At 30.0% G+C, this 72,089-nt stretch overlaps 5 protein-coding genes across 7 annotated transcripts in view; 1 reads left to right on the forward strand and 4 right to left on the reverse strand.

Moving 5' to 3' along the window:
• Positions 1-6,383: 6,383 nt before the first annotated feature.
• LOC108568369 (dual oxidase) lies at positions 6,384-39,596 on the reverse strand. 3 transcript variants are annotated; one of them, XM_017929417.1, is made up of 19 exons: positions 39,530-39,596; positions 37,343-37,435; positions 27,774-27,854; positions 15,248-15,597; positions 13,994-14,198; positions 10,956-11,122; positions 10,649-10,885; positions 10,143-10,588; positions 9,875-10,076; positions 9,336-9,818; positions 8,989-9,273; positions 8,729-8,932; positions 8,520-8,665; positions 8,300-8,463; positions 7,864-8,238; positions 7,578-7,795; positions 6,900-7,514; positions 6,699-6,827; positions 6,384-6,636 (listed from the first exon to the last, which is right to left on the reverse strand). In XM_017929417.1, the coding sequence occupies exons 4-19, from the start codon at positions 15,545-15,547 to the stop codon at positions 6,508-6,510; spliced, it is 4,305 nt and encodes a 1,434-aa protein (XP_017784906.1). In that variant the 5' UTR covers positions 15,548-15,597; positions 27,774-27,854; positions 37,343-37,435; positions 39,530-39,596; the 3' UTR covers positions 6,384-6,507. The 3 variants fall into 3 exon arrangements, with proteins under 3 accessions (XP_017784906.1, XP_017784907.1, XP_017784905.1); XM_017929418.1 differs by lacking the exon at positions 39,530-39,596 and adding an exon at positions 38,572-38,607; XM_017929416.1 differs by lacking the exons at positions 37,343-37,435; positions 39,530-39,596 and adding an exon at positions 33,404-33,796.
• Positions 39,597-50,945: 11,349 nt separating this feature from the next.
• Positions 50,946-54,628, reverse strand: LOC108568326 (lipase 3-like). Its single transcript, XM_017929332.1, has 8 exons — positions 54,625-54,628; positions 53,514-53,593; positions 51,995-52,314; positions 51,708-51,942; positions 51,499-51,657; positions 51,361-51,445; positions 51,163-51,308; positions 50,946-51,107 (listed from the first exon to the last, which is right to left on the reverse strand). Exons 1-8 carry the CDS (start codon positions 54,626-54,628, stop codon positions 50,946-50,948), a joined length of 1,191 nt encoding a protein of 396 aa, XP_017784821.1.
• Positions 54,629-56,667: 2,039 nt separating this feature from the next.
• On the reverse strand, positions 56,668-63,820 carry LOC108568327 (lipase 3-like; the record flags this gene model as incomplete). The annotated part of the gene is given in 10 exon segments (XM_017929333.1): positions 56,668-56,847; positions 56,903-57,048; positions 57,108-57,192; positions 57,243-57,401; positions 57,450-57,684; positions 57,743-57,833; positions 57,838-57,932; positions 59,406-59,508; positions 63,381-63,700; positions 63,758-63,820. Coding segments are annotated over 10 exon segments (1,453 nt in total), but the record flags the coding sequence as incomplete, so codon positions are not given.
• A 1,102-nt stretch (positions 63,821-64,922) lies between these two features.
• Positions 64,923-70,849, reverse strand: LOC108568328 (lysosomal acid lipase/cholesteryl ester hydrolase-like; the record flags this gene model as incomplete). The annotated part of the gene is made up of 7 exons (XM_017929334.1): positions 70,755-70,849; positions 65,948-66,267; positions 65,658-65,892; positions 65,453-65,605; positions 65,318-65,402; positions 65,122-65,267; positions 64,923-65,066 (listed from the first exon to the last, which is right to left on the reverse strand). Coding segments are annotated over exons 1-7 (1,161 nt in total), but the record flags the coding sequence as incomplete, so codon positions are not given.
• A 197-nt stretch (positions 70,850-71,046) lies between these two features.
• LOC108568329 (odorant receptor 22c-like) overlaps positions 71,047-72,089 on the forward strand; it is a 1,476-nt gene continuing 433 nt past the window's right edge. The window contains exons 1-4 of the mRNA XM_017929336.1: positions 71,047-71,253; positions 71,600-71,805; positions 71,912-72,016; positions 72,076-72,089. The exon at positions 72,076-72,089 is cut by the window's right edge and continues 92 nt beyond it. Of these exons, the coding sequence (XP_017784825.1) occupies positions 71,047-71,253; positions 71,600-71,805; positions 71,912-72,016; positions 72,076-72,089 (532 nt within the window). The remainder of the gene's footprint in view (positions 71,254-71,599; positions 71,806-71,911; positions 72,017-72,075) is intronic.

The following is a 72,089-nucleotide window of genomic DNA, read 5'->3' on the forward strand; positions in this document are numbered from 1 at the left end:
TCTTTCGTATCCGCGATTAATCAGAGAACTGTATCCTGAATGTCCGCGAGCTGCTATACAAAAAAAATCTCCACGTTTCAAAGGCATTAATTTATAACCTGCAGGTGGAAGGAAACAGACGGTGGACAAAGGTGGTTTGATTCGTGTGCACACGCTTGTCTGTTTCGTTTATTTATTCGCAGTTGATAAATTGCATAAATCCTGAAGGGAATGAATAGATTGCCTAGTAGTTTGCTGCACGTTTCACAAGATATTGGGGATAAATTAGCCGATCGAGTAAAGAGAAAGAGAGAGCTCGACGCAAAACGCACACTTATTCTAATTAAGCAACTTATTTATTGCTCTTTGGTAATTTCGTGCAACGTCAAATTAAATGAATCTTTTTTTAAACAATTAGCCTACAAATATCGCATCGAACAGTCGCTATTGAAATGCATAATCGATCCGTAACTTTACGGATGATTCATTTTATCTTTTGAGTTAATTCCGAAACGGGTTTTCGCGTTTCGACGCTCCGCAATTAATTCATTCATCATTTATCCCAGTCACCTAAGCTATTTGTAATTTAAATTATACCTGTTAAGGTTATTAATATATTTACTAATTTCTTTACGTAATTATACGGCGCAGAGCACAATTAATCAATTATCTGTGCATGCGAATCGAATGAGAAACTATCGATTAAAAACCCTCTCTAAGCATAAATTACCTTACATTGTGAGTTTCGATTGGAGCAGATCTGTCCCGATCGGCTATAAATCATAGTTTTCTAATTTCGGATTTTAAATCTGCAAGATCACTTTTTGGAAAGTAATTACCGATTTGGGCGTGGAGAAATCTGCGAATCGGTTTTGTTTTCTTTTCGTGGTCACGAGAAAAATAATATAAAATAGTGTGTATTTCTTTTTTGTTTTAAGTTGAAGAGAAAACAATTGTTTTTGGAAACGTTTGATGACAGAAGCAGTGACATCCCAGCTATCGCGAAGGCACTTTCACGATATTAGTAATTTTCTCCGGCACTATGTAAAGCGCGGCAATTGCGTAACACCAGAATGCGGAAAAATGTAAGTACGCGCATATCCAAAGAGAGCGATATTATTCTAGTGGCGGAGACAATGGAAAATTGGTTTGCGTAACTCTGTTTTGGTAGGATTATTGTAACCTACTTGTGTCTCGGACCGGAGTGGGTCAGAATGTTAGAAAACGCTTTACAAATTTGATTATTATTTTATTTTGCTCTGAGAGACTAATGTGATGATATAAGTTGCGTGATAGTAGAAGTGATAATATGTAATGCGAAACGACGACAGCACAGACATTGCAATTGATGTCCAAACTTGTCTATTACTATTGTTGTTGTTTTGTACTATGTAAATCTCGAGGCTGCCTTGATGATTTGAGGCTACAAAAGGAATAAACACGAACATTGCCGATGCGCCAACAAAGATAGATAGAAGATGTTTAAAGTTAAATGGATTGGAGATTCGAAAGTTTACCTGGATGTATGATAAATGTGTTATAATATGTATATATTCGAGTGTGTTTCTAGAACATATATATCATCATATCATTGGCGTGTTGGATGGTCTCTGCATGACGTCAGGCATCATAAATATATCTCGCCAATCGCATCCGATTTTCCCGGAAGGCGGAAGCTAATCGCGCTTCTTTTCACTTCCACTGCTCACTCTTCTCAACGGGTGAAAGTTTGTGTAAGGTACGAGAGATAAATGAAAAGCAAAATAAAAATAAACAGGAAAAGAAAATCCCAATAACAACGGAAGCTTATTGATTGATAGCCTCGGCCACGAAGAGTTTCGCACACGCGGAAGGAAGTGAACCCGGCGAGCGCAGGTGTTCTCTTGGTGACCTTTTCCAAGTTCGCGTCCACGTCTTTTATTTTCTACTTCTTCTTCTCCTCTCTTCCACCACTCTTAGTTTTCGCACGTCGGACACTTTCGGAGGAATATGGATCAAGTACAAGACCTTGATGAACTACGCCGAGACCACCGACGCCCGCCAAAGGTAAAAACACTTTAAATATATACAGGTGAAACCTTCTCGGAGAGCGATTCTGTTGCCTCCTCTGAACGAGGCAGAACTTCGGGGAAAGTCGGCGAATTCCATAGAATAAACTACGCTGGTAATTTCTGTTCCTCGTTCCTCTGTTCCTGCGCTTGTTGTTATTGCATTTACTCAACTTCTGCAAATAGGAAATTGTCAATTAAATATCTGTCATTTGCTATATTGAAAAAGCGGTTACTACTATCCGACTTAAAGAGAAGCCGCATTACGCGTTGATTATACAATTAAATCGTGCTGAAATTATGATTACAATAATAAAAAAACATTAACAAATTAGATATTAAATTATATTAAGTAATAAATAAGTGTTTATTAATTCACTCACATGATTAAATATTGACTATACTATAATTTTGTAATCAATCGAAGCCCACTTAGAAACAACTTCATGAATAAAAAATATATAAATATTAAAATAATCTATTTTTAATATCTATAAATAAATTAAATTTATTTTCTACAGTTTATTGTATGATATAATGAAAACTTTGATATTTATGCCTTACATAAATTATTAAAATCATAATAACTATAATAATAACATTTTATCAAGTAATAAACTCATCGAATTTAAATATACAGGCATCAGTTTAATAATATAGTAATTTATACATAATTGACTTTTCGTCTTCTTATAAATAATACTGAACATTTTAAAGATTCTTACATAACCATTAATTGTTTAAATAAATAAATTTTTATAAACTCAAATGAGATCTTGTAATTTCTACATGTACTCCATTAACAAATAGGAAATTACTTCGTTAAGCAAAACACAATTCCTTCGTAAAAAAATGAAAAGCTTCTGTTCGAACAAAGAAAAGTTTTGTTAACTAAATATTCAACTTATATATAAAGTCTTTTTTCTCTTTCATTTAATAATGATTTATACGGAGTTATTGTATTTAATACTGATCGTTTAACTTCTTACTAAATCTCACATAAAATAAGTTGTTAATGTAATTTAAACATATGTTTTAAGTCTTTAATTGTTAACATTTTTCGGCAGGAAATTCCTATTGTCTACATTTTATTTGCCGTCTTTAACAAGTTGTTTTCTAATATTGAATTGATACATACAACATACAAATCTTATACATTTAATACATATTTAATCTCTTGATTTGTAACATCTTCAATTTTTAAATGTTCTCATTTATGTTTTATAAATTACGAAATAAAAAAACTGAATACAAAAAACAAATGTTGCAAAGGGCTATTGGCCATACGTCTTTCTGCCGGTTTAATTAATAATATAGTATATTTCAAGATATTTTCATGTGTACTCAAGTAATATTTCTTCTCTTTTCTACCACAATTAAATCAAATATCATTTTATATTTAGACAAAATGAAGAGTCTATCCTTTTGAATCTTTCTGATGTGTCCACAATTATATAAATACAATGAAAGAATCTACTGGATCGCCCGCATACGATGTTTTTGAGCAACATAATTTTGCAACCTTGAAAACACTGTCAACACAGAAAGATATTAAAACATTGAGTTACATAGGCTAACAAATATTCAATTTTTATGGTTGTTTTTTACTTCGAGGCGGTAGAGATCAAAGAAAATCAAAAAATATATAAAGATTTCCATTTTATTTTTGGTATTCTTACTATTTCATATCGTTAACTATTGAGGCTATGTTATTTTTTTTATATATTTTAGAGCAGTGTCTCTCAACCTATGTGCTGCGACCCATAATTGGGTCGCGTTAAATTATGATTGGATCGCAAATGACAGCTGTCAAAGTGAGGATTTGGTGAAAACGGATCAAATGACAAGGAAAAACGAGATTAATAGAGATATCCAATTAGTGTTCTATTGGGTAATAGAAGTATATTTAGAACTATCATTGTATAACAATCCACTTATTTACATATTTACACAACCATTAACGCACAATGGAATGTACCCATCATAGCAAACGAAATACAAATGAAAATAGTTTCCGAGCGAAATTTTGAACTTTAGTGAAAAATATCACAGATCTACAAAAATATATCTCTATCCGATAAATCTAACTCAGTTTAGTTTAAATTTTAATTAATACTTAGAATTTTATGACTTAGATTAAGTTGATTAATTTTATAATCGCAATTTATGGAATTCTTAGAATTAGATAAGTAGTAATTAAAAATGTATCTTCCGTTGATAATTTAAGATCGCGTCACATGCAGGATTCTATTGGTTTTGGTGAAAGTCAGAATCAATTAATATAAAGAAGACCGCGAGAAATGAAGAACGAGATTATAATTAAACAAGCATATCCGGTCAATTCGTATGCAAATACAAACACACGCCGTGATAATGATTTGTTTGCCTATTTTTTTTTCTGTAGCCTCAATGATTTACGATTTCTGTAGGTGCACTAAATAAGGCGGATAGAATAAATTTAGTTATTAATTAATTAATTGAAACGGTATTGCGTAATTCGGTAGGAGCAAGCGGGGATGTGCGATAAATCAGCGCGCCGAGGTGCTTCCACTAATTACAGTATTTTGTTTAGAGTTCGGGGAAACATTAATTAAAGTTGGCATTAGTTATTTGACTTACCTGCTAATTGCAACTAACTGAAATGGAAACGAAGATGTGCACGTACCAGGAACTTTCACAATTCACGGATTTTAAATAATGTTTAACAAATTTCACTACTTGCACGATAATTAGACTCAGAACAGAAGAAACTCTAACACTTCTAAGCTCTTCTATCATCCGAAAGGTAATGGTACATAAAGGAAAGTGTTTTATTATCGTACATTTTACTATGTTCATACAAATTGAGTTAATATTGAACTCAATTTGTATGAATTTTAAACAAGTCGTGTTAACCGTATATACATTATTAACAGTAAATATTTTCACCATTTATATTTAAGTTTTATTTATTAAATAGTTGACATTTGTCACCTGTCATCAGAAAATTTGACAGAAATGTCTCTAACATGTGGACTGTGTTATTTACGATAATGATAATATTAAATACAATATAAAACTATATAGCAAGTAATTATAGGATTTTCAAATATAAATTTTGGATTTTTCTTAGCATAAATATTAATATAAAGATATAATAGAAGATATTTTTATTATTAATAATATAAAAGTATAATATTTCTGAAGGATTTTGCTGAGTTACTGTGCCGGATGTGGATTTCGGAGAAGTTGCATTTCGGCATTGAGAAACTATGAGGAAGTCCAATTCAAGGATTTTGTAATTTGGGAACTTATATGACTGAAATTTAAATAAAATTTAAGTAAATTTAGTATACAATAAAAATTTCAAGGTGCTCTACTAATTGGTAAGGATTTATTGTTATATTTTTAAAATAAACTGAAGTAAATTTTTTTTCGTATGGGATTTGGAGTTTGCAACCTTAGATATTGTATTATATTCACTTTGGAAATTTTAACTAATTTGAAACATTTGAAATCGAATTATATGAAGATATTACTTTGGTTGCTACTCTAATAAAATGCAATGGTGGTTCGCAAGATGTTCCAAAATATACTTTTGTATCTAAATTTAACACCAGATTTATAAATAATATTTTTTTAATTATAATTGTCTTATATTTTTCTATTATTAGTTAACAAATTTAAAAATATATAAAAATAAATATATAACCAATATTTGTATTTAAATCTAATATGTTTAATGTTAAGAGTGTCAAATCAAGTAAACTATAATCTTATTATAATGATTAAAAGATGGCGCCAAGTAAGGATTTTTTTTAAATTATCATCTTTGCAAAATTCATAGTGAAAAGATAGAATAAAATAGTAGAACTGGTGAAATTGTACGCGTACAGGCTAAGTCAGAACAGTGGTGGTGGAAAACAAGAAGAATGGTAGAAAATGGTTGTAAATATATGTATATTTTAAATTAAAAAAATATATAATCGTATTGACAATGACAACAGATATTCTTTTGAAGTAATTGAAAACATTTTTACAATATATTATACATACAAATATTTGAAATAATGGAGATAATCAAGAATTGTGTCAATCGGTATTCCGTCTTATTGTACGGGAAGTGTATCTATTAAATGCAATAAAAAGTACATTAGTAAGTGTACACTTGTAATTAGTTACCTGTCTGCATACCCGCCTTGACCTTAATTACATATGGAATTCTAGTGTCGCATTAACGAAGCAAAAAATAATACAAATATGATTCACTCGCTTTATTCAAGTACAATCAACACAGAATAATAATAATTGTATAGCATAAATATATTAATTGAGCTAATTATTATACATATATACAAAATGTTTTTTTTTGTTTGCAAATAATTTGAGAAAAGATAGTAAAAAAATACAGATTCTACATATATCTTAAATAGAGAACATGACGGATGGTAATAAATACATATATTAAAATGTAATATATTTTTACTAGGATTAAAAATGTTTAACCGAAGTTCTCGAAGTGGTGAATAAAGTAAGGCAGCTTCCGGCCTTTGTTCACCTCGTCGCACGCTGACATAACACTCTTAGTCAACGGACGTGGACCGCAGCTAAAGACACCGATTTTGCTCACCTGTGAAATATGAATATGGAATAATTATACGAGTTTCCAACTTTGTAAAGATTATAACTTACATAACTGTGTTTTTTTTGGACAAATTTCAAGAAGGAAGACATGTCTGGTCTTCCAAAATGATTGACTGCTTTGAGTCCTGTGAACATTGAAGTCTTGGCTAGACGTTGGAAGTGATTTTCGCAAATATACTAAAAGCAAATAAGAAATTGAATAATTACATAGTATGTGTTCTGAGTACGAATACTGAGTACTAAACTTACAAGCATTGTTGTACGCAGATCGAATTTATGGAAGAACTGCGTAATGAATATGTGTATTTCCAGCACGTTGGTGACATCTTTCTTCTCTACGTCTCTTAGTACATCTATGAACCATTCAAAGTGTTTATGCGAGGGACAAATCCACAAGAAGTAGACCTTTTTGCAGGAAACACCCGAGTATCGATTGGTGGACGTGCCGAAAACAAGATCGTTCAAGATGGAAGCGTACGGTGTAACACCTATTCCGCCACCAACCATTACTGCCACCTCGAACTTGTACCAATCTTGATTGCCGCCGCCGAAAGGCCCCTCCAACAGGATTTTGGGCTGATCTTCGGGGTTAAAGTTGCAAGGGTCAAAGTAGTTTCGCAAGTTCCAGGTCCATGGACCTTGGGCCTTGATGTGACACGACAGGAAATTTTCGTGCGGCGCCGATGTTAATGTGAAAGAATGGAATTCGCTGGTTTTGAAGGTGTTACACGCGAGTCTGACCCACTGGCCGGAAAGATATTTCAGATTGGGCGGACGGTAAAACTTGATTTTGATCACGTCCGATGGCAAGAGTTCCGTTTCGATTACATCCAGTGGAATGTATTTAGTCCTCAAACTAACAATCTGTAACAGTAACGAGATTTCTATGTAAGAATAATTGATGCATATAAATTATAACGTTCTTACCTTGTCTAAAGCGAAGACAATTCCTGGACCGACGAAGAACATCCAAAACCTTGGAGCGCCGGTAAGCCTAGCCAACCCGTGAATTAAGCAAAGCGCGTACAGGAGGATGTAAAGACTGTGTGTCGACCAAAAAAATTTATACGCCTTTTTCCTGATTAATGGATGGGCGAAGACAAAAATTATACTCATTATTATGAAGAGCAGAACGCCGGTCGCACCTAAAAAGTCGAAATCGAAATTATACTCCACATCGCGCAACATAGAATTATAGTCTTTAATGCATTACCTGTAATCGTCTGGAAAAGCCAAAATGCTATGCCTGGTTTATAGTCTGATGGAAACCGGACTTCGCTGGTCAAGCATTTCAGATTTTCCACCGGTTGGGTTGAGACATGATAAAAGTTCACAATATGCCCAACCGTGTGAAGCAGTGAGAAAAATAGAGCAGTGCATGCGGCTATCTTGTGGAACTGAATGTGCGCATCCAAAGGTATGTACTGTTGTATCGAAAATTCCTTCAACTTGGTTAAGAGATTTCTGGACATAGTCAGTAATAGAATACTGTAACAGAAAGATAAAGAGGCGGCTGAACCACGGGTTATTGCAATACCAACGCCCATAATATGTCTCAGATCTGTATGTTCAGCCATAAAAGAATAATCTAAAAAGCAATAATATATGTGAAATATTAATGTACAAATAATACTATTTAGTAAACTTACGTATGAATCGTTCTACAAAGAGCGCAATTGTAATCACGTAAAACACGAAGAGATAGAATATATTCTGCCTGTTTTCTTCCAAAAATGTAGTTAGGTGATTCCATTTTAACTTTATGTAGTTTTTCTCAGTGTCTGTTGGTGGATCTATATGGAAGCTAGTCATTCTAAAAGTAAACAAAATGAAATACGTGAATATCAATTAATATTAATCATAAATTACCTAGCAACATTGGTGGAAGTATCCAAGAAGTTTTGCTTAGCTCCCTTACAATCTAAACCAATAGCAACAAAGTCTCCCTTGTATTCCTTCATCATTTCTTTGAAGTCGTTGTAGGTGAGGAAGTCTTTGTGTTGCAGTCCGGCATCCTGAAAATATGTAAATGAATATTTGCATTCTTTCCTTGACGAGGATTATTTATTCATTATTACTTGAAACATTCCATCGATTAATTCGGTGACATGATCATCGGACAGACTAGTAGTTCTAGCAATTTCTACGAGAGATCGCAGCATTTCGAAGAGTTCGCCCTTGTCGATAACCCCGTTCCGGTCGTTGTCGCACATGTCGAAGATAATCCTCAATTTATCCTCAGTCTTACCACGCGAAAACAACACTACAGTGTCCAAGAATTCCTAAACAAAAGAAGGTGTTTAATGAAGTAACTCAATGAGTGAGTAATTAGACTCACTTGAAATGAGATGCGACCGTCCCCATCCTTATCGACAATGTTAAACATTTTCTTCACAAAGACAGCATCCGCTTTCATTCCTAAAGCACTTGCAAATTCGCTCGTGGAAAGCGAGGTGCGCATCACGGTCACGACTTCTCCATCGATGCTAGCGTCGGATCGTCGGCGCCGTTCGCCCGGTCTCAAACCGAAGGTCAGGGCGTAGGCCTCCCTGAAGAAATGCTCCAATTTCTTTTGTCTTCGCTCTCGCGTCTCTGCTTTAGCCAACATTATCTCCCGGACAACCTGTACAAAAAATCATTTAAAAATGTAGATATTGAAATGGATCGCATGTTTTGGATTCATACTTGTATGCAATTAAGGTTCTTCTTGTTTGAATTTAGGAACACTTCTAGCTTCATAATAAACTTTTTCCTTGAACCGATGGATTCGAACTCTAAGACCAGGTCGTGATCCCTGGGCACCCTGACTAAGATCAACGGTTTCTTTTTAGTCGTGATTTCCAGGGATTCTTCGATCGTGACCATGTCGACTGTCTTGAAGTTAACGGTTCGTAACTTTTCGCCTTTGCGGCCGACAATGTGAATCGCAACTTCCGGTCCGAACTTAACTTTCACCAGACGCTTATGGTTTGCGTGCAGCCATTCCTGGACGACCATCGTGTCCACCGGTAGTTTTCCATCGGCCGTATGTCTTAATTCCTCTTGGCGTATTTTTAGGCGCCTTCTACGGCGATTTTGTAGCTTCACTACTCCGTAACCGGCGCCGGCACAGAGGATCGGAACGAATCCCAGAAATACGCAAGCATAAATGTATACTAATTCGTTACCCTATAAAATAATTATACATTAGCAATCAAAAATCGTTTATAATGATTTGTATATACTTCGAAATAATCGTAACCGCTTAGCACTTTACAGGGCTCCAATTGGGAGGCGTTTAATTGCATCGGCTGAGGGCACGGATCTCCTTCTTTCCAAAAGAACACGTTGTTCTGGATTTCATTTGGTTTAATGTCCGTACTATTTACGATTACATCCCACAGCGTAATCTTTTTTAACTCGGTAATTTCTTGGTCAGTGAACATACTAAACATGTAAAGACAAAAATGTAAAAATAAAAGTAGTTTGAATTAAATTCAATTTCTAAATTACCCATTGTCTTTATTTTCAAACCAAAACCGATCGGATTCGCGAATTCTATTGAATTGCTCGATGATGACGGTCGTAAACAATTCACCTGGTTTGCCGTAGCTCTCCAACATACCACCAATGTAAACGTCTACATTATTGATATCGTTATTGTAAGCTGCTACAAGCACCCTCAATATTTCTGGTCTGGCCTCGAATAACTTCGGATTGATGTCGTTCCATTCCGTTTTCTTGGGCAACTTGTATTGCGCCCTAATTGTATTGTAATCGGGTAATCCATTGTCCCTACCCCTCATTATGTTCAGGGCACCCAAATCTCTTCGTGAAAACTCCATAGGCCCGAATAGTTTATCTCTGACGTCAGAGCAAAGTACACTATCTTCCCGTTCTGCTAGCTGAGAGGTCATACCCATCAGCAATTCCTCAAGCGAATTATTGCTAAGGACATCCTAAATATACCAATGATATGACTTTAAAATGTACATAGAAATTAATTAAGTCAGACGTACATTTGAATCCCACCAAGTCGAACAAAGACGAATTGCAAGGTGACCCATGGATGTTTTCTTAAACTTGCACTTTCCATCTCTGCGATAGAGACCTGGAGGAATGAGGGAATGTCCGAAACGGAACGCCGAAGTTTGGAAGACGTGTGTGACACCTGGATGGACCTCTTGCTTGTAACCTTCGTATTCGGGCATTTCTTGTCCCAAGAAAGCAGGAAGGTATTCGTAAAATATAATATTCTACAAAAAAGAAAATAAAAAATATAATCCGCTAATTACTAAAGACTGATTTATTTCAAGTTCGCCTTACTTGAATTGATGCAATAACAATTCTTCTGGCCCTTTGGAAGACATCTTCATCGGACCAATCTGGATGTTGATTTTGTACTCTACTTGCCACCACATTATGCCAGCGGAAGAACAGAATACTTAGTGTGAGAATAGCGGGATTTTGATTCGTTCTTGGATCACCCAGTACTACAATCATAACCATATACATTGATTTTCGTTCATGACAGAGACAAATAGGATATTAAAAACTATTCATAATTATACTGATGTCATAGGCTAATTGTTATTTCTAATTAAAAATAACTTTTTATTTAAAAAGTTCATTATGCAAAATTGTAATATAATGTAATGAATTACTTATAGTATTGTAGCAGATCAATTTGTTATTTTTATTTTATAAATAAATTACAATAAATATTATTATTATTTATAATAATATTTAATCGTAACATAATGTATTTTTTTTTATTGAAAGAAATATAGTTTTTATTGATTGAAAAATATTGTTCATATATTATTTTATTTGTCTAAGTTTCTCAAATAAACAATTGTTAGTAAATTAATTATACAACAATAATAAATGAGTAATAATATTATGTCATTATGATAAATGTATTAGCAAATTGAATTGTATAATCAATAGAAATATTTAAAAATACCAATTATTAATTCTATCGAAAAATAAATGAGAATCGATTGAAAATACAACAATAAATATTTTTTTCTAAACCGGTAATTAATCAGTAATAATATATTCAAATAAAACCAATTTTTCAACTGGAGAAAATAATATTAAAAATTCGATAGATAATAAATTTGAGAAAATATTATTGAATGTTTTTCAATTATGTGTCGATTGCCGAATAAAATATTGCTAAGCTAAAAGGTGTCAAATAAAAGACTAAAACAAATTGCAACAAGTTTTTGATGAGAGAATTTAGAATGTAAAATATAATTTACACAGGTTTAAACCAGAACATTTTATTGACGAGAAAATGAATAAAAAAGAACATAATTATATTTGTAATGTGAATATTTATATAAGTTAGTAATAATTAAACAAGTAAAAACAAAGACGGCACATAAATTAGGCAGGAACATCATTAAGAAATTCACTCATTTTAGATCTTACATACAATTGAATATATTTTCCCACAGTTTTATAAATTCCCTCATAGCACATCCGTAGTTATAAAATGTGAAGAGTATTTAGTATACACATTTTTTTTAACATTTATGAAATGCAATTTAAATGAGCCAAACTATCAATAGAAGACTAGACTTTTTTGTATATTCAAATATGAGATTAAAATGTAAATCCTAGACAAATTCCTTTTGTGTGTATTGAAATGTTTCAAAATAGTTTAACAGACATTAAAAATATATATACTAATTTATTTAAATTCTAAATACTTATTCCTAATATTACGGCTTAACATTCTTCGGTCATTTGTATTATGTGTTAGTTGTTACTTTAGTAAATCTCCTCCGTTTTCCACTACTATCCATACTATCTAATATAAATGTTTAAATGCTACATAAAAATAAATCTATTTTTTGTAGTGTATAACTCTTTGATAAAAAAATGTTTGTTATTATGTATACAGATTGTTGTTATTTGATTCAGAGGAGAGAGTAACAATGATGGGTATTTGTGCTCAATTGTAAAGGAAATTTCTAAATTGTTTCAGTGTATGTATGTGCATTGTTTCGCGCGTAGTTTTACACAATTCAGAAAAGGAAAATCTGATTATGACAGTAATAATTGTACGCACAGTGAACATATAAACCGGTGTTTATTATTTACAAAATAATCTGACAGAAGAATCGCTAGTTGAAGCAGAGATGCGTCCGTAGTTAGATTTTACCAGGACATTGAGCAACAGACATCTCTCACGTGTTATTATGAGCAACATCGAAGACCAAATCGCGGATGTAAACTGAATTGGGTCATTTGAGCGGCACATTTGAATAACACGGCATGTTGCATAATTGCTGTCGTTGCGAGTGACTTGGAATCTTTTAATTAGCGAAACGTTTTATCGGCACTGAAATCCCGCTGGGTTTCAAAATCCTGCGCGCGCTTTTTAATTAATTAAAACGAGTCGTGAAATACCCGTCGCAATTTCATCCTGGATCTGACTGGGGTCACGCAATCGTGAGTCGCAGGAGTCTCTGACCAACAGTCGTGCACAAAGGTGGCAAAGCCACTTGATCGAACTTCTCGATTTCGATCGAAAGCATTACTCGACGTATTCCTAGGTAGCTGTTGCGAGATCGGCCGAAGAACCACCCATAGAAAGTAATGGACGTGCATTTTTCTTTTGCGAATTTTTGCTTTTTGAAAGTTCGAGAAAATCGATTATATCCTTGCAGTCCCATGTACGGACGAATTGTAAACATTTAATGGCTACACTTAAATTACGACATTGCAAATTATTATGATTCTATTTATTCATCACATTCTGAACTACTATATAATTAAATCTATAAATCAAGGCTTCTTAAAGTTAATATGACCGAGCATACTAGTGCAATAATTCCGTAGATATTTAAGTAAGTTTTGTCCTATTGCCAGTGCAAAGGGATACAATAATGTTCATATAGTTAATTCAACCTGAAATGAATCAAACGGAAAACAATAATGGCGCAATATATTTTTTCAGACCAGATTGGAAAAGAAAATATATACCATTTTCATGTTTGAAATATGTATAGCTATTGAAAACACAAATAAATTATGTTTTGTTCTAATCCAATCTTACTTTATAAAACATATCTATTTATTTAAAATTGTTTAATTTCCAGATGAAGAACAAACAAATAAGGGAACTAAAGACATTTTGAACGTAATCTTACTATTTTCGCAAAATTTCATCAATAATATACATACACATATTAATTTTAAACTGAAAAGACTGTTTTATATTAATTTTACAGTTGTGGTCTTAATTTTAAAACAAAAAACTCATATGCGTTCCATAATCCGGAATATGTTATCGACCCGTACTAAGATTATATAATTGTTTTTTTTTTTAAATAAAGTTAAGTACTTACGAAATAGTCGTTCGGAGCTAAGCATTCTCATGACCTGCGGAACAGGATTATTGAAGAGCGGCACACGCATGGAATTCCTGATGGGCATGGATCCCGAGGAATCGGTCAGTAGGGTTCCGTTTTGAAAGGACCGCATCGTGTTGATCCAGGGCTCGCTTGTGCTGTAGATGAAACTGCCGTCTATCCAACTCGTGACTTGATTCAACTAAGACATTACACATAAAGAACAACCCTGATCGAATTAAATGCAAATGGAATTTTAATCTTAATTGGAACAAATTGCAATCTCTTGCATTATTCATGTATCATTCTCTTTTTTATAATTGGCAAATAAACCGATGGTAAAAAAGGAGCAGATATTGCTACCATTGTTAGAAAACCTGGATGACGGTTTAAGGATATAGAAAATAATTAATTAATAATCGGAAATGATGTTTCGCAACGCAGCGGCGCTGATGTATCCAATGTATTTCAATTAAATCCACGTCGAAGTAATGCTACCTCGAGCATAGTTAATAACAGTAATTCGATCGCGGCAGAATTTAAATGGCCAGCAACGAGTGCTACAGAGATTCTTACTTGGCTTATTTATAGATTGACTTTTAGCTAAAGAAAATATTAATTGATTGAGAGAATGCAATGAAGATGTGCGGTTTAAACTTTATAAAATTAATAATTGCTAATTAGATGATACTGTATATGCAGCGAACCGAGTGAGTTTTAAAGGAAATATGCAAAATACAAGAATATCAAGGAAACATGACTGAATCTTTTTTCGGGTACATAGATAAACTGCTCTGTTTTTAGCGCAACAAGGAATTTACTAGTTTTCGGACTTCGTCAACAATTCGTACAGGTCTTGTTCCTGTTTTCGGATTCATTAGAATTTTGCAACGGCTGTTTCCTTTGATATCTCAATCTCGCGCGTGCAGGATAGAAAGCTGTAGCCATAATAATAAACCTTGTCGGCATCCTGCCCCATTTCCAAGGAGAGATTCGACCGTTGCGAATTAGCCTTGCGACAAATCCTATGTATCCGATATTTTGCGGCGAAAATAAAATACCAGGATTTGTAAATATTGAACAGCTTGTGCGGATTTAGTGCATGCATTTTTTTCTTAACGCACACGCACACATGTACTCATTGATCGACCTTCCAATTAATTAAAACCCCTTTGCATTTCAATTAGTAAGCGGACCACTGATTGATCACCGTTACAGTTAATCCGGATTGAGCGGGGATTTTCTCATTACCTGCTCTCTGGGACTGTTGGGACTCTGTCCAGTGTTCCTATCGTAGCTGGCACGATGGAACGGAATGTACTTGTCACCCCTGCACTCCTTGTCGTAGATCTCGTCGCATTTTTCAATTTCGATGTGATGCATCTCGATGGGACACCCACTCTCGCTGGCCATCACAATCTCCGAGGTGACCAATTGGCCGAAGAAGGCCAACAGAGCGGTCCTGTTGTGCATGGAGCTGAGACCATCGATGCCCTTCATGAACAACCTACTTAACTTCCTGGGACTGGGCCGGTTCTGGCCTGCAAGCATGTAAACTCCATCTGCGTACGCCGGCGGAGCCCTCCTGATTAGATGACTATCTGAAAAATCAAACCCACACTTAAATATTTTTTATTCGGAAGAAGAAGAATAATAAAAATAGCATGCATTGTTGCTTAGCTAGAATTAATGGTCCCACTCACTAATTACAAGTTCTTGCTTGGAAGCAAGTAAGCCATTGTTTGTGTCTGAAGCAGAAAGTGTCGAAATTTCGCTTTAATAATAAGGAGCAGTACAATACTCCAGACAAAGAAAGCAAATTTAAACTAACACTTTCATTTAATTTCTTTTTATTGTTATGAATATATTTTTTTTTATAATAAACAAGTTTCGCATTTCTATATTCAAAACAAGAGAACGACAAGAAACATCACATGTCCTACAGCAGGGGTCTCCAACCCTATGCCCGCGGGTACTATGGCGCACGCCGACCTTTTACGTGTGCCCGCTGCTGTGTGCCCGACCGGCATTCTAGAATGTGCACTTGGATGCAAAAAGGTTGGGGACCCCTGTCTTATAGTATTCCAACATAAATACAACAAATGGCAAAGACAATAATAAATAAGAAGTTGGACCTTTGGAAAATATGTATATGCAAATATGAAAATGCCACAAACGACGTTTTTTTTAAATTTTCGTAGTCTTGTGGAAGCAACCGTTTGAAATATCGAAGAGACTTTCGAATTATAAATCTTCATTTTTCAAGTAAACATTATCATTATATCATTATTAAGATATAAGAAACTTGTAAGAGTTTCGAAATTCAATAAGAAATAACGTCGGCCCCTTCATTCCCATTCTATTAAAAAATATAATCTCGTTCATATTGTAGAAAAAAATAATAAAAGTCGATAGTGATCTATAGATATTGAGGTGCTGATTAGGTTTAAATATTTGAAGAAAAAATATGTATATGTAAATTTAGGAATGTTTTGCAATCCATCTGTTACAAATACATACGGTGAGTGAGAAAAAAAATTACAACGAATATAGGTTTGGCCAATTAAATTGAATGTTACCATTCCAAAATTTCTCTTCATTTACATTATACAACATAATAGAAAAATCCAATTATACATACCATTAGAAATTTACTGCCATTAGTACCAATTAATATTTAATCACTTAAATGTTATAAGAAGGCATATGGAATAAATAGATTCAATTAAAAAAAATGCAAATGATATATGAGGAATTTAAAGAAAACAAATGTCAGTGTTACTGAACTATATGGTATTTAATAAAAAAATACAAGACATACCTGCATGTAGTTTTTTTTATTATTAACAACTTATCTATTGTATTATTACTAAGTAATCAAAGTAAAAACTTGACCGCAAAAACTACTCGCATGGATGATTACCACGGTTTTTCAACTTTATGTTTATGATTAAATATGATTCTAATTATACTCTATCTTTCTATACACACTTTACCAGCTTATAATAAATACAATAGAATTCTTATATTTAATTCCCTACATCAACAAATTTCAATAGTGTACATTACTATATAATTAGTAGTATTATGCGAATAATTTCTGATAAATTATTTATTACCATTTCGAAGATAAAATGCTTAAAAAAATTGTTGAAATTTTCATTATTGTATTGGTTTATTCATCATAATTTCAAAACAAATTATTGAATACAATTATTATAAAGTGTTCATTTATTGAAGCACATTTTTTTATATTAAACATATAATAATTGAAAGATTGCATTAGCGCATATCCTTATTCATTGCAATAAAATAGATAATTATTAATGAAATAAAAATATTCTTACTTTGTCGTGCGACTATAACGATTTAATAATAATAGTAATTTTTGTGCGCTTGAGATTCAATACTTACAGATTGGAAGGGGAATAATTATATATTTGTTTTTACAAATCGTAACAAATTACAGCAGCTATTACGGAATATAAATGATTGCATCTCTCGATATATTCTATTGATAGGCATGATTTAAAAACTTTTCATTTCAAAATTGTTACCGAGAAATTTAATAATTCTAATTAAAAGCATTATATAAACTTACAATTTCATTTTTTTTTTTTGATAAAAATGATGTTTTCTTTGGTTATTATTGTAATAAATAAGTTTAATTTGGTCTCTTTAAAACGTCTTTATAACTACAGTCCAATAACACATTTACCAATGATGTCACTTGAAAGATAATCGTAGTAAACTAAATCGATGTCATGTTTTGGAATGAGCAAGGAAAAGACAATAGGTCAAACAGAATTAAAATAAGTTTAAGGAAACTGTATTGGTGGAAAATAATGAAGTTCAACTAAATTGTGAAAAAAAATACGTTGTTTGATTTTCTTCAGTCGTTTAAAATCGTGATGTACGCAAATGTGTTAAACGGCATAAATTGTAGATGGCAGAGAACGAGGATGTGTAATTTTAATATATTATAAAAAGCCAAGGTGCGGGGTTCAATGGCCCTCATCACGTCTTAGTAATTGCCGAGGGGAAAACGAGAAATAAATAAATATATAAAGAGGAATCATTATGGATGGTGTTCTACGACTTCAACGTAATTGAAGTTTAATGCTTCAGACCTTGAAGGAAGAATCATGTTTATCATTTATTTCTGCTTTTACATTTCAAAATTGTATTTAAAAAAAATATATTTTAATATATATATAAATAAAAAAAACATATTATTTGTATTTAATTTTTTAAATAATCTAAGGTAGTCAATTTTCAGTAACTCTAAATAGAAATGATTGAAATTGTTTTATGAAAAGCAATATTATTATATTACTATAAAGATAATAAACAATCACCTTAAGAAAAAATAGATACTAACTTTCCATACACCATCACTTCTTGTTCAATCATAAATCGATTTCTTCTAGAAACGTCAAACCGGCCACAATTGGTTCAAGGACTCTTTCCGACAGTCATGAAAATTATTCGTCCCGCTTCCCACTTTTCCGAATTATCGAAATCAATTTAAGGATTATATTCCTTCAGAAAAGCATTTAACTACTGCATAATAAAACTTAAAAAATAAATACATTTTTTAAAGATTAATTTATGTGTAAAATTATCCATTACCAAAATACGGCTTTCACCCTTTGCTGTCTACTCAGCTGGTGACCAATTTGACGCTTGAATGTAGTGGTGGAATTAGGTTTCATCCATTATTACAAATCGCATGAAAAATCCTTTTTATTTCGCTTGAACAGCTCCTAACATCGATTAGGGTGTCAACTATCTCACGCAACATCAATTTACGATCGGCCAAAACCATTTTGTGGTCTTTTTTATGTTTTCTGCAACAATTGCCGAATTTGGACGAACGAGCGTTCAATATCATTTGTGTCGTTTAAAATCAGCAAACCATTCGCTACCATTTGTCTCGACGGAGAAGAGTCCACATAACATTTATCAAGTCATTGCTTTGCTTGAACGGTATTTTTTCCATCAAAAATCATTATTTCATCAATACACGAAATTCAATTTTTTCAATTGTTTTCGATAGAGGCTTCATGTATATGACATCCTACGTACTTATTGAGTGAATTGTTAAATCAAAATATAAATTAATTCAAAGATGTTTTATGGATTTGAATTAATATGGAAAAAAAATTTATTATTTTTTTACTTACTTAACATATAAATATGTTTGCTATAACTAATTTGAAATAATTAATTGTCTTTCCTAAATTTTTAATATGTATATTAAATATTGCGTCAAATGTTAATTTTTTAATTTATTTTAAAACATTCTCTGAATGAAATTTAAATATTCAATTTAAAAAACAAACTACACTTCTATTTTGTATTAGAAACATGTATTAAAATTCTTTTTTTTAAGGAAATGATTCATCTCACGAAAACGATTTATTATTTCCCCGTCTGCGAATTTGCTTCTTATATAAAAATGTATTATGCATATTTTGTGAACTGGTTTGTTTATTATTTCCTTTAGAAATGAAAAGAAAAATACATTTATTTCATATTTTTTTTTATTACATACATTTTTATGTTTTTATACTTCTGAAATCGATTAGATATTCTTCTAAGTATTTGGTCTAAATGAATTATGTAAAAATTGAAATCAATAAGTGAAGATAAAAGTGCAATTATTCAATATATACAGCTGCATTTAGACAATTATAATTTCATTAATCAAAAACTTGTTGACTTCTAAAATTGCAATCAATTACGTTGGTTTCTCCATCAATTTTATGTCACATTTGACGGAATATTCATTTACCATCAAGCACCGCAGTTCTTTGTATATTTGTTATTTTTTGCATAATTATTTGGCAGTGATTTACTGTCAAATGTACTTAGGATTAAGTTATACATGCGTGTCCATAAATCAACGACGGATTTGGTTGGATTTGCTCGACATAGCCAACAACGAGCTACCACAGATACATAAAATTATATGTATATGCACGCTATTTAATAAACGAGCAGGAAAATGGGATTATGTAATTGAGCGTAGTTATCAAGTCACGTACAGAGAAATATGTAAATTCGCACTCTCTCTGTCTATGTGCATGTAAATTCGCAAGACAGTAATTGAATTGTTTTTCTTACAACAATTCTCAATTTCTCAATTACTCATTCTAATTCAATTCTATTATATCCCATATAGAATAAAATCCGAAGCAATTAAAAAAAGAGAGTGAATTACACAGCACAGAATGAAACCTATATAGCAGGGTATTCTCTGTTAACCAACCGATTGCAACATAAATAATGGCAAGCCATTGCTCTTTTCAATTTATCCATATAAAAAAGTATGTTATTAAGTGGATATACAGTTTTAATTAGCATTTTTAAATACCACTTACGACTTTTCATCCTTAAACACCATCATTTTACATTCACTGTATATGCTACAGTTTTATTATACGTTTGTGATGAAGATGCAGACTATATTAAATTTACTAAATAGAAAAGACAATTATTTCGTAAATTTTAACTAAAAATATCTATAATATGTACTATAAACACATATTTTTATAAATGAATGAAATTATTCTACGAAACTATTAGCATACTTTTCTTCTAAACAATTATTAATTTACTATAGTATGAAGAAATAATTCAATTAATATATAAGGCAATTGGCAATTAACGTTTAATATATCTTTAGCAAATTTGCATAACATATAAAGTACTCAAGTTGTTGACCAGAAATCTCGTACGTAGCGGGAATTTATGGACACATCGTCGTCTGAATGGAAAGCAATTCTCGCGTTTTTCGCAATTAATGAACCGATATTTGTTTATATATTATACATACCAGGAGCGAAAAAAGCAAAAGCTAAAAAGGATCGTTCGCATTATATCATTCAAATGGAAATGTGTTTGTTGCATATTTAGATTGTATCAACTTCTGTTACAAAACAACAACGATATATCAATTCTTACAATGTCATTGGCAAGTAACAACAACAATAATAATAGTAAACAGATCCTGGAAACTACAAGAGGTTTTATTTATTTATTAGATAAACTAAGCGACCTGGAGGACACGTTTTTATCTTTCTCTTTTATTAATGATAACATGTTTGCCGACGCGGAATTTACTTAGTTTCCCGAGATTCTTGCGTCATACCCAATTGATCTTAACATAGATCAAAGAAACTTTAAATGGCGAATTGAGAAATTTCCACCCACACTGCTTGTCCATCAAAACATTGTTGATTGAGAAACGAGAGCTATTCGCGTTTTTGTTACATTTTTGTTTTTGCAACTTTCAATGTAAAATATATATGAAATTGGTAACATCATAAATAATACTTGTATCGAAGTGAAAGGGGAAACTGTTTTGGCGATCGCACGATTTTTGATGAAAAATTACATCACATAATTATTTCACTTGATCCTCTCTATATGGACAAAGCAATCCGTAACACATTTTATATATTTTTTTGTATTAGCCTGTCTTGGCATTGAATGAGCCGTTCTTTTTTTCGCCTCGCTTTCTATGCATAAATAAAAGAGAGAAAAAATATGGATCAATGCAAAAAAAATAGTCGAGTCTCCTCAGAGACCTACTAATCATTGAGCAACGTGTTGTTTCTACTGATTTATTTAGTGCACTTTGCGCTATCGACGGATTTGAAAGTGCACTAGCTAATCTGTCTAAATTTCGAACTTGATCCACTTTGCCTAAAGTTCATCCTATACATACGCGAAATTGCCGCTAAGCTAGGAATAAAAATGAACGATTATCGAAAGTCCAAAAGAACGACCTCAATTATAGTAATTTATTTGATTTGTTATGGACGGAGAACACAGTGAATACCAAGCTAAAGTATGTATGTGCGAGTATACATCCTGGTTCTATTAAATTAGAACCTTCAACTTAAAGATTGTTTGCGGAAATTCGACTATCGCGATTAATTGGATGAATTCAAATTAGCTTAACTTGTCCCGTGTCCGGTTCAGGTCGCATAAAAATAATTCAACACCAACAATTGCAGTCCGTCATTTGCATTTAATGGAACGATGTATTTTTTTTAGAAACGAAAATACAGATTGGGAAAGTTGATAAGTCTATAATTAATGTAGGATCTACTATGGAAATGTTACAGTTAATATTTTGATTCCTACAATTAATTACGAATACAAAATTGTGTTCGCGTCTTCGCTATGGGAAAATCTGCATAATACTCGTGTAATTAGGTGCTGAATAAATTTCTAAAATTATATGTGATTATGTAAAATCCGTGAAATACATTTATGCATTCTGGTGACACATTCATGAATAAAATCTATGTCGCTCAAATCGACGTTCGATTCTTAGTTGTAATTAATCCAAAATAGTAGATAATGTTTGCTTTTTAAGGTAGAAAGGTTTCAGGAAAATGAATGCATTCAAACTTTCTTATTTATTGTTACTTTCCTATTCGCATTTCTCATTTGCAATAGGACACTAGATAAGATGAACAAAATGAAGGGACTGTAAAACCCTGATAATCTAAAAACACGGTAACTACAAAAATCGCTATTATTTGCTTTAAAAATTTAATATCTGTATTGACATACAAAAACACATTTTTAAATTTTTCTAATTTTTTCCTTGTTAAATTAGATAGATTGCAGACACACATTTATTGTTTAGCTTATAAAATAAGTAAACACTATTCAATGTATTATGAATTTACATGGAAAATCTCCTAACAATATTTAGTTCAACATTATACAATACAATTTAATTAAATGTGATTTACAAATGTAAGACAATAAGTGTAACACGTTTATTGAATAACTTGTAAAGACAAATGATTCTCTATCCTTATATAAAATATATTGATTATTATCAATATTATATGAACAACAAAATAACTAATTAATTCATTAACACTTACTATACTTTTTAAACTAATCTTTTATTTATGAATATCACTTGTAGGCTAACGATTGTACAACCTTAGTAATGAGTTGCTTTGCAATTTTAATTCCTATATTTACTGAATGTAATGTTAATACCAGCAACACCTTGATAATGCAATTGTTAAAATTCAAAGGAGCAAGTTTCCTTATACTTCTTTATTGTAAATTCAAGGTACTGAAAAAAAAAATTAAAAAAATCAGAACAATAATATGTATTACAACAAATATAGTAAATTAATTCAACTATTTTATTGAATTAATTTACTATATTTGAAATATTGTCATTTTATCATATTTTTATTCCGGATAATATTTTGGAATAATAAGAATTTCTTAATATATTAATTTGGGCGTAAATATAAAAAAATAATTTTAATGTTTGGAAAATAAATACTTTAAATATTTTTATTTAACAATATATATTGGCCTCATCGTCCTGCTACTTGACCTGGCTGAAAAAGTCGTTGTCCCTAAAGGGTTAATAATTTATATACTAATATCAAATTAATAAGACTAAACTTTAATTTTTACAATGTACAATTTAATACAATATAACATAATACAGACTTTGACAATAGGTCTATAAAAAAGTTATCGTTTGCAAATAGCTACAGAAAAAAACTTAAAATACCAATAAATTAAAGTTAAAAATACATAAATATCACAAAAAAAGAGATATAAATTGAATCCAAATTCGTAATAGATAATTTGTGAAGCCATCATTGTTGTTTTCTTAATAATAATTAATCAGCAACTAAAAATATCTATGATTGCTGTACGTGCAACTATTACTATGAGATATGGAGTTTTAAAAAGCTTTTATAATGTACATAGCACGAGTAGTATGATGATATATGTCTGCAACTAAATAATTTAGTACCACCGTGTACCACCGCGCCTCAAAGATTTAATATTATTTAACTACTGAATCTATGCAGATTTAATTGTTTGCAGTATTCAGATTTATGTAATTTAAAACCTGTCCTTCATAAATAAGCCATATATGAAGATGCCCTATTTACAAAAATTGAACCTATCAATCTAGAAACAATTCAATTTTGAAAGTAAGAATAAATGTGTATCAAAGAACGAAGCCGACTCGATTTATGTCCATATAAATCTCAGGTAAGAGGGAGCCGTTAATTTATGTTTCAATGATTAATTTATATATTTTTTCGCGCACACAACACATCGGGTTAAACGGAAAACATGCGATCGATTCGATCCGTGCGAATAATATAATGTTTCAATTTCAAAGTGAAAGTACATGTGATGCGGTTAGTCCGCAGTCGCTACCCATATTATTTATGGCTCCTTTTTTTCTGCCGAGCATTTGCACATAAAACAGCAATAACGCCAAGATCCGCGGTGCATTATTACCAAAGAATTTAGGTCGTTATTCATGTTATTCTTTATTGCACCCACGACCCACGGATCAACAATAAATACCTACTATCTAAGTAACAGCATTGACTTTGTTTATAATCCCTCCTTCTGGGATATATGATCCTTGCAATATCGCATTACCTAAGCTTTTAATTTATGCGTCAGATTTGAATCAGATGATCGATAGGAATATATTGCTTTCATAATAATCCTGCATAAGTTAATAGTATATAATTTGTATCAAAAAATAGGTTTGATCAAATTAACAAAGCTTTTAGTTACTAACTATATATTTTTCATGTACAATGTCGTCCCATTTAAATACAAACCACTTGTTTCTGAACCCAAAACCTACAGCGGATCGGAAAATATCTAACTTTTTTTACACGAATCACAAAATTATCGAAAAATTACTTAACGGTTCAAAAATCCTGTTATAGATAAATGAAACTCTTTAAATATTCATTAAGTCAATCTTATCGACAATAGCAGCGACTGAAGCGACACAAACCACTGGATCTACCCTTTGGATTCAACAAATATACAATAAGCAAAGGATAATCGCCAATGGGCGATGTTCAATTAATATCTTGTCAACCGCCAAATCATTTACTGAATGCTTTTATTATAGAATAGTAGTGAATAAAAACGACGATAAAAAAATTAATTGAAAAATATTTCCTAGTTATTCTTAAATAAATTTCTAATATTTTGACGAATTCATATGGATACGCGATTTATTATGAGAATTATCTCTTATATTAACAATAATGATGAAATCAATACGTACTATGACAATATGTAAAAGTTGTCAGTAATATAATTATTTATCTATTTTGTTCTATTATTAGATTTTATATAATGTATTAAAAAATATTAAGAAATTCCAGCGCTTTCCTACTTTACATTTAATTCTCACCGATAAACGATAAATTGTTTTTTTTCCAACGTAATTGCGAAAACGTACCTAAGTGATCACTAGAGCTTTAACATGTACTGTTTCAGCTGAAAATGAACTGCATTCATGCAATTTAAGTGTGATTTAAATCAGCGTCGAAAGGAAACCTATAAATTAACAAAGTCCACGACTAATTGTTGCGTTAATGTATTTATGGGTGAACATAATCCGATCTGAAACCACATTAAAAAGTAATAGTGATCAATAATAAATCGCAGCGACCGAGTTAAATACCATCAACACTATAAATCGGATTGGGTCAATAAATACAGAATCAACTAAAAAAAGCAGTAAAAAAAGTCACACACACGTCACACGATGTGGTTATATAGAGAATGTTATATTTATAAGATAAAATGTCTTGCGTGTGAGATAAGGAATTACATATTAAATAAAAAAAATGTATCCAATTTAATTTGAATATTGAGGAGAATTGCGAAACGCTTGATGTTGCAGATACTTGGGGAATGTTTCGGAGTCACAAACAGCTTGGATCGTTTCGGTAGCTTTCAATCACTAATCGCCCATACATTTTAAATTATCCGAACGCAATTTGTTGCGTGTCAAAGAATACGTTAGTGTGTTGGTCAGGATTACATAAAAAAAAGTAATGATATAAGAAAAAATACATTGGAACTAATAAATTAGTCGTTTGACCAATTTGTTGGTACAAATTGCTTTTATAGCTGCATTCCTTTCAAAAAGGTATCCCCACCAGCAAATTTAAATTAATTAAGATCAATTTCGTAGATACGGCAGGTGCACTCAGGTAGGTGTTTTATATAACACATTCTTGTGAAATATTTGTAGACGTTTAACCCCATTAATGCGAATCATTTCTTGGGAATTATTTAATGGCTAGATCTATGCGGACGAAGCGGAGATGAAAAACGCCGCGATATGTAGCAAATATGATAGACATATTATGATTTGACCTAAAATGGCACTACATCAATCACTCGATATTACGTCATTTTTTTGATCCCAATGGTTCGTGAACTATTAAAACACGTTTTTAATTAAAAAATATTATTGGTAAGGAATAGATCGATAATTAATCACAAATTTTCTTTTTAACGTGCTCATCTGATTTGTTGTACAGCATTAAAAAAACACAATTATTATATTAGTGATGCTTTACCATGAAGAATGACGGAAAGGTCAATTTAATTGACTTGTTATTTCCTGAGACTAATTTTAAATTAAGTTGCATTGTATTTTTAAATTAATACTTATTATATTCATTAGTATTGCATTGAGCATAAAATATGCTGCGTGTTTAAAATTGATTAACTGAATTTAATTTTGAAGTTATTAAACTATTTATTTTATGTACATAACATTTTTGTAGGTTAAAGAAATAAAATTCTTAATTTTTATTAAGCTACAGATAAACCAATACGAGTTATTATAATAATGATAGTGAACTTTGCTGTACAGAAGCAACAAATTTCAGATTTTTACGAAATATTTGTATCAACCAATAACATTAAAATTGAATTAAATTTCATATTAATTAATGGTTGAAAGATAAGAAGCAGTAAGTAATCAACGTTGAGCAGATGATGAAAAAAGAAATCGAAATATTTAGAACTTGATCGTGCAACCTTAGGATGGAATTTAACAGCCCAGGGATGTGGATTGTTGCACAAAACATTATTAAATATAACCGGTTCATAACCTAGGTTTATGAGATTAATATTAAGTTGCTTTTTTAATGAAAATTTAACTTCAATATTAAAAAAATTGCGGTAGAAGATGAATACCATCGATAATAAATATTTGTTCTTAATATATATTATATAATTTACAGTAAAAATAACTGTTATCTCATTAAATTTTGCAAAATGTACATATTGTAATTAAACTTTCGAAATGTATTTCATGAGTGTGTATAATTAAAAAGGAATGTATTATAATACTGGTACTCGGTTTACTCATTCCATAACTAGTTCTGGGCATTCATTTTTCCTATTGTAATTCTATAATTTGCAATTGATAAAACTTCAGAAAATAATAAATTTTTATATACAATTTCTATTAGCCACAGTCTTTCAGTCAAATAATCGCATACAAGGTTAATATGTTAGTAGTTAGACGTGTTTAGGTAAGGTTATTTTAATTGTTTATTATTAGGTGGTGTTAAAGTAATTTTTATTGTATATATCTTAATAATTGTAAATAATCGAAAAATGTCAATACCGAACTTAACGTTAATAAGAAATTATAGCTCTCAGAATACCTCCTGGTCTATAAATGGTACTTATGTATTGTAATAATCAGAGAACAGTTTTGCCAATAAGTTTATTAATCTTATTATCTAGTTTGGTGAAAATATTGTTTTATATCAAATTTAATAAGATTTTGGCTAGTTTATATATACTAAGTAATACATAAATAGCTAAATCTACAACATATAAATAGAATTAAACTATAAAATAAACCGATATATAAATATAACTTAGAAAAAATAATATGAAAATGTATACTTACTTATGGATCCCCAATTTGGATGTGCCAAATTATTGAACCAACCATCGTATCGTTGCTTCTCTGTTTGGCTGAAGTGTTTTTCTGGAAACAAATAAAATTATTCAAGTACAATAATTACCATCTATAAATTGAAATTGTATTATTTCGGTAAGATAACTTTTCAATAATTTCTAAATATTATTTTACTAGTAAGTATATTTTATATTTAATACTATTATATAATAATATGAGTATCCGACCTAACAAATAAAATACAAAAAAATGGAAAAAAAATATCTTTATATCTCAACATAGTCTTCTTTTAGCTCAATACACTTTTCCCACCGATGTTCAATAGCTTCGATACCCTGTTTATAGTGACAACCATGGAGCTCTACAAAATAATCAGTAATCCTAGATTCTACATCTTCATTGTTGGCAAATCTTTTCTAAGTTTAGAAAGAGAAAATAATTCGAGGGGGCTACATTTGCCGGATAGGGTGTGTGAGGAAGCAATTAGAACTTTAACTCATTATTTTTGGTAATCGCGATAACGGATGCATTATCTTGATTGTGATCAAACGCGGCACCCTTCTTGCACAGCTTCCTTATCACCAAATTTTCAGTAAATATGCATAGCACTTTTTGAAATGCCTAGCATGTCTGCTAGTTCGCGTATTTTCAATCGACGGTCATCGAATACTATTTTGTGGATTTTCTTCACCATTTGTAGCGCCTAGGCAGCTCGTACGACCTCGTTTAAACTCTGCCACCCAATATTTTTTGTTGTAAATGAACCACTACCCCGAGAGTAGAATCTAGCTCGGCTTTGATATTCGTTGGACTGTTACCTTTTAAATGAAAGTATTGTATTTGTATTGTACAAATTCACTGACAAATACTAAACAACGTATTGTCTTCAAACTTAAGCTTATTAAGAATGATACTTTTGATCATAGTCGGTTTTTTCAAACAAAAACCGTCATTTATACGTGAGGTCGGGTACTTCTGGGACTGTCCTTGTACGAAAATTTCGTGACGATTCTCAAATACTCGCGTTTAATTGTTTAAATGCAGCAGAGTAATCAATTTAACGAATCAATATCAACAAAATATGAAATTATCCGATAAAAAACTTTTCTAAGAAATACTAATGAAGGTTCGTTATCTAACTTTTTTAATGAGTCAACTCAAGATTAATATATGTTAATATAATTGTAGTATTTAAGCTCAGAACTTTAAAAAAAGCTTATGATTAAATATTTTAAGGTAAATCAAAAATTCTGATCGAACAAAATTAAGGTAATTAATATAATAATTAACCTATTAATGTTTACAGTCAATTAATTGGATTCCCTCCATGTGAGTCTCTAATAAACCTGTTAAAACCAGTAGCCTCAGTTATAAAGAGCAGGAAGTGAAGGATGACTAAACAAAACCGGATTAGTATTTATTTCTTATTTCCTATGGATTAATTCGTTCGTGGTAAATCATTAAGATTTAATGTGTTCCCTGGTGTGAAATTGAAGAAAATCGATATGACATTGATTTCTCACTCCTCCGTACATGCATTGTGCGAGACCAACGCAGCTTATGGGTAAATAAAGAAGTTCGATACAAAAAAAATCAACAACAAAGTGTTTCCTCTTCTCTCTGTTGCACACACACGCTCGTTCGCTCGTCGTGTATTACTTTTGCGAGCTATTGTTAAGTCGGTGAAAGTAGGAGCCTTAGAATATCTCGTAATATTGAAAGTAGCACTTGGATTAAAATATCATCTACGGAATAATTATTTGACTGAAACTGCATCAAGATTGCAAACTTTGATGTAATTTAAATCGAAAGGTTTCGATTGCAGGAAATCAGTGCACATTATTAAGTATTTTGAAGCGAATTGTGCACATATATACAATTTTATCTTTTGAGATTTGCCAAAGACCTTGTAATAATTATTTCTAGGTACATAAATTAAGTTAAAGTAGAGAAAGTGAGTAATCCAACGTCTGATAAAGTCGCCGTTGAGTCAAAAGTAGGTTAGTATTACTGAGATGCAATAGAAGAACCGTGTCAGAATCCTGGATCTTCGGCTGTGGTTCAATTGCATAACATCTAGTGTTGAATCCCCAAGACTGCGACTTCTTGTATGGATCAAGTGCACTATTTTTAGTCGCTGACTCAAATAATTAATATTTCATTCATGGTCCGAACTCGTATTTAAAATATGCTGTGTGCTGCGAGTAGACGATCCGGGAGCGCGACTTTGGTATCCTTGATATAAATAAAGACAATTCCGGTTAAATAATTACGTAGCGTTACGCAAATCGATTGACCGTACGTTCTTGGAATTTTTCACCTACCGTTCCAGTTTCCCAGTAAAAACCATCTTCAACGTAAGGTACATGAGTCTTGCCAGATGCCAGTCGAATATTGGCACTTGATATTCCCATATTTGCAATAATTATGCTGTACGTTGAAGATTCCGTTTTAACCCTGGAATATTTGAGCGTGGTCTGCAAATGTAATTACAATTACCTTTTGTATTAAAAGGCATGCTATGTCCGACCACAGAACATTGCAATAACTTGACATTTATTTGTAAGTACATTTCGTACGTACTTAAAAAGCACACACTTTCATTTACGTGTATTTTGGCACTTTACGACTTGATCCTTCTTTTTGGTAGATTTTATTGCAAGCAACGGCTTTGCCGCGAGACTTTCTCAATTAGTCATGATCCAATTTTCAAATTACAATGGTGCCTACGTACTTAAACCCACCGTACAAAACTGTAAATATTTGATACATTGCACTCACAACAAATATCTGACTGTCTTTAAATAACTTCTTCTCACCTAAGCAAACAGACGATTGCTCTTGGGTTATTTGGTTAGTAATAACTTTTAATTTTTTTTCTTGCAAAACCAACAGACCTTGACTTTTAAAAGCGAAATTTGCACTGAATTGACTAATAAAAAATCACCTGAGTCTTAAATGATCCGAATATGCGGATCCTATAGATCAAAATATTATAAAAATATTTGTTTATATAACAAAATTCATTCATTTGCATTTCGAGCCGTGAATCGTTTAATATAATTCCGTAATTTGTTTTTTGAAATTAATTATTTGTTCTCGTCAAATTATTGTATTAATAGCAAGCATATTAGCTATGTAATGTTAAATTAATTAATTAATTACCTTAATGTTCAAGTGGAAAGATAAAAATACGAAAAGAAAATATCGTCAATACCATACAAGAAAGTAAAAGTTGTTTAAATCTATAAGGATTAATATAAATCATTTTTTCGTTGTGGTGTAGCGACTCGAGCAAGATTCATGTTGCACCAACTTATACTTATCATCTCAGCTCTTGTTGCCTGCATACATTAATATCTTTCCGAAATACAATTATTTCATTTCCTTTAATAATTTTGTTTCTAGTTGTTTTTAGTATGCGTGACATTTTTGTTATTGTTATTAACCTTATTAAGATATTTTTAACATTGTTGTTATTATAATTAATTCAATTATTTCTATTCATTTTTATATTGCACATTGAAACAAACCACAAAAACACAATAAACTAGAATCACTAGCATATAAAAGCTTTTTTATATACTTTCAATGGTAGTATCATTATTTATCGAACTTAAATTATTAGGTAATTGTATCTAAATTACTTATGGTTTTTAGTAATTTTCCTATGTGACACGGCATAATCTAGCGGACGAATAGTAATTAAATTACTTTATTACTAGTGTGTACATACATAAAAAATAATTAAACGGTCTTAATTATTTGTCATTGACTAAGAATAGTCGGGCAATAAAAACGAAGCAACAATAAAATGCACATTTTTCCCGGGAAACTTTTCTCAGTATTCTTCTTCCGTTTCACAAGCGTACGTCATTATAATGCAAGTAATAGGTATTACCGATTAGTAACGATTCTCTATAGTAAAGTCGTTGTTACTTAGAATAAACACACTTTGGGCATAAAGTTGTAATTCGTCTATCGAATTTAACACATTTGACATCTTGCTGGTTATTTTTGCTATCTCCAAGCAATTTGTGTTTTGGAATAGAAATATTTCTAAAGTATTAAGTACGTTTTTCTCTTCACAGTTACCTAAAACTGAGCATTTGTAACAATTCCATGTAGAAACCATCTCTAAATAAATACAGTTATTGAAGTACATGTTAACCGAAACATCTAGTGCATATTTACAAAGTTAAATCTATTCAATATTTTTTGTATCACATATACAAATATATTGTTTTAAATGATCAAATAACTAGAATATTACAATCAAAATATATGAATTAATTTTTGGTGGTATGTATTGCTCTTATTGCTTTAAATTCTGAATATTTCTATCATTTCGTCAGTTCAAAACTTTTCTATAAAGTTTTATTCTTGTTGCAATATAATATAATTTAGATCAATGTATTTTGTGTATTTAATCAAACTTAAAATTAAAAGTAATGCATTTATTGTATATAAAAATATTGTTTGCATTTGTATATGATAAGGTCTTTTATTTTAATATTCTATTAACCAATAATTAATCTGCTTAAATTACATAAGATTGACATCATCAGTTGAAATTATTTCAAAATAATTAACATTCTAAACATCCTATTAAAAACTAATTTATTATTTTCCATTTACATTTATAGATTTTATATGTTTATTTCATAGATAAATGTTTATGGTTTTGATTTAATTTTAAATTTAAAAAATAAATAATAATGAACCTTTACAGCCCAAGGGCTATCCACCATAGTCTTTTTACATAAAAAACATTAAGTCTTCGAATTTAAATGTTTTAATTAAATGATTTAATTAATGTGCCCATTCATTATATTAAAACTACGCCTTTAGCATGATTTAACAATACGTAGACACAGTATATTTTTTCTGACACAATTGATTTACATTTTAAACATATTAAACAAAAACTGACTTCTAGAAGACATTGACTTGTAGCTTATTCGAAAATAACAATTCTCTCTGAGGTCGTTTCTCCTAACTTGATACAATATAGTTTGGAAAATTTAATTAATTGAGTGATCAAATTTGTTATCGTTTTGTTGCCGAAAACAAAAAATACCGAGATCGGATATGCTAGAGCCGTAAATCATGCGGTGTTACTGTGTGCATATTAATTTAGTCCACAAACTTCCAACTATCCGTGGAATGCTGAAATTTATTCAATTATTTCCATTGCGAAGACGTGCATATTCAAAATTTTCCCACAAACCACGGACACAGCCGAATCAGTGTGAAGGTTTACATTGTGAATAAGAAAAGCAATGAGCTGATTAAGATACCAACCACAAAATCAGGTTACAAGATCACATTAATAAACTAAAATATATATAATGTATCACTAAAGTGAATCTAATTTAATATATTATGACTGCATGACTAGTTACAAAAATATTTCAGAGTGCGGATAGCTTTCTAATTAACGTGTTTTGTACGCTCTTATATACGCTTTTCGCTAATTGAACTAATGGATTTTAACGTAGTTCTTAATTGAGAATTTGCATTTAGCTTATGTGAGACAATCTATTGTTATAGTTTTTTAATGGTTATGGTTATTCTTAATTGAAATAAAGATAGTTCATATATTGCAGATCTCTCACCCGTTCGTACAACAACGAGGACGATGACACATAGAAACACCGCCAGTAAGCTGTGTCGACCCGGACGTCTCATATCAGCTGTTGTGTTTACTCAGGTAGGAAAGAAAAAACCTAATTCGATATCGAATTTACGAAGTGCATCCTAGGGCAAACGTGGACGAGGGCGCGACTATAAACTTCTGACCGAGAGACGTGAGCACAGCACCACTGAATGTTGATGCACACTCGGGGTGTACGTTTTTCTTTCCGACAATTTCCCACAAGTTAATAATCAATTAGCACACATAACCGGACAACGCACAGTCTTACATTCAAACTAAGCGGATTGCGCGACCAAAACCTCACCAGAACCGAAGAGAAAGTAGACTTTAACAAACATCGTTGCCCCCACCTTCGGTTCTCTTACTTACAATTTAAAATATACAAAAAAAAAACGAATAAATTTATTTATTACACTTCAATTTAATTTCATATGGGATGCGCCACTACTATTTGATGTCTTTTTATTGTTATTTATAATCGATAGTGTTATTTTTTCTTGGAACCATCGCGAGTTAAAGAAGAATGTATATGTGGTCGGGCCCAGATAATCTGACTCTCGGCCATAGGCGCAGTCGTCTTTCGCGAAACCATCCGAAATACATCATAGAATAAATAACTTGACTTATGCTTTCCATATTCAATTCTCGAAAACTATTCACACACGAAATTAATAGGTAGCAAAATTAATGATGGAAATAATTAACAGCTACTAACTGACTCATGTTATTAAATTTTCTCAATTATATTTTTTAATAGAAACCGCAAATTAAGTAAATTGTTAAATATCCAATTTGTTGAATTAATTCATGAACACGTATGATTAAAAAAAAAATATATATTTCATCGCACGTCTCGTAATAAAAAATGTAACTATTATTATTTTTATATGAAACCTTAAAATATAGATTTAAGGTAAATATTTTATTGTAACCTTTTAAATAACACAATAGTAAGTGAACATATTTTATTAACTAAATTATTAAAAAACTAAATTTATGTAATATTATTGTATAAAAAGTGCTTTATTGTGTTTAAATAATATTAACATAACATATTCGATAGTCATACTGTCAGAAATACTAGTACTAACTATATAATTTTAAAACACTATTAGCGTACTTAACTAGGATACATCTGAATTTGTAATTTGTTTATTAATTTTATATTTTCAATTTAATCTAAATTAGTTCATAACTTATTCACTAACATGATATTTATTTAAGTTTAACTTGATAATTCTATTACAATAACAATTTCTAATTTAATATTAAGTATGCATACATAATTTATGCAATAACAAATTAATAGTCAAAATTCTTTTGTAAGTTTAGACCATGTCAAATAAACTATATAACATACTATAATTCTCGGAGAATAGATCTAACCTAACATAAGTGCATATTTTGATACAATCCAGAATTTGATAGATCTCAGATCAGGATTTTATAAAAATCAATTAAGACAAAACAAAACTAATTAAAAGTTGGCTATAAACTGAACTTTAAAAGCCATTTAACTGTTGAAATTGTCTAAATCTCTAAACTAATTTTCAAGTTTCTTTTTTCTACCGATAATTACTTGGATGAGACATACAAATAATAGTTTGTTCAAATATGCAAACATTTACACAAATCATCATTTACTTCAGTTTCATTTTGTTTTGTGACTACTAATTTATTTTTTGAGTGATAATGAACTAATATTATTTCCAAGTGATTAATAATTTCGCGTTACAGGATGTGATGCGATGGAAAATCCAATTTTTATGTATATTCTAACGAAAATATTTAACATACAATATTGATTCAAAGGATCTCCATAAAACATGCAACAGAAAACCTATAAACTATAGGTAATAATTAGCATCTATAAATATTAATATATATATTAATTATTCCAATAAATCTATAGGAATGTTTATAATTGAATTAAACTGTAACTATCGGTATTCAAAGAATGGTACGCCACTGCACGACTATTCAATCCGTTTTCAAAATTCCGCCCATTTGAATGTGCACATTATCATATTCGCCTGTTGCAATTTCTTGCCGGATGTTTTTTTCTTACCGTCGCACAGAAATATGTTAAACATTCTAAGAACTACTTTGTACGAGATCGTACATCATTGTAGACGAATAATAACACGAATCGTAAATGTAAAGCACAGTGTACGAAAATTAAATGTTACCAAAAATAAAATGATACAAGAAACAGGATTAACACTGCGACGAGTAACTGGATTCCAAAAGTGACGGAAGGTCGTGTAATTACACGCAGTCGACGTATAATAATACTTTTGAACGAATGTTGTAAAAAAAAGCAAGAAAAATGAGAAGCCCCGTAATTTCAATACAACTTAACTGATGTTCGGCTTCGACCTGGCAGTTTCACCTTTCGTACAATCTGAAGAATATGCGAAGATTTTATCCTCTCAGATAAAAAAGCAAACAAGTTCAGAATTTTGTAAGTTTCAGTAAATTATGATTAATCATTGAATTGTATAATGTGACTTATTATTAATATGATTAATTAAATAATAATACATACCTACATACAAATTAAATTAAAGCAATTTTGAATCTTTCATACCGCACAAAGTAAACCTAACCCGACCTATATTAAGCTAAGATTTTATTTAATTCTCCTACTGTTTTGTAAAATTATTCGCATATGAAAATTCATATATATAATACAATAATTATTTGATTTCACCAATATAAATATTTATTATATGACAAAGCTATACTATTCTGTAATGAAGATAATATTCTTTGATAAATCCATCAATGATAAAAATATAGATGAGCCACTTATTTTGAAAGTTGGACATATATTTCCAAGAATTAATTTACAACTTGAGGTTACATCTTCATTTATAGTCGATTAAATACGAATTCTTACGAATTGAACTTATGGAAGTTGGCAATAAGTAATGAGGACAAGGCCCAAACATTGCGTAAATATTTTCTAACCATTTCCACCAGAAAAAAACATCTGAAAATGAAAAAGTGGCTAAATTCTTTAGTGAACCTACTCATTATTATAGTAATAAATTCATTTAACTGATTTATAAACTACAAATTATATCTATATATAAACACTATAAAAGTATAAAAAGTCAAATAAAAAGTCAATATCCCTTTGTATGTAAAGGGTGTCCCAACAAGATTATTCTGTTCACAGTTGAAGAATTTGGAACATTTTGATTACTAGCAAATCTTTAAGGGCATTTATCAGATGTTTTGTTTTATAATTGTATAACTTTATATTTTAATCAAGATGTTAATCAAGACAGTGATAAGCACAAAAGACCCAACATAAAAAATAAAGTATCATAGTTAATGCCACTTTTATTTTTCCTTGTGATTTAAATATATGATATGTTTTAGAAGACAACTTGTTTTAATCTAATAATGTATAACATGTGGCATATCAGGAAAAACAAAACCAAATTATGCCATGTTATACACAAAACCTAACCTAACTTAAGGAAATCAAATAATCAAATGCAAACTTGATTATTTTTAAATATATAAATTTTCTCTGAAATGTACTTTCACACAATTATGGAGTATTAATTATAATACACTTAAATAAAAAAATGCACGTTGATATTCGAATTGAATTCTATAAATGTACTTAGCATCACAGCGTTTTTCGTTGTAAGTATATAGATTATAGTATAATATAGATAACCGTATCTAAAATTATATCACTCAGTTAAACTACTACAACAGCCCCACATGAGAATTAGTGTAATAACTATGAATTATTAAATAATGATTAACGTATCTTATAGATTGAGTTCTCAAGATAGAGTATGTAAATAACATAATAAATACCTATTGGAAACTAGTTTTCTTGAAATTTAGGTGACGAAAGATTGACAATACTTACATCGCATTTAAATGTTCGGTATTTCTTTCTCGTCATCGGCAGTTTTTGACCCTGATTTCTTTTTAATCCAAGTCCGTGGGCATCGCAATTGATCTGAAACAAATATTAGAAGAATAAGAAGAAAATAAAAATATTTGCCGAACCCTGTCATATGTTATTGTATTAGTATTAGCCCACTTTTAAGCAAGTCTAATCTACATAGTCCTCCCATTGGTCGATTTAACCTTAACGTTACGCATATGTGTGTACTAAATTCTTGCATCGCAAGGCCGTGGCTCTAAAAAATCGCTAATTAGCGTATACTTTTACCGAAGCAATTGTTGTATAATAAACAATCAAAAGAAAGAAAGAAAAAACGAAGTCAGCTTCGATTTCGCAAACGCATTTCCATCTAATAATTAAATTCGACTGCGGAATTACGCCGACTGAAATTTATTCTGAACATATGCGTCGAAAGCATTTTGAGTGGAAAAAAATATAACAAGGACGAATAGAAATTTCGAACGTGACGGCGGTTACATACGTTTTGGAAATTCTTTTCTTAAAACGCTCCAGATTAAACACATTTAATGTTAGATGATGTTACTTTAAGTTTAAAAAAATGTTATTACACTTTATTTTTATATATAAAATAAGTAATGAAAAGTGTATTTGTCAAATTTTTTAGATAAACAAATAAATATACATGGATTGAAGGCAGTGCATACTAATGCTAAAAATGATTAAGTGATTAACCCAAATAAATCATAGCTGCTTTGCATACACATTAATATCCAATGTTGTGTAATAATCCACAGATTATAAAAATCTTTAGTTATTCCAATTACCTTACACTAAATACATGCTTAACAATTAAAACACATTGGAATTTATTGTAATTAAATATCAATATTCTATTACTATAGACGTAAAACAAATGAATTTAAAAATGAGCGTTATTACTTACTTCTACATCGATATTCTATTGTTTAGTGTAAAATCTGTGTTTTATGGCAATATAAAACATGTTAATATATAATATATAATACGAAAATTAAAATTAAATTCAGTTACAAATTTACTCCACTTTATATATTTCGACTTTCACATAGTTATTGTTAATTATTATATCTTTTAATGAATTTTGTTAAGAAATTATGTATTTTTTTTTGTTAATTTATTAACATATTGGTAATAAGTTGATCTAATATTATTGTTAATTTATATGGGCGGAAATACTACAGACTTACCTGTTTAAGAAAATGTCTGAAAATTTGTAATTGTTCTTATATGGAAAACAGATATTATTTTTTTTATATTCTAAACCAGCGGTCTTCTGCCTTTTTGACCTCACGGACTAATAAACTCAAAATTTTGAATCCTGCGGACCAAGATGAAATTGTTTTTACATTGAGCCATTTATAAAAATGAAATACAGTGGAACCTCGCTTAAAGTGCACCTCGCATAACGAGTATTTCGCTTAACGAGCAAAATGAATTGTAAGAAAAATGACTCGCTTAACGAGCGACGTTTCGCATAACGAGTGACGATGAGAAGAGAAGTCCCATTTTTAAAACTTGTATATTTTTGAATATGTTTCACTATACGAGTAAAATTCGGAAATTTTGGAACAGATTAAACTCGTTAATCGAGGTTCCACTATATTTAGAAACAAAATAGAAACAAAAATTGCAAATATATTCAAATTACTCTGCGGACCACTAGTGTTCCGCGTATCACCGGTTGGCCACCTCTGTTCCAAACAGTGGAATATCAAATTATAGTACACTGAAGATATTTTAATAAAAATTACAGTTAATTTAACTTCAAATAATATACGAATAATAAAATATAGAAAATCAAAGAAACGAAAAAATAAAGTATATTACAGTTTAAATTAAATAAACAATTTAACATTAAATATAATAGAAATAGTATAAATAATTCAATTAAAGTAATCATCTTAAACTAACATACAAAATCTACTATAATATCAAGTCTAAATAAACCTATATTTGAAATTATTGAATACTGGAAAATACATTTTAACACATTATACACATATAAACAAAGCAAAATATAATAATGAATTGTTGTCGATTAAAATAATAAAAAATTACAAAATGATCGTCTGGAGTAGATTTATATGTAAATACATGATTCTCGTTTATTCATATATTTTAACCATAGCTCATGTCATTTATTACCTGCTATGATTATTAATTGAATGCAGAGCACAACCGCAACCTCTATCACGATCAAGTTCACGCACAAGACTGCACAAGACTGTCAGATATTAAATGTCACATAACAACTATAAACAAACAAATACCATGTGCTTGTTGTTAGGCAACTCATTTTACATTTAATTTGAATTTAATATTTTAACTGCATTGTTTTTTTCATTAACACTTAAACTAATCTAGCATAGATACAATTCATGCATAGTTTTCTATTCAATAAGCTTATTAATTTCTTTATAAACTGTCTATTATAAGGATAAGCAATTTGTTTAACTCTGCGTTAGTGTTAACAAAATAAAAATTAAAAATATCTGTGATCTGCAGTAGCTCTTTATAGATGTAAAATCTGAATTACATGTATAAAGAGAATATATTCATTAGTGACTGTATGATGAAATTCAGTTTGTCATTAACTCTCTTGAAAGTCGGTTTAAGTATTACATACCCTTGAACACTACTAAACTAACTGTTCTTGTCAATGTAATATAGTATAATATAGTAATATAGTATAATATTTAATATTCCATTACATTACACCATTTTAGTTTGTTCATTGGACTTTATTGTTTAAATATAACTTTTATTTATATTTAATGTTCTTGTAAACAAATATTTATGTTAATTTATAAGAAATGTTGGTTTTTCATTGATATTGATTTTATTTTGCTATAATTTATTTTTTATATTTAGTAATAAGAAAAAAAATAAAATTTGTTACCGTCAAAGTAAAATTTTCCTTGGGGTATGACACTAACCGTATAACACTAACGCAGCATTATATTTTTCAAGTACTTTTTTTGGAAAATAGAATTTTCTGATTTATTTTCTAGTTTTTATTGCCTCCTAAAATACGTTTTACAATAAAAAATTTTTATATATTATTTCTAGTTTCAATTACTTCATGTAAATGTTACATATGAAATTAATGTATACTTATTGTATGACAGACTTGTTATTTCAAACGTTTTATTTTTATTTATGCCAATCAATTGGTGCATATTGGTACATTTCTTTAAATTTCTTGATTTGAACGATGGCATTTGGGATTTGCTGTGACTATTTTATCAAAACGGTTAGGTCTATGTCTAAATAAATAAGTATATATGTATTTGTAATTTAAGGAAATAACCATCGTGTTTTGTAATTATTGATTTGAATCAGTGATTTTGATATTGACACTCCTACAAATAATATAAAAAATCAATAAAAGCGAATTTGTTCTTTTTTGGTATGTGTTTTATAATATTCCATAACGTGCTCTTTATTAACTTTTTTCAATAATATGATATCAGTGACATTGTTAAATACTAATTATAATAGTACAACTTATGCATTTTTTATTACATGCATGTTTATGTAAAATCTACGTCAAACGACTTTAACTAAATTAATTTAATACTTTTAGGAGACTAATCTTTCTTTTTTTGGATTGCACTAATCTTTATAAAATTATACAAGGTAAAACGGAGCGCATATTCATAGTCACCAATATTAAGAAAATAAAATATTATAATATTATAAAAAAACATTCAACTGATAAAAAGGCCTATTGACTTATTTTCTTATTGTTATTTTTGTTGAGTTTGCAGTATGGTGATTTGTTACAATAAATGTTATTATTATAATCAGAACATTAACCAACTATTCTGATGACGAAAATGCAACGGCTACCCCACTAACCTTCTATTCTTGTATCATTATATATTACTATTGAAGAAAGATTTATATTTATGTAAAAGCAGTTTTCACAAAATCAACACTGAATGATGCTTGTAAGTGACACAAAATATTAATTTGTATCTCATTTATTTTGAGATTCTCGTATAACGGTGAACAGCGAAAACGAATCTTGTATAACCTATTGAAAAATGAAAGTATTCATAAATACGTCTTAATTGTGTTTCTACTATACCTTGAGAAATAACGCTATATTAATATCAATTAGACCAACTGCTTTTATTTGAAGAGGTTTCATCATTATCATCAGAGAGAACAGAACTGTTTTCCGATATTTAATGGAACCATTATACCATTCACTACCAGCCAATGCTTGTAAAGATAAACTGGACTGAAACTAACTGATGTAAAAAAATTGAAGATCAAATTGACCCATATAACATACCTCGTGCGTTATATAAGTTGTTGGAAAACACACGAACGCAAATTGAAACAGTAAACAAACAATGTAGAGAAAACCCGCAATCGCATCCACCAATGGTATGTCACTAGAAGAAAATAGTAGAACATTATATACAGCAAGAAGAATTGAAAACAAATTAATTTGCCCGTATCTTTTTTGTACTTTATTTTTTGAGGATTTAAAGTCCTGTGATTTCAAACAGATCAGGATATTGACGGAAACTATTACCCAGATTATTATATATTGCTGTAGAATTTTATTATTTGTACCTTGATTGCGTGATATATAGCTCCATGCAGATGGTGATCATAACGGCTATGTAAATTCCAAAATAAGGATATTTATAAACAGTCTGAATTCTGGTCCAATAACTGAAATGCAGTGATTTTAATAATAATTCCCAAATTATTAGAAATATGACGTTTACTTTTTTAGAAACCTTTGATGTTTAATGCAATTAATCAACGTATTGTAACATTTACCATCGCACTGTGACAATTCCATATTGAGTATTTTGAATTGTAATATCACCTGTGCACAAATATCGACAAATAAAACGTCGTAGGCGAGTATCAACAAAGATACAGTGGATGTTATGTAGAATTGACTCATCAGCAAAACAATGTAGAGTCCATGGGACTGGGGTTTATACATTGATAACACATAGTCGTTGGCAAAGAATAATGGCTTTGCGAATAAGCAGCAATCAAGGAATAACATGGAATAGGAAAACAATTTAATTGCCATTTCTGAATTGAATAGAACATGTCTTGAGATTGTTAACTTTTCGGGTGTTGACCAAAAGTATTTTTGCATATCGAGCATGTAATGTAATTCTTTTTTGAATGTAACTGACATGAACAACTTGAAATATCCCTGAAAACAAATGCAATTAGTAATTGTATTTTACTATTATAAAGAACGACATATACTTGTATATATGTGCATGCTGATACAGTAGCTTCAATGTACATTAGCTTGTCTTCACCAGCTGCACAATACAATTTCAAAACGCAAATCATATGTATAGTTGACACAGTTATTAACATAAATGTGTGTATAAATTGATACTTTCTCGGAGTTTCAAGCGGGTGAATTAAAGAAGCCTTCAACAATAGATTTGTGATTGGAAACATTTTCTAATGGAAAAATTCAACAACATTTGTAAAAGGTTCGTACTTTATATAGTAAGGAGTAATAATCGGGGTTTCTATTATTTACATATCGCATTTTGAGGTGGGCGTATTTCAGGAAGTTTCAATTTCAACTACTAACTTTATTCGACTCAAAACTGTATAATTACATCAATTATTCTACTCCATTGAACTGTGATCGCCACCAGGTGCACACAAATAAAATAATTAAATGAATCAAATGAAAACGAACATTCCAAAAATCGTACATTAGAACATTATTTGCAGAAAATGTTATATAATTAAATGGAAATTAATTGAAAAAACGAAGGCTACGGCATGTTTTTGCGATGGTTTCCATAATTGGTCTAATTTTCGACACAGGTTTAGGGTTGTCCACATCAGCACGTACGTAAACTTGCCCGAAATTAGACGTGCGTATTGTTATTGTAACTGACTGAATCTCTTCTTCAAATACTGGACCAGTCACTATGGGGTTATTTCGAGGAAATAAATTTTATGAATGTACGTATTGACTATGTGGTCATGAATGGTAATTGGTTGATTCAATCAAATGGATTACATCACATTTAATGTTGTTATGGTAGCTGTCAATCTTGATATTATGTGTTTTAAAAACCTGTGGCATAAACAGATACCTTTAGGTGGTCGCTGATTTTCAGGTCTGATATCCAGAACCACCTTAGTCGACACAAAGCTGAGAGATGTACAGTATCCATTTCTTGTCCAGAGACTACGGCTCTGCATATTCCTAAGTTGGGAGATGAGTTCCGACTTTACCGAGTTGTTCTTTAAGATTAATTCAGTCTTTGTTTGGATGATTGAATCTAATTTGTTGGCTGTGATAGTCCATTCGCGAGAAGTAAAGTCAGAATGTGAATTTTGAACACGTACTTCTATTATTATACGTTTAATAACATTTGTAAATTTAATTATAATGAATTGTACCAATATTTTTTTTAATTCGATGAAACTAATTATTATCTTAATTGATTTATGCTGTTGGTCTACCGCCATTAGATTTAATTAATGTTCGTTTTTTGGTAAACTTTCCAATCGAAGTATTTACCCTTAGTTTCTTCTTTTAATTTGTTAGTTGGTGTCGTCTTGTAGGTTAACTTCAGTAGTATATTGATGCTCTGCGATTCCACTATTCCCTTTTGTCTGTGTACCTGCTGCTATCCTTAACACTGTCATTGTCCATCGACTTGGCTGAAGGTCCATAGTTCGAGTATCGTTAAAAATAAAGTGTTTATAAGGAGTGTTCGCCAACCTTTTTGACCTTACGGACCACTAAATTCAAAACATTGAATCTCGAGAACCATTAAACTTAAAAATTTTAATCACACGGACGACCACGATGATTTTTTTTTTCAAAAATAATATGAAATGGTACTTACACTTGTGTTAACATCTTTTATAAACATGCAACGCAATAAGGCGAAAATTGCAAAAAAGTAGAATTAGAATATAATAAAAACAATAATTGCAAATATATTCAAGATCACCAAAATTCTCTCGCAGACCACCGGTTGGCGATCGATGAATCAAAGAGTAACATGATGGATTGATTTATCGACCAGAATCTATTTTGAATTTGTCGAGTTTTTGGGAGAAGAACAAAAATATATTGAGCATGTTGAAATACGACAAAATTAATCTGTTGTAATTTGTAATTGTATTTTACGTTTTGTATCTGGAAACGTTCCTTCGATGTATATTATTTTATGTAGAAAAACTATAAATATATATTCAGAAAGAAAATAAATATATATTGAACGACTTTATTCAATTAATTGAAAATATTTTTCAATGACAATTACAAGAACATCATATATATTAGTATTGTGTCGTGCAGATATTCATCCATTGTCAATAGCACATAGCGAAAATTATGGTATTCATTGAGTTAGTACCAAAGATGAGCACCTGTTCTGAACATATGTGTGTCATATTATGCATGAAAAAATAACGAACATGGTACGGCACCTGAATTACTTTTTATACTTTTTTTTTGTAGAAACCAGGGGTGGAGTCGTGGTACTGTGGCATTCTTACCGCAAACCTTATCTAACTATTTTAGAAAGATTTATATTTATGTGAATTAAAAGCATGTGCGATAATTAGTTCTGTAAAACTTTTCCTGCAAATATTGGTGCGCAGTTTTCACAAAAGATCGACGTTTGAAGATGCTTGTCAGTGACATAAAATATTAATTTGTATCTCATTTAAATTTCATTTATTTTGAGATTTTCGTATAACCGTGAACAGCGAAAAGGAATCCTGTATAACCTAATGAAAAATAAATGTTTTCACGAATACGTATCTACAGTGTTTCTAATATACCTTAACAAATAACGCCATATTGATATCAATCATTCCAACGGCTTTTATGTGAAGAGGTTTCATCATTATCATCAGAGCGAACAGAACTGTTTTCCGATATTTAATGGAACCATTATACCATTCACTACCAACCAATGCATGTAAAGATAAATTTGACTAAAATTTAATTGATGTAACATTTTTTCAGATTAAATCAATCCACGTACCTTACCTCGTAGGTTATATAAGTTGTTGGAAAACACACGAACGCAAATTGAAACATTAAACATACTATGTAGACAAAACCCGAGATCTCATTTACCAATGGTATGTCACTAAAAGAAAATAGCATAAAATGATATACTGGAGAGTTCTACTTTTTCTACCTTGATTGCGTGATATATAGCTCCATACAAATGGTAATCATGACTACTATATAAATCCCAAAATAAGGATATTTATAAACAGTTTGTATTCTGGCCCAATAACTAAAATTCAATGATTTTACTATTCATTCTCACATCATTCCGAAAAAGCCGCTTACTTTTTTAAAAACCTTTGATGTTTAATGCACTTAATCAATGTATTATAACATTTACCATCGCATTGTGCCAATTCCATATTCAGCATTTTAAATTGCAATATCACCTGTGCACAAATATCCACAAATAGAACGTCGTAAGCGAGTATCAATAAAGATCCAGTACAAGTTAAATAGAATTGGCCGATCAGTAAAACAATGTAGAGTCCATGGGACTGGGGTTTATACATTGAAAACATATAGTCGTTGGCAAAGAATAACGGCTTTGCGAATAAGCAGCAATCAAGGAATAACATGGAGTAGGAAAAAAAATTGATGGCCATTTTTGAATTGAATAGAACATATCTTGAGATTGTCGAATTTTTAGGCGTTGGCCAAAAATACTTTTGCTTATCGATCATGTAATGTAATTCTTTTTTAAATGAAATCGACATATACATCTTGAAATATGCCTGAAATCAAATGTAATTAGTAATTGTATTTTATTTTTATAAAGAACGCTATATACTTGTATATATGTGCATGTTGATACAGTGGTTTCGGAGTACACTAACATGTCTTCAGCTACGCAATACAATTTCAGAATGTAAATCATTTGTATGGTTGACACAGTTAGTAACATAAATGTGTGTAGTAATTGATACTTTCTCGGAGTTTCAAGGGGGTGAATTAAAGAGGCCTTCAACAATAGTTTTGTGATTGGAAACATTTTCTAATGGATATTACAACAAAATTTATAAAAGGTTTGCACTTTATATAGTAAGGAGGAATGATTGCGGTTTATATTATTTAGATATTGCATTTTGAGGTGGGCGTATTTCGTAAAGTTTCAATTCCAATTATCAACTTTATCCGACCGAAAACTGTATAATCTATTAATCTATTCAATTGAACTGTAATCGCCACCAGGTGTTCTAATACACACAAATATAATATACACACAATATTAACATTGTTTTATTCCAAATTTGTTCGTTTTTTATAAATCAAGTTTTGCACGAAACATAATGTATATTTTATAGAACATAGGTATAATTTCTGTGACATTTCTATTGACATTTGTTACCAATGGAAGTCTTTGCCATTACTTTTCCTTTTAATTTGTTGGTGTGACTGTCGTCGTAGGTTAACTTCAGTTGTATTTATAGCTTACAAATTAACGCTAGCACATTTTATTGTTAGGAAATACATATAATTTATTTAAATTTATTGGGATCTTTTATTGTGGGAATAATGTTTAGGGTATTTATAACTTATTGAATTATTACCGAAAATAAGCATATGTCTTTAATAATACATATTTCAATATTTTATTTTGTTGATCTCAAAATTTCTTACTTCTACTTTGATTGGGTGATATATAGCTCCATGCAAATGGTAATCATGACTACTATATAAATCCCAAAATAAGGATATTTATAAACAGTTTGTATTCTGGACCAATAACTAAAATTCAATGATTTTACTAATAATTCTCATATCATTCACAAAAAGTTGCTTACTTTTTTAAAAATCTTTGATGTTTAATGCATTGTGCCAATTCCATATACATACATTTTGAATTGCAATATCACCTGTGCACAAATATCCACAAACAGACCGTCATAAGCGAGTATCGAGAAAGATCCAGTGATTGTTATGTAGAATTGGCTCATCAGCAAAACAATGTAGAGTCCATAGGACTCGGGTCTATACATTGAAAACAAATAGTCGTTGGCAAAGAATAGCGGCTTTGCGAATAAGCAGCAATCAAGGAATAAGATGGAGTAGAATAAAAATTTGATGGCCGTTTCTGAATTGAATAGAACATGAGATTGACGAGTTTTTGGGTGTTGGCCAAAAATACTTTTGCTTATCAAGCATGTAATATAATTCATCTTTAAATGAAACCGACATATACATCTTGAAATATCCCTGAAATCAAATATAATTAGTAATTATATTTTACTTTTATAAAGAACGCTGTATACTTGTATATATGTGCATGCTGATACAGTGGCTTCGATGTACACTAACATATCTTCACCAGCTACATAATACAATTTGAGAATGTAAATCATGTGGATGGTTGACACAGTTAAAAACATAAATGTTTGTAGTAATTGATACTTTCTCGCAGTTTCAAGCGGGTGAATTAAAGTGGCCTTCATTAATAGTTTTGTGATAGGAAACATTTTCTAATGGAAATAATGGAAATTACAACAAAATTTGTAAAAGGTTTGCACTTTATATAGTAAGGAGGAATGGTTGCGGTTTATATTATTTACATATTGCATTTTGAGGTGGGCGTATTTCATAAAGTGTCAATTCCAATTATCAACTTTATTAGACTGAAAACTGTATAATTACATCTATTATTCTACTCAATTGAACTGTGATCCCCGGCGCATGTATTAATGCACAAAAATATAATTTATATTGAATAACTCCAAAGATGTTTGATTTTTATGAAGCATGTTTTACAGGAAACATAATGTATATTTATTTTCGTTCCACAATTTTTCTAATGAGAATGAGCTATGCAAATTGCAGCTCAATAAATAAGTTATTCCACATAAAGATTTTTCAATAATAAAAATAATTTATTAAAACCAATTTCAAAAATAGAATATGAATAATATTTGGTAATAGTTTAATTACTAAGATGAATAATTTAATTTAAACACTTTAACTATAATAGTCGATAAGATTAATAACTCTATTGTAGAGCCACTCTTTGGTGTTGTCTGCCCATAGAAAATCAATATGATTGAATTCATCTAAGCATATTAAATAATCATCAACTACATTAGGTAATTATTTTAAGGCTATTTCAATGTCCTAGAAAATAAATTAAATTGAAAATATAGTTTTTTGGTGAAAAACTATACTTCTCGTGAAGTAAACCAATCATAATAAACAGCTGTAGGTACTCGAACTTTATTTATTTCATACTCTGGTGGTTGAACATTTCCGTATATCCGAAAGTTCTCGTTTATACCATTGTCAAATTTCCTTAATTTTCCACCTAAAATTTAATAGTAGTAGTAGATGAAGAGGTTCCTTATTGATAAGTTACCAGAAAAATATATTTGTAATACATGCTCAAAATGTTTGTTACTTACTCCCTCTAATATCCGTTCGAAAAAAGGTCTTGAAGCGGTCTAAAAAAATAAATAAAAGAAAATGTCAATTGCTTCTTTTAGAAACTTTACAAACCTTATTCATGTACTTTTCATGTCCAAAGCTTACCTCTATACCAAATGTACATATTATATTTGCTATATTATTGTTATTGTCGCAAATTAGAGAGATAAAATTATTTACGTAATTAAGCATCGGGGGAAATTCGTACAAACCCAACTGCTTGCTAATCGACTGTTATGAGTTGTAAATAATTAGGATTCAGTATTTATGACATATACTTACAATCAAATATGACAACCTCATCAGCCAGGGATGGTAAACTCTATTAAGAGATAACGATGAAGCTAAACCTATGTATAACTTAATTTTATCATTAAATTCCGGTCGTTCATTAAGCAAGATCGCTAGTAATGCGTTGCCAGTTTGATTCAAAACAAAATCAATTGAAGTACCCAAATCATTTAATGCTAGTTCGTCCATTCTAAACAAGTAAAAATAAACCGTTAGTCAATACAATTAGAGCTATTAACGACTTACGAGAAGTTCCATAATTAAAATGATCTAACATCGACATGTTTCTTTGAGTACGATGTGCTTCGAGAATTTGCCAACCAAACATCGTAACCTCGATCAGCCAATTGGTAAGATATACTGATATTCGGTCCAGCGAATACAAAATTAATGGAAGAACAAAATAATCCAGGTGGCCTGGAACAAGTTTTATTGGAAACGTCCCTTCCATAGGGAATGCGATGTAAAGTTAGAAAATAACAGTCTGGAGTTTTAATACCTTTATACTCTTCGTAAGGGTAACCATGGCTCTCTACAATTTTTTTCTACAATATAAATAAATTTTAAATATAATTCAAAATCAATAAAAAAAAATATCTATTAGACAATATGGTTTATTAAAATTCTAAAAAAAAATTATAATGTAGTTTAACTTAAGATTGTATCACGTGAATTATTTTATGCTTTTGATAGACGTAACAATATATATTTTTATAATCATTTGCGAAAAGATCAATCAAATGAAAAATTTGATCTAAAATAATTTATATTGTAAGTATATATAAGAAACAAGTTGAAAACCATGAATTAGTTCCATTTTTACCGTGGTAGATGTAATTGATTCATTTACAAGAAGTAAGGTTAGAATTGTAATTGTGATGAACATCGAAATAGTATTGAGCCTAGATTGTATTTACTCCATTTTATATAAACTTTTTTCTATGCAGGTAAAAACAACAGTGTACTTTGGAATTTGTGCCTTTTATTATTATTGTTAATTTGTGTGTATGTTTAAAATATTCAAATTGCCATTTCTATAACAAGTTTCAATTTATGTATTTAAAAAACAACATTTATTGTTTTATGTTGTAATTACATTACACTAGCAAGCAGTCACATCGCGATGGGCAATAGGAATACACGAAAAATAAGTCTTCTGAATTTAATCAATGATATAATTGGATAAAGACTAGCACAAGAGCGTATGGAGCGTGCAATGACAAGGAAAAAAACTAACGACCGAAGATAGGTTTACTGGTGGATAGAGGAGATAACCGAGTTAAGAAAAAGAATGCATGTCTGATGCAAGAAAAAAATTAAGACGATTACAAAATCATAAAGAGGAAGCTGAAAACCAAAAAAACTAGGGTTAACCGAGAGAGTATGTCAGGTTGCAAAAGCGCCATTCCCCCGACACGAAAATCAGGAATCTTCCAGCTGAAGAATGGACCCGTTCACATAGCAAGAATTTGACAGAGCTCGTGAGTGCATAAAAGCAATCAATGTCCCGGTGTTAGATGGCACACCTGCAGTGGTTATAAAACTTGTAGCTAGTGAGTTCTAGCTGCACCGATCAAAGCCGCGCAAAGAGGACACTTTCCAAATATCGAAGCGACAACTGGTGCTCAGAGAAGCATATGATATGAGAAGTAGTAGACCATAGAAGTACAGGTATTTCATATTTCTGAAATAACAGTGCTTGACAACACTGTTATTTCTTGATAACTTCAGGAGTGAAGGTAGAGAATCTTTATTGATTGTTCCATAAATTAAATAATCTTACTAAAACAAATAATTTTTCAATCAAACAATTTTATTATATGAGTCTATAAGACTAATTACTCTACTGCAGAGTAAATCTTTGATGTTTCTTGCCCAAAGAAAATCTAAATGATTGAAGACATCATTCGTTACTAAATAATCATCAACTACATTAGGTACTTCTTTTAAGGCTATTTCAACATCCTATAAAATAAAATAAATTTAAAATGCAGTTCACATTGAAATTAAAAAAATATACTTCTCTTGAATTAAACCAATCGTGACTGGTGTAATAAATAGCTGTTGGTATGTGAATTTTATTTATTTCATAATCAGGTGGTATAGCATTTCCGTATATTCGAAAGTTCTCGTATACACCAAAATCGAACTTCCTTAATTTTCCACCTAAAATTTAATAGCAATGTAAGGCAGTTCAAATTTCTCCTTGATAAATTACCAGAGTAATATACTTGTAATATATGCTCGAAATTTTTATAACCTATTCCCTCCAATAACCGTTCGAAAAATGGTCTGGAAGCAGTCTAAAATTACTGCTAATGATGATTATTGATTAATTTCGATTATAAATACAAACTTTATTTATGTACTTCTCGGGTCCAACTGCTATTTCCATAAGCAATATGCATAATGTATTCGTAATGTTATTATTATTATCGCAAATTAATGCCACTATATTATTTACGTAATTGAGCATCGGTGGAAACTCGTACAAACCCAATTGCTTAAAGACCGGCTATTATGTATTTATTATTATGGCATTCAGAATTTATGATATATATTTACAATTAAGTATGATAATCTCGTTAGCCAAGGATGGTAATATGTGCTGTAAGATAAAGAAGGTGCCAAAGCTATGTATAATTTAATTTGATCATTGAATTTTGGTTGCTCGTTAATCAAGATCGCTAATATTGTGTTTCCGTGTGAGTGGCCAATGTAAGTGAGTTTCTTGCAGTTAGTTTGCTTTAAAACAAACTCAATTGATGTGCCCAAATCATTCACTCCTAGTTCGTCCATTCTAGAGAAGTAAAAATATATCATTAGTTCCTCTAAAATAGTTAACGACATACGAGAAGTTCCAAAACTCAAAGGATTTAACGTCGTAGAGAATGTGTTTCTTTGAGTACGATGTGCTTCGAGAATTACCCAACCAAACATCGTATCCACGATCAGCCAATTGGTAAGAGATACTGATATTCGGTCCAGCGAATACAAAATTAATGGAAGAACATAATATTCCGTGCATCAAAAACACAGGTGGTCTGACAACAGTTTTATCAGAAACGTTCTTTCCGTATGGAATACGATGTAAAGTCAGGAGATAGCCGTCTGGCGTTTGAATATCTTTATACTCTTCAAAAGGGTAACCATGGCTCTCTACAATATTTTTCTAAAAATGTAAATAACTTATGAATGTAATTCAAAGTTAATATAACAATATTATAATGCAACTTTACTGAATCGAGTATTCCCATTTACGTACTCGTAGTTATTAAATCAATTAAGTTTATTATTCTTTGTTATTACAACATTATTACAAATAAATTTGAAATATTATATCAAATTAGGGCAGAAAAACTTATGGTCAACAGTCCTTTACAGCAGTTAACATTTTGTTTTATTTTAATTATTTTATGAAAATATTTCATTTTATTTTTTACAATAAATATTATTTTGTATATCAAATTAATCATTGCTTTTACTTTAATAATATATTTATTGCAAGAAATTACCAAAATATAAACTTAATACGATAACATAGTAACAAAAATAAAACTAAATTAAAATGCTGCATAGGTATTTGTGCACCTATTTACGGATGTATAAAGTGTAAATTTAAGATGTTAAATTCTTATAGTAAAATACAGATTTAAACAGATGATTTAACTTTTATAAAACTTATTAGTTGTTATTCAGTACATGATGATTAATTAAAGAAGTAATCATTAATGTAATTTTCAATTAATTAGGATGCAACTATTTTGAATATTAATTTAATTATTACCGTGGTAGATGGAATTGCTTCATTCACAAGAAATAAGGTTAGAATGGTAATTGAAATGAACATCGTAAAATATTGTGCCGGGATTGTATCTACTCCCATTTATATATATATATTTTTTTTCTTTATACAAAGAATTAAATACAATTTCATTTTAATAGATTTGAATTACTGTGAACTTTGAAATGTATCTACCACTTTATTTATAATTATTAATAATTATTATTAATTGTATACGCATATTTATATGTGTGAGTATTTGTTAATTGTCATATTCCACAGCATGAACAAGTTTCATTTCGTGATTCCTTGGTAGTTATTGTTTATTTATTTTATAATAATAAATAAAATTGTTCTCTGAAAAGAAAATGCTAGGCGAAAAAAGTTTAAAAATCTATGATCTACGTTATGTGCCAATTATAATGGGTTTGCTGAAAAATTGAAGGTATGACAAGACAAAAATAATGTTGGGTTTTTCAAAATGATAAGAGTTCTATTAAGCAAGTAAAAAGTTATGTGAAGTGTATGCTGAAGATTTATTAATAGAATGGCAGTGTCAAAACTGGCTTGTGAAATTTCAATCTTACAATTTCGATATCAAAGATGCACGTTCTGAAAGGCGAGTTAAAGTTGATGAAGAGAAAATATAGGAATTTATTGAAGCAAACTACCAAATATGAATAAGTGAAAATTCTACGAGATTTAATATTTTCAATTCGACCTTGTGAAATCGTTCAATCCAAATAAATTGCAGAAATAATATTATCAAAGTCCAAACAAACAACACTTCTAAAATCGATAACAAAAATAAAAGCAATGCAAATAAGTAGAACAAATATAATTATTTTGTAAAAAGAAGAATTCTTGTAAATGAAGTATTTTCAATCATTAATTGTTGTATAAAAGGATTATTTTTCTTATGTCGTGTAATTTTATTCGCAATTGGTTCATCAATGTAAACATTGAGTAAATTTAACATCGCGGTTGACATTAGGAAGGTAATATTTCCTGGTGGATAGTTACGTTTTTATCGGAAAATGATATATTTCGAATCATACTTCCTTCATTTACCTCTTATATTTCCAAATTTTATATATTGCAATATTAGTAATTTCGTTATTTCCTTCATTCCATAATTATTGTAGTTTTCTATTCAAGCATTCTTGCTTTTAAGTTTCAAAATAATTTGTTGTATTTATATAACAATATAAAAATAACAATAAAACATTATAATAAATTATTTGTTAAATTACTAAATAAAATAATTTCTACCGTGGTGGCTGCAATAAATCTATTTGTAAGTAAGGTTCTCAAAAGCGATACATTGGAAAAACAAATACGTCTCAATTGTGAGTTTGTTAATTTATAACATAGACTTTGTTTAATTGTTTAATTTATATTTATAGTTTGTAATAGAAAAAAATAAAAAATGCAATTACATTCCGTTTGCAATTTTACTCTAAAATCTACAATTATACTAATTGTAAAACATAATCAAATATTCCACGCATTATATTCCTTCCACTCTCGATGAAATAAAATACCACCAACGATTATGAGGTAACTGGAAATGATTTTAATCTAATATTTATTAATATAGTAACGAACATTAAATGTTAAATTATCATCTATCACAGTGATTCTGAAAGTGGGGGTCGCAAAAAATATTTGGGAGGCCGTAGAAAATTGATGACGAACCCATTCTTCGGGAGGTCGCAGAAATTTCTTTAAGAGCCTTTTGCTCTTAAAGAAATTTTTGGGTCGCATACCAAAAAGTTTGAGAAATTTTGATCTATTAGATCATCTTTGTATTTTACTTTTATCTAGTCGATCGCTTTCCGCCTAATTTCACTTAGCCCAGCCAAAGGTTTCGTATGCCCAGGCAACAAGAGACAACCAAATATAACCCACACAACCGAAGACAACAAAACTTTGATTATACTCACGTAAAAATTGGAAAATTCAGTCAACAACATTTTGGAGATATTAAGTAACTCTAAAAATAAAACTCAATGCATAATATGTTCCTTAAAATAGTAATTTGGAATACGAATGGCTTAAATCAGCATAGCCAAGAAATAAAAGCGTTTATTATAGATATAAAAATATACGTAATGCTAATATCTGAAACACATTACATAAATAGGAGTTTCATGAAAATCCCCATTTAAATGATTTATAATACGAGACATCCAGATAGTATTCCAAAAGGAATACTTGCAGGAATACTTGCAGACAATATGGTAGAGGACAAATAACCATCTACTGGAATCTACTGCCCTCCGAAGCAAATATTTAAGATGACGAGTTTGAATACATCTTCAATAGTGTGAGGCTAAGATTACGGGTGGAGACTATAATGCAAAATCGAAACTGGGGCTCGAGATTAAACACATCCACAAGAAGGGAACTTATGAAAATGGTAAGCAAAGATAACTTTGATTATCTGACTACAAGTGAACCAACAACATTTTCAAAAGTTTTCTGCATAATAAGAGTAATTTCCAAAAAATATCTCACCGCAGAATCCTGCCTAGATTTATCATCGAACCATTCTCATTATTACTCTGAGCGCTCTAACAAAGAATAAATTGGAATTCGACACCAGACTTTCTAGATTACAAAAAATAATGTAACAACTCGAAACATCTTCGACATGCTACCATGTCTCTAAAAAACACGCCATGTCTATTCAAAAACATCTCGAAGAATTTTCCCCTTTCGAAAAAGAAGAAAACAAGGGGAAAAACAATCAAACAACGATATTCAGAAGTTAAAATAAACCTAGAAAGACCACATTCAGGCTAAGAGGGAGCATTTAGAAATAAATGCTATTAGTAAAAAGGTCGTAATTGTCAGTAGAAAATAAATTACTAATATACAGAGTAATACTAAAACCAGTATGGACATATGGTGTGTTTGTTCAAAAGAAATTTTGTTCGAATGGAAAAACTAATCCTTCGGATATTCATTTTTTTGCTGTTAGACAATAAAAAATGCAACTATATTAATAATATATTCATTTAAACGATTTTGTTGTTTCAATGATTAGTAAGCGATATTGTGCGCGATTCTACATATTAACACGAATATTGGGCTCAAACAAATAACAATTTGGGTATTTTCTTCTGCAAAATCTTTGTATATTCCATTCGCTTTGCTAGGAAAAGTATACACAAAACGTATTATAATAATCTGTATATTATATTGAATGAATAAAGAAAAATGGGAGGATTGAAATTAAATCATTTCACGAACAGCTAGGTAGGGTTTGTATTGTAAAAATACATATATTATTTTAACGAGACGTTCAAAATGAATTTCGCTTAAACTTTGAAATGTTCTCTATGGAAAACTAGTATATTTTTTTTCAATAATTTAATATAAATTATATATAAAAACTGAATTACTATAATATTAAAATATTTTTCCATTCGAACAATTTTTTTCAATAAATTTCTTTCCGGACATGACGTATGGTAATATTCCTATAATTGAGAAAAAAATAGTTTAATAGATTTTATAAATATACTACAATGTGTTGTCGGAGTTATAATTTTTTAATTTCATAAAAAAAATAAAACTATAATATATGAGATTATGTATTTATTCAATCTACATATAAGTTCTTGAAATTTTGTTATTAAAAATAAATAAAGTGTTTTTTCGGAATCCAATTATTATCAACTATTTCATATAGAAATATGTAAATTTTGATAGATTTTATTTTTGGACATAATAATAGGAGATTAATTTCAATAAATTCTATTTATTGTAAGAATCTATTAATTTTAGAATTCTATTTAAGAGTACTTCCTTGATATTTCCCGCCCAAAGGAAATCAAAGTGATTGAAAATCTCCATAGGAATCAAATAATCATCAATTATATTCGGCAATTGTTTTTTGGCTATTGCAACATCCTACAATATAGATTTAATTTAGCATAAAATACAAATTGAAAATTAATAACAATACTTCTCGAGAAACCAACCAATCGCAATTCGCATAATACATAGCTGTTGGTACTAAAATTTGGTTTATCTCATAATCAGGTGGTAAAGCCTTACCGTATATCCGTATGTTCTCATTAATACCATAATCGAACTTTCTTAATTTCCCACCTACAATATTTAATTTTAGAAATTTATATAGTAAATATATATATATATTAACAGATTACCAGAATAATGTATTTGCTTCAAATGCACTAAAATTTTTAAACCGATTCCTTCCAAGATATTTTCTAACAAAGGTTCTGCTGCGGTCTAAAATTAACAATAAGTAGTGGAAATTTAGTACGTTGTTGTTAGTATACCTTATTTATATACTTTTCCGATCCGAAAGTCGATTCAATTAAAAATATACACAGTGTCTCCATAATATAACAGTTGCTGTTGCAAAAAAAAGAGATAACATCGTTTATTGTTTTGACCATTGGAGGAATCTCGTACATGCCGAACTCATTAAAAATTGGCTATAATTTATTAAAATTATTAAGAAATTGTTAATTTATAATACTTACAATAAAATTTATAAATGGCAATATCCATGGATGGTAGAATGTGTAGAAAGATAGAATAGGGGCTAAAGCTATATATAACTTGATCTTTGCGTTGTACTCCGGTAGATCGCTTAACAACATCGCCAATATTGTATTGCCTTGAGAATAGCCAACGTAAGTTATCTGTTTGTTTTTAGTTTGATCCAAAACAAAGTCGATGGTGGTACGCAAATCATTCATAGCTAAATCGTCGATGCTAAATAAACAGAAATAAATCATTAACTTAACTTGATTACAATAAATTATCAAGTTACGTAAAGTTCCAAAAAGCCAATGAATCGATGTCGTGACTCGCATGTTTCTTTGAATATGAAGTGCTTCGGGAATTCCCCAACCACACGTCGTNNNNGAAGGAATACGATGCAAAGTCAAGAAATAACCGTCCGGAGTTTGAATATCTCTGTATTCTTCAAAAGGGTAACCATAGCTTTCCACGATATCTTTCTGCAAACACATTTTTTTTTATAAATTGTTAATATGGCATGATTAACAACAACAAAAATATATAAAAAAATATAAAGATAAACATAAAATAAATTATTTAAAATATCTTCTAGGTATTTTCTGTAACTTACTTATTATGTAACTTACATGATTTTTCTAGAATTAAAAGTAATACAAAATAAATGGTTTCATTTGTGATTGAATGATAAAATGTGATGAATATAAAAGGCGAAATTCATGACAATTTTGAAGTCCAGACGTTTGTTTATAATAAAAATTGACCGATGGCAAAATGTCTGACACACATTAATATATATTGGTCTAATCAAAATTGAGTTGTTCTATGATTTCCAGTATTTTCTTTGACGTCAATATTTTCATTTTAGAAAAAAGTTGTTGGTGACTGTCAATGAATAAGCAAATAAATTAATGATATCTTGTAAACTCTAGCTTGTAATTGATCAATTTAAAAGTATAATTATAATAATGCTGAATACAAATTATATAAATAATGAATGTAAACTTATGCGTCGTAGACTAATTGATATTTCTTGAAAATAGCATTTTACTAGTTAATTAATCTATTGGTTCATTTAGCTCAGAGGTTCCCAAACTTTTTTGTGTTGTAGACCCCTTGCCATGTTTTTCGGTTTTGGGTAGACCCCTACTTACCCGATATTGATTTTTTGTAAATTTATTATTTATATTGGGACATCTTTATAATTATTAAGATCTTTGCTCTGAGACTACGCGTAACAAGATGATACTGGTATATCATTATGTGCAGGTTTTTACAAGTTCAAAATGTATTGCGACCACAAAGCGAATGCCTACATCCTACAACTTATACAATTTTATAAACATATATAATAATTTTTTTACTTCATAGGTACTTTTATAAATAATGTATATGGATTTATAGTATAATGTAAGTCGATGATTTTCATTTCATGGACCCTAATTTTTTTTTTCGTAGGCGTAGACCCCTTGCAGGTTGTCATAGACCCCTGGGGGTCAATATAGACCACTTTGGGAATCACTGGTTTAGCTTATAGAATTATTGAAATGTAAAACGAGCGAAATGTAATATTGGATATAAATCTATATTGTAAGTTAATCATTAATTAATAATATTTTGATTACATCGTTATAAACAATATGTCGGAAAGTATGTTAATATTCTTTCATAACTTTATTATTAGAAATTTTAATAATATATTTATTATCATTCATGGTATTAAATATAATTTTGTGGATGTAGTTATTATTGAATTAATAATACTTTTCAGTCCAAGCATGTGGTCAAAATAGTAAGAAATACTGGACATAAAGACTTTTCATTATTGTTAATGAATAAAAATGTTTATTTTTACATATAACTTTTAAAATAAACATTATTATAAAAAGTAAATAATGAAACATTGCAATACATTTAAATTAAGATAAATGAATATAAGAAAATATAATTACTACCGTGGTAACTGCAAGTATCCCATGTGCAGCAAGTAAGCTAAGAACGACAATTGATAAGAACATCGGAACAAAAAATACGTCTGAATACGTGAAGTTTCTAATACTAAATGAAACATTATCTAAGTAAATAGAATAAGTAATTACAATACTAATTGCTTTCTATTGTTATTTAAAAATCAAACAATTTGCAATAATAATAATTATACGATGTTTGAATACAAAAATCAATTAATAGTGTCACTTTGCATAAGTTTATTTATAATTACAATTTGCTTCATTCTCTTTTCTTTTCTGAAATTCAATTATATTATAAAATTAATTAAACTGTAATTCTGAGAATGATTTCATGTACTGTTTTTTTTTGTTTTTTTATCATTTTCATTAAACAGCCCAAACTAATTTATTTTTGTTTTATGGCGTAATAAAATTCACTTCAAATCAGTTTTTAAATCATATTATGACTAAATACTTATGCGATTATTTATGTATTAAGAATATGTTTCTTTTATTGTCACTAAATAATTGATTAAGTGGGTTTAATAACAACACGCAATATTATTTTTTATCAGAGTTTTAAAGTTATTTTTTTTTTCATCTAAAGCAGAGTTTCCCAACCTTTTTTCCATATCGACCACCCTTGAACAAAAATAATGTTTTCAATTATAAATAGACTTTCATTTTTATTAAATAATTTTGCAAATATATAAGCCAAATAGCCTATAGCTCTGAGTTGGTTGACAAGCGAGTCACACGCTGCACGAATGTGAACCTGCGGAATCTTCCTCCATTCCCAAAGAAGGGCTTTATTGAACACTCTGTTTTTTTAGTGTTGTAAAATAATAATAAATATTTTTTGTTGGCCTGTAAAATAACTCATACCGAGTAGTCGTGCGGATTAGCAACTGTTCACCGTGGGGTGGGGGTGACCACTGTGCGGTCGAAATGATGTGTGGAACGTTCTCTCTCAGCCTTTGTCGGTTTTCGTGTGCGATGATGCAGAATCTTCTTGAAACGTCCACTCTTTCTGTCTGAAATTTTTGGTTTTCCATGGCTTCGGAGCACCTTCCAAATTTTTTTCGTATTAGACATTCGCATTAACTTTGACGCCACGGTCCAAAAACATCAACGGATTGCGACTATCGACCGTCACATCATCCCAAACTACCACAAATGGTGCTACTTGACTTCTTGTGGCCATTAGAATGTCTAAATTTTCGATTATAAGTAAATTCGATCATTTTGTTTGTTTACGAATTTCTCAATTGAGAAATTTTTCTCATCAGACAAGACGCTCCATCGCTCTATCGAACCTAGTTTTCTTTTGTTCAATATGTTTGGCTGAGTAGCCATTTGTCTTACAATGTGTCGCGGATCCATTCAATTCGAGCCTTAAGTTTACAAACCACTTCTACCACAGATGTAGTTTTTTGCCGACCACCAAAATAGCATTTTGTAACACTACTAGCTTTGTTAAAACGTGTTTTGGTTCGAGACATTAAGGTGTTCGTGGGCCCTAACAATAGCCATTTTTGGTTTTCCGCTCAAATATTACGTTTTAATTCCATCACTAATAACTTTTTCCAAAAAAAACTAAGATGAAAATTCTTTCGCAGGCTTGTAAACACAACATTGCCAACGGTTCAAAAGTTATAGCAGTTTTAAGTTGGTTACAGTTCAATTGGGCCACCCTGTATATTATTATTATATAATTATTATTTGAATGTAACATAAATATTAATCACATAAATTATAATCACTATTACTATAATTTAAAAGAATAATGCGACGTTTGTTGTATATTTTTTATATTACTTTTTATATCAGGTGTAAAAATAGTAAACAATAATCTCAATTCACAGTTTTCTGTTGTATTTAATTTGCTTTTGGTAATAATAAATAAGAATTAGGATAATCTAAAAATAATGAGATATTTATCAGAAGTATTTTTTACGATTATATTTCTAATTCCAAAATTTGGAAATTCCAAATGTTTAAAAATTTATTTTGTATTCAAAATTTAGTTCATTCAATTATTCCTGCAAGTAGAAATTACTATCGGATGTGTGGTTTTCAATTGATTTTATAATCTAAGACAGCACAACAGACAGTTTCATTAAATTTTCATATAATTTAAATATACTTTATTTAGTATTATATTAATACAGTAGATTAATTCCTGAAAGATTTCTGTAAAACAAATAATGCGTTTGAAAATTTTTCTAAAAAAAAGTATATTTTCTTAGGAGATATGAATAGACAAAACCACCAAATTATTACGTATTAAAAATCTTTTATGTTATGAGCAACCAAACCATTTCTTTGTTTTAAATAGTAAAAGTAATCCGTTGAACATACCAGAGTTCTTCAACTTTTTAACATCTAGGTGAGGGCTAAAACATAAAAACCATTGTATTTTATTTACTAAATCTATTGTTATATAATTAAAATGTTCATCCTTTCACTTTTCTAAATTATAAATACAATACTAATATAAAATTGCCAAAATAATTAATGGACTCTATTGATAGCTTCATTGATAGCTAATGTTTTCTTTACATTTCCGTGGATGTTGACTACAACTACTATAGAAATCGTCGACAACTTAAGACAATGAATATTTTTCTGTAAATGAGTTTAAAAATCTTTGTGTACATAAGAGAAGGATTTAATGAGCAGTTCATGGAGGTTCTGAATACTGGAAAAACCATTAGATTAGATTTTGAGATACACTTTCCAACTATATTTATTACCAAATCACTTAACCAAACAAATTATGTGCAAGATGAAGGGCCTTGACTACTCGATAGTTTTTGTTTATTATTATACTAAATACATGAAAGATAATTTGCAATGTTCTATTGAATTCAATTCACTGTTGGATCGAATTGCAGTGACTATTTTGCAATGTATTTACAAATTAAAATAATAAAAACATTTTCTACAAATCATCAACTATATTTGGTATTTTAATAAACTGACAAAAATTTACAGAAAAGTATATTTAAGTCAATTCTATATATAATAAGAATCAATTAATTTTATAATTCTGTTTAAAAGTATTTCTTTGATGTTTCCTGTCCAAATAAAATCTATATGATTGAATACGTCGACGGGAACCAAATAATCATCAATTACGTTCGGCAATTGTTTCATTACTATTGCAATATCCTAAAATGTAGATCTAATTTAGTCTATAGTTCAAAATGAAAATCAATAATCATACTTCTCGAGAGATAAACCAATCGCAGCTGGCGTAATAAATAGCTGTAGGTACCATAATTCGGTTTATCTCGTAAGCTGGTGGTAGGGCATTACCATATATTCGAATATTCTCACTAATACCATAATCAAATTTCTTTAATTGTCCTCCTACAATTGAATATTTAAATTGACAAATTAATATACCTTGTAAAAACAATAACCAGAAAAATATATTTGTGCTAAATGCTCATAAGTTTTGAAACTGCTTTCTTCCAAGGCATTATGAAAGATAGGTTCTGCGGCGGTCTAAAATTAATAAAAAGTAGTGGACATTTGATACACTGCTGCTTACATACTTTATTTATATACTTTTCCGATCCGATGACTAATTGAATTAAATTTATACACAGTGTGTCCATGATGTTATTATTAATGTTACATAGAAAAGCTATAACATTATTTATGGTTTTGATCATCGGGGGAATCTTGTCAATGCCCAACACTTTGTAGAGCGGCTATTTTATATTAATATAATATATTTTAGTACTTATAATATATACTTACTATGAAATATGCCAAACTGACTACCCAGGGATGGTATAATTTGGAGAGAGATAACATAGGGCTTATGCCTACATATAACTTGATCTTTTTGTTGTACTCCGGTCGATGGCACAACAACATTCCTAATATTGTATTACCTAAAGAATAACCAATGTAAGTTATCTGTAATATAAATTATTAAGTAATAAATTAAAACATTTATCAACTTACGTAAAATTCCAAAATGCTGAAGAATGAATACTATGAATAGAGTGTTTCGTTGAATATGATGTGCCTCGACAATTTCCCAACCAAACATCGTATCCACGATCGGCCAGTTGATAAGCAATACTAATATTTGGTCCAGCGAAAACGAAACTGACTGATGAAGAGAATATTCCGTGCAACAGAAAAACTGGTTTACTGATATTCGTCTTGTCCAACATAGTTCTTCCATATAGGATGCGATGTAAAGTCAATAAATAACCGTCCGGACTTTGGATATCTTTATATTCTTCGAAAGGGTAACCGTATTTTTCCACGATTTCTTTCTACAATGTTTTCAGATACAATATTGTATAAATTAATAAATAAAATATAATTCCCACCGTGGTATCTGCAACTATCCTATTTGCACCAATTAAGCTGAGAATGATAGTAGATAAGAACATCGTAAGAGCAAATACGACTCAATTATGAGTTTTCATATAGTCTTTGCTTCATTAAATTATTTAATTTAGTTTGTAATATGTTTGCAAAACAAAAACATATATTATACAATATGTAATTAGAATATTTATCATAATTGATTAATGTGATTTTACTTTAAAATTTGCAATTAAACTAATTGCAAAACATAAATTAGAATATAAAGCATGAGTTGTTCTTCCACATATAATTAACAGCCATTATGTAACATGACTAAATTTGCTTCTACATTATATTTTAGTATAAAATTAGATAGACTTGTAATTATAATCTATTACTGACTATACAATCATACATCGATTGTACTTCTAAATTACTTCATTATATTATATTTTAATATAATAGTGGATTTTAGTATTTACAATGGTATAAGTTGGATAAAGCCAACATCCCGAATATTGCAGTATCCCAAACTTAACCTTAACGGATTTACAAAGTAATCTTGAAATTTTCATGGAACACCTTGTTTATTTTGTGAACTAAATAATAACACATAATCAATAAAATTTTAAAAAATGTTTAAAAACAAAAATTTATTTATTTAGTAAATTATTTCATTCCAGTTTACTTTTATCTACAGTAAGTAGAAGCACGTCAAGTGAATTTGTTGCCGGTACAATGGTGTTTGTTGGTTAATGCTTTTTTATTTATGTTGCAAAATAACCTACTCTTTCCGACACGAGAGATTGCAAATACAATCAAATTACAGTAGTTGAAAAAAAGGTAAAATTATTACAGCAATACCGGACTAATCAAGATTTAGTTTATTTTGAAATTTTAAACTATAGTGAATCCGGACTCATCAAAGCTGAACTATGTAAGCTATTGATGTAAGGGCAAAGAGGATTTGGGTCTGCTTTAATTGTATAAGTTAAATGTACGTTGAAAATATATTTCATTAACTATAATATTTGAGTATATAAGTTCATTTCATCATATCCTAAAAATCATAATATTCGTCAATAATAGTTGCAATTGTATACTAAAAACAATAATAAATATGATTTTTTGCATTAGATGAAACTATTAAATTGACTAATTTAATATAAATATTTATTTATTATACGAGTCTATAAGATTAATTATTCTGTTGTAGAGTAGTTCTTTAATATTTCTTGCCCAAAGAAAGTCGAAATGGTTGAAAACTTTTTGAGGAATTAAATAATCATCAACTATATTAGGTAATTCTTTCACGACGATTGCAATGTCCTATAATGTAAATATAAATTATTTTATAGTCTTAGTATAAAATAAATTACAATACCTCTCTTGAATTCAACCAATCGTAATAGGCGTAATAAATAGCTGTTGGTACACGAACTTGATTTATTTCATAATCGGGTGGTATTGCCTTTCCATATATCCGAATGTTCTCATTTATACCAAAATCGAATTTCCGTAATTTTCCATCTAAAATGTAATACTAACATTTAGAAAATAAAATGTACACTAATAATAACCTGAGAAATATATTTGCGCCAAGTGCTGGAAATTTTTGTAACTGATTCCTTCCACAAGGTGCTGGAAAAAGGGATTCGTTGCGGTCTAAAATGAATGATAAGTATTGAAGACTTCGTATATTGCTAAATACAAACTTTGTTCATACTCTTCTCGGACCCTACGCTCAATTCAATGACAAATATACATATTGGATCAGCTACGTTGTTGTGGCAAAGGAAAGACATCATGTCGTTTATATTGTTAAGCATCGGGGGAAACTCGTACATTCCTAACTCTCTGAAAATTGGCTATTATTAATTAAAATTATAGTTGTGTTCGGTCTTTATAACAAATACTTACTATGAAATATGACGTACTCATCAACCAGGGATGGTATATTACGGTGAAAGACATTGCTGGAGCCAAACCTACGTATAATTTTATTTTCTCATTGAACTCTGGTCGCTCATTCAACAAGATAGCAAATATAGTGTTACCATGGGAATGACCCATGTAAGTTAGCTGTTTGCGATTAGTTTTCCTCAATACATAATCAATCGATGTACCCAAATCATTCACTGCTAAATCATCAATTCTAAACACACCAAAATACAACGTTCGCATGAAAACTAAAACAGTTTACAACTTACGTAAAATTCCAAAAGTCAAACGATTTAATATCATAAATTGCATGTTTCTTTGAATACGATGTGGTACGAGCATTCCCCATCCAGACGTCGTATCCGCGATCGGCTAGTTGGTAAGCAATACTAATATTTGGTCCAGCGAATACGAAATTAACAGAAGAAGCGAATAATCCGTGCATCAGGAACACTGGTTCCCTGATATCCACCTTGTCCGTCATCTTTCTTCCGTACGGAATACGATGTAACGTCAAAAAATAGCCATTTGGAGTTTGGATATCTTTGTATTCCTCGATGGGATAACCATAACTTTCAACAATTTCTTTCTACAATATAAATGATTATTAATAAAAAAATATATAATTATGGTCGGAAAAACCTTAAGTCATAATGTTTGACCAATAAATTTGAGTTTTAATTTATTTTCAAAGAAATAATATGATTGATTATGTTTTGTAAGTTATCTTATTATCAGAGACTAATATTGCAGTAAAAAAATTGTTTTGTATACTATATATCATAGTACCTTTTACATCTCAAACCGTAAATAGTACACAAATATGTTACATACATGTTCATCAAATTATAAAATCTGAAACTAATTTTCAAGTGCACATTCCAGTTTTGTTAAAAAATAATGTTGCATTTTTTTTATATGAACATTGAGTAAATTTTAGATCGCGGTTGACATTAGGTAGGTAATCTTTCCCGGTGGATAGTTTACCATTATGATGCTTAGATTTTTAATTTGTTGGTTGGCTGTTGTCTTGTAGGTTAACTTCAGTAGTATATTGATGCTCTGCGATTCCACTATTTCCTTTCACTGTGAATCTGCTGCTATCCTTAACATTGTCATTGTTCATCGACTTGGCTGAAGGTCCATATGCCGAACCTCATTCATTTCACTGTCCATCTGTGATGAACGATGGTCCTATTACTGCAAGCACCAAAGGGGCTCACAAAGAGGCCAGAATTCGAACTGGCGACGTCCGATCGTGGGTAGGGCGACATAACAATTCGGCTATTAGTCGCCCCAGAATGTTGCATGAGTTTATATTTTCAATTGACTTATACATATTTTTATTATGGAATAAATTATATAAATATATATTCAAGGTTACGGATACGAAAAATATATTAAAAGTAGATGGACGTTTACAATCGCACTACTTTTTAGGTCACTTACTTAATCATAATCGTATATTGCTGCTAGTATCAAAGTTCATCAAATATTTAAGTGCAGTGAAATAATTTACTTATTATATTTTACTAATGAATAATGCTCTCTATTACAGAATCAATTATTAATTTAATATATTCCTTGAATCTTAAAGAATGTATATGTAAAAATTATAAAATATAAATTAAATAATATGACATAATATTAAATTCTAAATCTGTCAGATATTATTATAAAAAAAGACATTAAATCTGATTTAAAATGAATGATAAATGATAATGCAAAAGAGAATTAAATATACTCATAATTGAATAAGAATTTCAGAAGAAATAAAAATAAAATTAGTCAAGGCTTTGAATGTTTATTTACTGCATAGAAATATGCTGATACTAGTAAATATTTCTTCGAAGTTGTATCGAAAATAAGAGCTGACATAGTGTACTCTTCTTGCATCATTTATATCAAATAAACAAACAAATAAGATTTACTGTTAGCTGCCTTAAAAATGATAATGTTTTTATTTATTCTTTGTGTTTTTGTATAAACCCGAATAAAATTGTCATACTTTTCTAATTTTAGGTGTGCCGCGAATTATTTAAAGATCATTAATTAAATTATTTTCAGTCCAAGAAGTATAAGTGTACATATCAAAATTGAAATATAATAACATGATGTTATTATATTATATGTTTTATATTTAAGTGTGCCGCCAAATTTAAACAATAGATTAAAAACAGGTTAAAAATTATGTCCTAGAAGAACGTATAAAAAAATATAAACTATAAAAAAATAGCACTACCTTTAAGATTCTTATCAATGGATATGTTTTTTGTGCTGTTATATATAATTAAAGCTAAACCGAGCAATAAATAAATTAGTATAGTTCGTACCGTCGTTGCTGCAGTCGCTCTACCCAATAGACTTAAAGTCAGAATAATTATTGTTAAGAACATTGGAATAACAAATACGCTTAGTTTGTGCGACTACTAGCTTATATATAAACATCGAATGTAACGTATATTTGAATACCAATTATTTTAATTGATTCTCACTTACAAAGAATAAAAATGTTAATAAGATAGCAATATCGTCACTAATTTCTTTAATAAATTACGTGTTACAGCTTTTCAGCAAATATTATACAATTATTTTAATTGCGAGACATTACTTTTCTAGAGTCTATATCAGTGATTCCCAAAGTGGTCTATATCGACCCCCAGGGGTCTATGACAACCTGCAAGGGGTCTACGTTAGCGAAAAAAAAAATTGGGGGTCCACGATAGGGATGCTCAACATACACTGATAGTACCTATCTACGTCAGCGAAAAAAAAAATTGGGGGTCCATGAAATGAAAATGGGGGTCCACGATAGTGGATCTCAACATACACTGATAGTACCTATTTACTTACATTATACTATCTTATAATATAAAGACATATACATTATTTATAAAGTACCTATGAAGTAAAAAAATATTATATATGTTTATAAAATTGTGTAAGTTGTAGGATGTAGGCATTCGCTGTGTGGTCTCAATACATTTTGAACTTGTAAAAACCTGAACATAATGCCAGTATACCAGTATTATCTTGTTAGAAGCATACGCGCAGTCTCAGAGTAAAGATCTTAATAATTATAAAGATGTCCCAATATAAATAATATATTTACAAAAAATCAATATCAGGTAAGTAGGGGGTCTACCCAAAACCGAAAAACATGGCAAGGGGTCTACGACACAAAAAGTTTGTGAACATCTGGTCTATACAAATACATTGGAACCCGAAAAGAAATAGTCATTAAATTATAATGATGTTCCTTTTTTCATATATTGAAACTTTTTTATATTCTTTTCCTATAATACTACATCAGAGGTAGGTAACAAGCCGACGCGAATGTCAATCGTCAATATTTCGACATAAAAACAGATTTTTTTTCATATCATTGTGTGAATCATTTGAAGAACAAACAAGTTGACCAATGGAATCTAATTTTTAACGTATGAAACAAAATTACATATTTATATTAATTAATATTATGTATTTGTCATCAAATATATAGTTTATTAAACAAAGACATAACTTATTTAAATAAAACTCTTGTAGATTTACTTTTTATCGAGATGACCAACTTCTTTATGGAGTTTTGTACTGCTTTTAAAAACGCTACTCTAAATCACTTTTGCATCATTTTAATAAAAAAAAATCATATAATTCCAAACATATTTAAATTTGATATTATTAGGTTTCTAAAAGGGATTGTCGGTACCTGTCCCTCTCCTTGAAATTTAAATCCAAACAAACCAATCCTCCCTCTCTAAATTCTGTGTTCCTCGAAACCCAAATATCCTTCCCAAATTTAAATATCCCACATTATCCCTATTCCAATACCTAATGTCACTCGATTGATACACACTTATTCCTACTCCGCTGTTTTTTTTTTCATCGTTCTTCTGTTGTTCATTTATATATTATTATTATTATTAAAATATTGTATTAATTCTATATTTAAATTTATGTTCGCGGGCGGAAAGACCTCGGTCGTTAGCCCTTTGGCCAGCCTATTAATTCTATATTTAAATTTATGTTGCGGGGAATTAGGAACCTCTCGTTAGCCCTTTGGCCAGCCTATTAATATATATATTTTTTTTTATGTTAGAATTTATTTATTTATATGTATAGAATGTACTTTTTTTCTTATGTATTGATGTTTGGCCAATAAATTATTATTATTATTATTGTTGGAATAATTTTAAATTTTGTAAAAAGTTAAATAAAAAGAAAATAAGTTGTAAAAATCTTTTTATCTCTAATTTTGGGGGAAAATTTGGAAACCGGTTTTGTAGACAAGTTGAAATTCGAAAATAGGTTTTTTAAACAATCAGTTTTTGAATAAACCCTAGTTTGTAATTGTATACCTACAACATATATAGTTAAGTTTTGAATAGAGTTTGTAAAAATACATGTACAGTTTAAAGTTGTTACTTTAACAAATTATCTCCGTTTAACTAGAATTACCGTTCTATCGCTTATTTTTTATAATATAATGAACATTTTAATTTATTTATAAGTTTCATTAAATGCATTTATATCATGATATATTTCTGCGGAGAATAAATAAAGAACATTTTTGGTAGCGAAAATCAATTGATATTTTTTTCTCAGATAATGCTTTTTAGTTGATTTTAAAACATTCTCTAAATTTATATTACATTTTTAGTATATGCCATTTGAAATTTAAGCTTATTCAATAAAGATGTTGTAATTTCTTGTGTGTAATTTCTTTTTTATTCCATTATAAAGCTATTACTAAACTCAAATAAACAAATTATAGAAGCCACACTTTTTACTTCAATTAAAAGTTCTTTTTCGATAATCATTGCAACGTTCTTTATACTAAATTGATGAGTTTTTAATTACAGTTCACTGTAATGATTATTTACCGTATCGGTAATCAACTATTACCTTAAAATATTTAAATAACATTTAAGCAACGGCCTTTGCACCAACACGCTTTTCAATTATATATAAGCAATTGTGTTATATGAACGGCTGTTTAGTCAACTGCAATGTTTTAATTCTTACAAAATACATTATTTTCAATTAGAATGATATACATATAAAAGATGTGCTTACCATTAAGTTTTTGGCGTACACTACTTGTAAACAATAGAGGATTACTGCTCTGTAGACAATCATTGCTGCGACTAACATTGACTGAATGGAAGAGCGCAATAAATGTATGTATATACATATTGGCGATAAACGAGATTTATCAGTTATAACATCGAAATGATGTTAAATGAGAAGCTGCATGTTATGTGTGACCATTGTAATAACGTCTTTTATTTTGTAATAATTATCGAGTACAATTAAATATCCATTATATAGATAATAATCGAATAAGGTGGAATGACGCCTGTTGATAATGTACGGTCTTATCGAGTGGTCGTTAGCGGCGTTGCGAACAAATGGAATTGATCCGAGGAAAACTGAATTATTTGACAAGATTCTGAGTGGATTCACAATAGTTTGCAATGCCATTGTCATGGTCATAACGGGTTTGGAGTTACTCTTGAACTGGAACGGCGTTAAAACTGTAGCAAAGGTTGAAGCTCTTCCTAACACAATGCTTGTAACCATTTATATTACTTTGCTCTTCGTTTTCTTCTGCTAATAAAGTTTATTTTCAGTGTTTTGTAAAGTTACTGTGTCTTGTATACTATAAAGACCGTATATTCGGTGTAATCCAGTTGCAAGCGAGCCTTTTTTGGTCAACAAATAAGTTTGGGGAAAACTTTCGACGTGTAGTCGACAGGCCAATGGCGAGAGTTTTCCGGCTTTATAAATGCTATCTCTGCATTAGTTTAACAACTGTATTCATACTCACATTTAAACCGTTAATTGTGAAACAACATATTTTGCCGTTTCCCGGTTATGACGTTTGCGATTTACATCAAAACAAATGTTTCGTCGTGCAGGCGACCTTCCAAGCATTCCACATTATCTTTCAGCTGTATCCAGTGATCATGGGATTCGACGGCCTATACATGGGACTTATCACGACAATATATGTTCAACTGGAATTAATCAAACACGCTTTTCTCGAGATCAGCTATAAGAACAGAGGACCTGAAAAGCATAAATTTTTGCGCGAGGTCATCATCCATCATAACTTCATTTTAAAGTAAGAATTGTTTACAAAAAAAATATCAATGACTTGAACGAAAATCCATTAATTTAATCATATGTATAATAAGGTCTCCCTAGTTTACATTAATTGCTTATTTCAGTTATATAAAGTTGATAAATAGCATCTACACGCGCATGTTATTCATCAAGTATTGGACTATGCTTGTAGCTGTTACATTTAGTTTATATATGATAACAAGAAACGGGTTTGTAAACTCATATTTTTCAGTGCATTTTTGTACTTACATTATTATATGTCCTTCAGCTTTCCGCCTGATG

This window comes from Nicrophorus vespilloides, unplaced genomic scaffold, assembly GCF_001412225.1.
Source record: "Nicrophorus vespilloides isolate i.1.1-1 unplaced genomic scaffold, Nicve_v1.0, whole genome shotgun sequence".
Classification (NCBI taxonomy): domain Eukaryota; kingdom Metazoa; phylum Arthropoda; class Insecta; order Coleoptera; family Silphidae; genus Nicrophorus; species Nicrophorus vespilloides.

What these genes read in the sequence shown, in the direction of transcription:
- LOC108568369 (XM_017929416.1), bottom strand. Translation starts at nt 33,476, where the DNA reads ATGAGACGTCCGGGTCGACACAGCTTACTGGCGGTGTTTCTATGTGTC. An exon ending in TAGCTCCGAACGACTATTTC is followed by an intron (nt 11,123 to 13,993) that starts GTAAGTACTTAA and finishes TTATGATTGTAG; the next exon opens with TACTGGGTGATCCAAGAACG. An exon ending in GCTTTTCCAGACGATTACAG is followed by an intron (nt 7,796 to 7,863) that starts GTAATGCATTAA and finishes TCGACTTTTTAG; the next exon opens with GTGCGACCGGCGTTCTGCTC.
- LOC108568326 (XM_017929332.1), bottom strand. An exon ending in TTTGAGTTTTGGAACTTCTC is followed by an intron (nt 51,943 to 51,994) that starts GTATGTCGTTAA and finishes TTACTTCTCTAG; the next exon opens with AATGGACGAACTAGGAGTGA. An exon ending in ATTACAAGTATATTACTCTG is followed by an intron (nt 51,309 to 51,360) that starts GTAATTTATCAA and finishes ATTAAATTTTAG; the next exon opens with GTGGAAAATTAAGGAAGTTC.